The 72,089-nt window shown below is 38.3% G+C and overlaps 4 protein-coding genes across 6 annotated transcripts; 1 reads left to right on the forward strand and 3 right to left on the reverse strand.

Annotated features, from left to right (window-relative positions):
* Positions 1-1,155: 1,155 nt before the first annotated feature.
* Positions 1,156-22,057, reverse strand: LOC145776238 (uncharacterized). 2 transcript variants are annotated; one of them, XM_082587647.1, is made up of 9 exons: positions 21,889-22,057; positions 18,669-18,769; positions 17,194-17,311; positions 14,912-14,985; positions 14,559-14,685; positions 14,024-14,094; positions 11,597-11,697; positions 10,337-10,454; positions 1,156-4,183 (listed from the first exon to the last, which is right to left on the reverse strand). In XM_082587647.1, exons 1-9 carry the CDS (start codon positions 21,920-21,922, stop codon positions 3,119-3,121), a joined length of 1,809 nt encoding a protein of 602 aa, XP_082443773.1. In that variant the 5' UTR covers positions 21,923-22,057; the 3' UTR covers positions 1,156-3,118. The 2 variants fall into 2 exon arrangements, with proteins under 2 accessions (XP_082443773.1, XP_082443767.1); XM_082587641.1 differs by having other exon boundaries at positions 1,156-4,294.
* Positions 22,058-30,310: 8,253 nt separating this feature from the next.
* LOC145765193 (uncharacterized) lies at positions 30,311-35,908 on the forward strand. The gene is made up of 2 exons (XM_082576974.1): positions 30,311-33,776; positions 34,038-35,908. Exons 1-2 carry the CDS (start codon positions 30,311-30,313, stop codon positions 35,906-35,908), a joined length of 5,337 nt encoding a protein of 1,778 aa, XP_082433100.1.
* A 2,126-nt stretch (positions 35,909-38,034) lies between these two features.
* LOC145776269 (epoxide hydrolase 3-like) lies at positions 38,035-49,203 on the reverse strand. 2 transcript variants are annotated; one of them, XM_082587682.1, is made up of 9 exons: positions 49,144-49,203; positions 48,744-48,881; positions 48,255-48,334; positions 44,235-44,358; positions 43,952-44,046; positions 43,524-43,713; positions 41,843-42,087; positions 39,033-39,154; positions 38,035-38,536 (listed from the first exon to the last, which is right to left on the reverse strand). In XM_082587682.1, exons 3-9 carry the CDS (start codon positions 48,316-48,318, stop codon positions 38,420-38,422), a joined length of 957 nt encoding a protein of 318 aa, XP_082443808.1. In that variant the 5' UTR covers positions 48,319-48,334; positions 48,744-48,881; positions 49,144-49,203; the 3' UTR covers positions 38,035-38,419. The 2 variants fall into 2 exon arrangements, with proteins under 2 accessions (XP_082443808.1, XP_082443800.1); XM_082587674.1 differs by lacking the exons at positions 48,255-48,334; positions 48,744-48,881; positions 49,144-49,203 and adding an exon at positions 45,542-45,709.
* A 9,017-nt stretch (positions 49,204-58,220) lies between these two features.
* Positions 58,221-70,954, reverse strand: LOC145776261 (epoxide hydrolase 3-like). The gene is made up of 7 exons (XM_082587664.1): positions 70,766-70,954; positions 69,843-69,966; positions 69,560-69,654; positions 66,397-66,586; positions 62,180-62,424; positions 61,479-61,600; positions 58,221-58,728 (listed from the first exon to the last, which is right to left on the reverse strand). The coding sequence occupies exons 1-7, from the start codon at positions 70,929-70,931 to the stop codon at positions 58,612-58,614; spliced, it is 1,059 nt and encodes a 352-aa protein (XP_082443790.1). The 5' UTR covers positions 70,932-70,954; the 3' UTR covers positions 58,221-58,611.
* Between the last annotated feature and the right edge of the window lie 1,135 nt (positions 70,955-72,089).

The following is a 72,089-nucleotide window of genomic DNA, read 5'->3' on the forward strand; positions in this document are numbered from 1 at the left end:
AAAAGGACATCTACCCCCCGCTTCCGGAGCCCCTGTCGGTTCCACTGTAGATGGGCTATTGTTAATGTGAAAATTATTTGTACCAGTATTTTTTTATAATTGACAGTTTGAAGTTTGTTTTGTTTGTTGGTGGGCCAAAAGTAGGCTTACAGTTATAAAAAGTAGGGTTTGGGTCTAAAAGTAAATTTATTGTTTTCATGTGAGTAGCCTACTTTTACATTTCAAGAATGCTCGTTATATCTTACACAGAAACTGTTTAATCTCTTAAGTGCTCAAAATGTCCTCCACCAACATTGTAATCATTTCGACGCTTATTCTCGGACGGGGACAGCTTTTTTGAGAGCTTAACCCTGGCAGTTTTGTATACTTGTAGAGCAGCATTTCTTAACCTTTTCTGACTCTAGCACCCTTGTAAACAGGCTTAAACAGCCTAGCACCCCCTAACTATCGTTAACAAACTACTAGCCTACAGTGGCGGCCAAAAGTTTAGTAAAGGCCGAAATTTTGACATGCTTTCAGATCGCTGGCGACATACGTTGTAATAAAGTTTCTTGTTGTCTAACAAACTGTGGTGCTGTTTTGATTCAGGATTTGGTACTTGACTTTCATTTACCAACAGAAATTCAATTATAACCATATGTAGGCTAAGTGAATCAACTCTCTTAAAACGACAGCACAGTTTGTTAGACAACAATAAACTTTACACTAGGCCTACAAAGTATACCACCAGCGAGCAAAAACGATATCAAAATTTCGGCGCTGCCATTAAACTTTGGCATTATTGGAAGGAAAACAATGTAAAAAGGGTCTCGAGAGTCTGTTCACGTTCTGCAGTTGGATGTTTCAACTAGTGTTGCCGGAGTCTAGCAGGCTTCAAATTTGAGTTGCAAGAGACGAAATGGCAGGTCATAAGCTGGGCCCGGTCTGGTCCTCCACGATTGTCCAGGAATGCAGTAAAGCCATAGCCTACTTGACATATTCGTCACACCATTTTCGAATTTGCTGATACTGGCAGAAAGACGAAAAAATGCAGAAAAGTAAAATGGCATTTTTTTGATATTATACTGCATGCATTTAGCACCCCCTACAGTCTATTCCAGCACCCCCGGTTAAGAAACGCTGTTGTAGAGGCTTTGAATAACTGACGCAGGCCCGGTCACCAAGATTGACAGGGTGAAGTTTCCGATTGTTGAAGTGTTATTGGCGGGGATTATATCCATTCATCATCATCATTTTCAGCCTGTGAGAGCCCACTGCAGAGCGTAAGCCTTCCCCTTTTCATGCCAATTTACATGATTATGTGCTAGTTGGTACTAATTGGTTGTATTGCATTGTTTGTCAATGTCGTCCCTCCATCTTACTTTTGGTTTTCCTTTCTTTCTTTTGGTTTCTTGTGGTGTCCATGTTGTTAATTTTTTAGTCCATCTATTGTCCTGATATCCATTAGGGGATTATAATTATTATATCCATTAGGTGCCTCAGAACGAAGAGCAGTCCTTACAAGGCGTTGCTCAAGCGCACACCTCGAGAGTCGAACCAGCGCCGCTTGATCTTGAAGCTTCGTCGTTCACAAAGTTACGAGCTAACCAACAGAGCTATCGGGACGGAAAGTTTTATGCTGGCGAACCTTGGGCAAACTTCTTTGTTGTAGTTAAAAAGGCAAACGGTAGGCGAATCTATACCACCAGCTCGATTAAACCTTTTTTACATGGCGCTGATACAGTAGCCTACTATCGTGAAAATGTGAAGAACGGTCTCATTCACAAAGTGACGGTGTTAAGCTATGGTAGTAATAACCCAGACAGCAAAATCTGTCAGGGAATCACACGCTTTCATGAGCACTGCAATTGTGAATTCGTGAAAAAGGAGAAATAAAGTTTCAGGAACGTGTCATCATATTTACATTAATTAAATCACAAATTATATTTTCTGCATAGTTACAAGTAGGGTACCCAGACAGCAAATCAGTGAATGAGAATTACTGATTTGCCGTCTGGGTATGTTATAAAATAAGCCTATTGTGCGTTTATAAATATCACAAAGCTGGCCTAACGTAGTAGGCTACAATTCTACACAACAAGTGATTGTATACTGTATAGTGTATAGGCTACATCGTGGACGTTGCTATGCTATTATAGCGACGTCCACGGCTACATTGACGTCCATTGCAATGTTTTACAGTTTTGTAATTTTCTAACAGGAATTCCTTGACTTGGATAGGTAGGCAAACGGAAATTAAACAGAAAAATTCAGTGCATGCATTAACAGGTTCAAGCAATACTTGTTAAAAGAAATTCACTGTTCGTATTACACCAGAAAGCGCTCATATCTAAGCCAATCGAAATGCATATTACGCCAATAACACAAATTCAAACCAACAATCTTCGGCCGTCAATCCAATTATTTTTCTTAATGGCTCCAGCAAAGAACATCTTAAAGTTTTATAAAAACTGTGATTTTGCAAGATCTCCAAAAGCAACATGTTTGCCTCAACTAATCAATACGCTATTTCTGACTACAAATATTAGGTTTGCTGGTGGTCCTAAAACTTTGCTTTGTGCCTTTTATGCATATATTATAAGCAAGTCTTGAAACGTTCTAACTTGCCACAGTTTTTATCGTTGATTTGATTTTCCTTTAATGACATTTCCTAATCAAATATCTGTTTCAAGCAATAAAAAATAATAATTGCACCGGAATTTGAGACAGCTTTAAAACAACAAAACAGTGAGTAAAATATACTATAACAGCAGTAGTACACAGCATCCAGTACATTAAAAAAAAACATGTAGCCGTTGATACATAACTTTTCTGCAAGCATTTGTTTTTATATATTGCATTGTAGTTCAATTGGCAATTAGTGATATTGCTTCACATAATATACTTTCTGTTCATGTCCATTGATGGATGACATTGAACCAGTTTGTTCTACCTTGTTCTTGGATTTTTTTTTCTGCAATTTTGCCTGTAGGCCTATGATGTGGATAGTAACAGAAAGGGTGGAGGGAGAAAGTGTAGATTATAAATCACAAAAACTGATAAAAACTTGGTTCAGAACAAGTAAGGAAAAACAGGTAACTAATAAATAAATTTGGCAAGAACAAGCTCAACTGTTGGTTTATTGTGACTTATCATCTTGAGAATCATCTGAAGGCTTTTGCTTCAGAGGAATATCTTTCGGAGAGTCATCTGAAGATTTCTGTTTCAGGGGAATATCATTCGGAGAGTCATCAGAAGACTTTTGCTTCAGTGGAATATCATTCGGAGAGTCATCTGAAGACTTTTGCTTCAGGGGAATATCATTCGGAGAGTCATCAGAAGACTTTTGCTTCAGGGAAATATCATTCGGAGAATCATCTGAAGACTTTTGCTTCAGTGGAATATCATTCGGAGAGTCATCTGAAGACTGTTGCTTCAGGGAAATATCAATCGGAGAGTCATCAGAAGACTTTTGTTTCAGGGGAATATCATTCGGAGAGTCATCCGAAGACTTCTGCTTCAGGGGAATATCATTCGCAGAGTCATCAGAAAACTTCTGCTTCAGGGGAATATCATTCAGAGAGTCATCCAAAGACTTCTGCTTCAGGGGAATATCATTCGGAGAGTCATCTGAAGACTGTTGCTTCAGGGAAATATCAATCGGAGAGTCATCAGAAGACTTTTGTTTCAGGGGAATATCATTCGGAGAGTCATCTGAAGACTTTTGCTTCAGGGGAATATCATTCGGAGAGTCATCAGAAAACTTCTGCTTCAGGGGAATATCATTCGGGGAGTCATCTACAGACTTTGGTTCTTGAGGAATATCATTCAGGGAGTCATCCGAAAACTTTTGTTTCAGGGAAATATCATTCGGGGAGTCATCTACAGACTTTGGTTCCTGGGGAATATCATTTGGGGAGTCATTCAAATATTTTTGTTTCAGGGGAATATCATTCGGGGAGTCATCCAAAGACTTCTGCTTCAGGGGAATATCATTCGGGAAGTCATCTGAAGACTGTTGCTCCTGGGACATTGTTTTCGGAGAGTTAATTGCAGATTTCGGTTCCAGGGAAATATCATGCGAGGGTTCATGCAAAGACTTTTGTTCCTGGGGCATGATATTGGGAGATGCAATTGCAGACTTCGGTACTTCAGGAATATTATTCGAGGAGTCATCTGAAAACTTTGGTTCGTCTAGAATATCCTTTAAGGAATAATTTACAAGGTTAGATTTTTGAGATATATTTCTTTGAGAGTCAATTGTAAGTTTGGGTTCTTTTAGGACCTTATTTTGGTAATCCTTGATGGAATATTCCTGAAAAACACCATCAGGATTGTCATTTAAAGATGTCTGTTGTTGTGAGCTATTATCTTGAAAATTATTCGTCTGATGAATTTGCTATGAAGTAATCATTGAAAAGGTATGTAAATTAGACCCTTGCTCGTTTTTTGACAAAAATATCTAGGTTATTATTAGCTTAGTTGAGAAGGAGCGATCTTCCTGGCGTCAGCATACCTGACTACTCACTATAGAACAGCGAGCATTGTGTTTCGCTAACCATACCGGGGTAGCCTCCACACTAGTCATCAAGACTTTTCCCAAAAATATGTGTTTCTCAGCAGTCGAGTGTAGCAAGAATTGACAGCGATAGACACATGTTTCGCCCATGAGGCAGGGCTCTTTATTTATTTTTTTTACAAAGGTAGGGATTCAATTGACTGACAAAAGCAGTGGTTGAGAACTATGTGGCATGAATTAGTGGTGCGATACTGATGAGCCCAAGCTCATGGGCAAAACACGTGTCTATCGCTGTCAATTCTTGCTACACTCGACTGCCGAGAAACACTTATTACTAGCTTGACGATTAAAGATGATGCCGTTGTTGTCTTCATTTGATTTAACCTGCGTTTAGGAAAAGTGAGCTAAATGACACTATCGACTTAATTATTAAATATTATGTTATTGTTTCTGGCAAGTTGAACAATTGGAATTTAAATTTCTTTTTGGTTCACAGGTTTCTCCACCTGACATCACATGACTTAACAGCATAATATCTGCTCTTTTGGAGTAAAATAAGCTACATGCTATCACAAGGTGTTGCAAGTGATAGTTACAGAGTGAACAGAAAGTCCTTAGACAACTTTTAGACGATTTATTAATAGAAAATAAATAAAATTTCATCAAAAAGTATCACAACGAGAGCTTACAATACTAGGAATAAATTTCTTTATTTATCTTTAATATGGGCGCCCTTCACTTGGATAACTCTCTCAATTCTTTGTCGGAAGTTTTCGACCGAGTCACGTAGCACATCCTGGGGTATTTTGGCTCATTTTCGCAGAAGTGATTGTTTCAGAGCATCAACGCTTGAGTAGCAACGAAACAGGCCTTTGCCTACAACAACGACTACACACAAAAGTCAATGGGATTCAAATCAGGCGAGGGATGCCGCATTTCCTTGCTCCAGAATCTTGGAAGTTGACGTGAGCACCAGTCCTGAGTCTTTTTTGAGGTGGTGCACCATCTTGTTGGAATGTGCAGGGCTGATCTTTGTAGTTTTTCTTCATCTCTTCAAGGGATGGAACCAAAATATCGTTGATGTAGCGATCTGAATTGATTTTAACTTCTAGTTCCACGAAAATTAGAGGAGACTTCGAAGTTTTGAAGATGGCGGCCCACACCACGACAGAAGACGGGTTTTGACGGCGGTAAACTAACTGTACTTTAACATCTGTTGAAGACTTTACATTAATTCTGTCATTCTGATTATTCAACTGAGCTTTAATTGTGAAAAGTTTTTCGTAAGAAAAAAGGATCTTCTTGCCCTGCCATGCCTGCCTTCAGTTCTCTGAGAACAATCTGTGCTTTCAAGTCTCTTTTATTTTGGAAAGGTGAAAAGAATTGCTGTTTTCTCATCTTGTAAGGAGACGACTGAAAATCCTTTTCCACAGTGGTTTTCATTAAAGTGGTGCTCACATTCATGTCTTTGGCCATTTGAGAGATGGCTCTGTTTGAGTTTCTCCTCACCTTTTCTCGGACAGCCTTAACTACTTTGTTCGAGCAGTGCGAGGTCTTCCACTCCTAGGACGGTTTTCAGATGTACCAAGTTCTTTAAATCTATTCACAGCATGGTAAACAGTAGATTGGGAAACTTTTAAGAGCTTAATGATCTCAAACTTGGTTTTCCACGCGCGATGGACCTGAATAATGGCTTCTCTTTTGCTCATTTTAGACCTTATAATTATTGCACACAATTAGACCTAAATTTTAGAGAGTTTAGCAAGATATTTAGCATACTAAAAGGCATACAAGTGACATTCAATATGTTTACTCATAAAATGAAAAAAAGTGCTTTCTATTCACCCTGTAGAAATTGTTCAGAAGTTCCATGAATATGACTTCGGATTTCTTCAGGGGCTAGATCAAGTAATGTCTAGCTGTCTAACATGACAGAACACAGAACCATGTTGCTGTAAAACTACTAAACATCAAAATGGATTGGTTTTGAAACTATATCCTCGGACTGACAAAGCTCCTGATAAGCTATTCCAGGTAGTTTTGCATATACTTGGAGAGGTTTTGAACCAGTGCTGTATAGCCGGTTACCGAGATTGACAGTGGTGAAGTTTCCATAGTTGTTGAAGTGCTGTTGTCTGTGAGCTATTCCGTTTACTAGATACCGCAGAATGGGAAGTTGTCCTGAAATACCGTACGTTGCTCAAGCGCACACCTGGAGAGCCGAACCCGCGTCACGTGGTCTTGAAAACGACGCTTAACTACTGAGCTAACGGGACGGACGAAAACGAAATTCAAACTTGAAAAAAAACATCGCGTGCTAAATTAGGAACTGTAAAAAGAAACTTTATGGGAGCAAAGAGAAGTGTGAAGAAATGCACCATGAAGAATTAAACTCTACAAGCACCATTGCACAGTTAGCATTCAGCATCAAACAACTTTAAATTCATGCAACAAGAATTTACAATAGATTTTTGTAAATAACGTTTTCTGTAATCATTTTCAACTTTAAGAATACAGTAGTATTGCTCAAAGCTATTTCATGATCTGAAGTTTCATTATGTAATGGAATACTATAATGAAGTTATGGAATACCTGCAAAATGATATTTTTTGAGAAGCTTAAATTTGAACACTCTTTTATTTTTATCAATGCAAGATTCAAGACCTTGTTTTCTTTAGCCAAATTCCCAGAAAGTATGCCTTCCTATGACAACCTAAAAGTTTAACTCCTCCACCCAGTATGTTTTTCTTTAGCTTATGCAGCCTAAGTAGAGTTTCTGCAAATATTCCGCATACCTTAAAAGAAATTAGTATAAAACTTTCTCTGAAACCTTTGTTGACCACAAGCAAATTCTTGCCGTTTTAAGAGATCGATTAAAAAGAAGCGTATCTTGGATGTTTTAAAAAGTTTCTAGTGATTGTTGCAATTTAATTAGATTTAAAAAAGTTAGAAAAAGTCAGTCATGTCCCGTGACGTAGTCAGGATGGAAATTTTAGGCAAGCAGACAACAATTTTTGGGCCGGCAAATAGTTGTAATGGCTAAAGCAAAATATATTTTAAAACAGAGTTACAGCAGGTATCCTACTGGAACACGTTTTCAATTTAGCTGAAACAATGCATGCATGATGTAGTTTAATTTGAGCACTTTGGCAAGGTTGGCGCCGGTAGTACCATCTTTTGAGCTTAGGTTCCACAAATGGGAAAACGTCACATGGAGGTATAGATCTCCGTAGCCATACCCAGTGTACCTACTGCACCGAGGAGGCCGGTGTGCACTGCCTGTAGTTATGATGTAGTTTATATACATCATAACGTTATATGATGAAGGCCTACGAAAAATTTAGACGTGAACGACCACTATATAAAATGTGATAATGGAATGGTACGACAAATAATAAGAAATGTTAAAACCCTAGGCCATGGCCTCCTGGAGATGCGGCCTGATTTGTCACATTTTGATTACAGCTACTGCTAGTGCTTGACTGACATTTTTTGAGATGTTTTTACTTTTTGTGGTTTCTTAATGACATAAAACTTTTTTGTTGCCTTTGGGAAGCAATAGCAAATGAGAAAAAGTAAGTTGAAAAACGCTAAATCAGACTGTTATTGAAAATTAACAGTCTGACTAAAATCTTCGAAATCAAATTTTCTTTGTTTTTGAACATGTGAGGATGTTAAAGCCTATTGTGTCAACTGGGGAAAAGAATAAAGAAAGCGTAAAAATCTAATTTTTAGAAAAATTTATTTAAATGTTCGCTCAAAGTTAGAAAAACCTGGAAATTTCTGCAAAATGTGACAAATCAGGCCGTATCTTTAGGTGGCCATGCCTAGGCTAATAATAGGCTTACATATTATGCAATGATGTGATTTATGATAAAGAATAAGCAGCAAACTAACACGAAGTAACTTCAACTAATGCAACGGCTTTGAACGTTTTTAAGTCTGGGACCTTATAGCTACTACGTGCAACATCATTGCTTTCTGGCTCGTCTTCGCACTGGCGTCGGGCTCAACTATGCAAGATTGAACTGTGGTATCTCTCTCTACCTTAAAATTCTTTAAGTTCCTTAACATCTGTTATCCTAAAATAAAGCTCTTCGAAATCATTCCAATTATATCAAGAAACTGTTTGCTTCAGAAGGATTGTCCTCCATCTTCGACTCTTGGGCAGTTGTAGGGTAAACTAACCAATGAGAGCATTTGAAAGGAGTGTGACGAGTTGACAACTTTGATTAGTCACATTCAAAATAAATAAATTTAACATAACATTTAGCAAAGATGACTCACTAAAACATTGCGTTTCCATTGATGAAGTTTTAAAATTGGTTTGTAAGGGCGATCACATTGGATAGGAATCTTAACTTAAGGACATAGCGAGAAAAATAAAACGGGTAAATTTTCACATTAATCAATGTTCAAAAATCAGATAAAAAACAATATCATTTTTTGGGGAAAGATCAAGTTTCGGCTGGAAAATTGCCTTTTTAGCCCCCTCCTGTGACAACGTTCCTGGTCGTGTCTGGTTGAGAAAACGTCGAAATACATACGGATTATCACTTGTAACACCTTATGATAGTTTAACTTATTTTACACTGGAAGAGGGTATCCTGTTTTTGAATTAAGTATGTTACCCAGTCACTGAATTTTTAGATATCGGATTGCTTCCAGCGATTCAAACTAGATTGAACTGGTAGTCAAAATAATTCATTTTAACATTCGTAGCAGGTAACAAACCCGAAAGAGGTCGTACATGCGTATAACAAACATGAAGGAATAACAGACTATCAATACAATAGGCTGCGCTATTGTAAATGAAGAAACAGGAAAGAAGCATTAGATATGTCAGATATTAAACAATCGACACATTGTATGCTGACTGTTCATCCTGTTCGCAAAACAATACGTGGAAGAATCAGCTAAATCATATAGAAATAAATGCGATAATTGTATGGTGGTTTGACTGCAGTTGAAAACAATACCATTTCTGCAAACGCAATACAGCACACAACATATGATTGATCAATACAATATTAAACCATAAGATATAAAAAATATCTTTGTTTCTCGCTGAACTAATGGAACATAGCAACATATATCAATAATATTATATTTTGTAGTTTTGGTGAAGCTGCATACTAGGAGCTAGGGTGTCCGGTAATTTCATCGTGGTAATTTCACATCGCATGGTAATTACATCGCAGTATATCACATCGTCAGGTAATTACATCGCAGTATGAGAGCTGCGTAGGCTACCAGCTGCGTTCTTGCCCAGCTGCGTTCTGCGGCTACCACCTACAAGGGTAAGGGTTATGCGATGTAATTACAATGTCTGTCTTGCGATGTAATTACAATGCCATGACAATGTATGCGATGTAATTACCATGTGAAGAAATTACTGCGATGAAATTACCACGATGAAATTACCGCGATGAGATTACAGTGAATCAGGAGCTAGGGCATAGTGGCAACGTACAGCAGCGCTGACAGTGGATCAAGACATAATTTTGGACCCGGCCTGGAAAAATGTTAGGGGCCCGAGGAATTTTTCAGAGGCCTCTGAAACGTGAAGAATTCAGTGCGTACTCTTGAAATTATTTGATAGTTATAATGTGGTTGCATTGCATTCAATCCATTGCGTGTTTTAGAAACAACATCTGCTTTTTGAGGTAAAACTACATTTTCTCTCGATGTGTTTTCTAGAATTTCATGTTTTCATACGTTTTTTTAAGTTGATTGATTCCCGGGGTGGGGGCCGGGAGACTTATTGGCACTGGGCCCAAATTATCTTCTTCGCCGCCCTGGCAGCACATCTTGTCGTTGATATTGTAAAAAACCTACCACATCGTTGACTTGGTGTTGACGTTGTAAAAGATCCTCGTTTTTGAGATTCAATAAATTATTATACTTTCCTTTTGATCCAGATACAATCTCTTTCAAATTGAATACTGGAGTTTTTCTGAAACACAAAAAATTAAACTGCATACGAAAACTCAACAGTTTGCCGCCAAGTATAGTCTAAAAGTCCAAAGCCATAAGCAAACAAACGAGCAAAATCTGATAATGCGTTTGATAATGCAATTTTGAATTGAAAACCAAGGTGAAATTATTGAGCTATCAGCTCTGATAGAAGTGGAACAAATATTTTCAAAGGTTGTTGAATAATGATGGTAGGAATCTTTATCCTCGGACTGAGAAAGCTTTTTGCAAGCTCAATCCTGGCAGTTTCGCGGAGTTGTTAAGGGCTTAAACTATTGAAGCAGGCACAGTCACCACATTTGACAGAGTAAAGTTTCCGCTTGTTGTTATTGTTGTCTGTGAATTATTCCTTCTACTAAATGCCGCTGAACGGGGAGCTGTCTCTAAGATGCGTTGCTCAAGCGCACACCCCGTGAGTCCAGCACTGCTTGATCTTTCATAAAGTCAGGCGCTTAACCAACTGAACTATCGGGGCAGATAAACCTAGGTCGGAATAAATCAGCAAATATCAACTCAAGCTACTTTGTAGTTTAAAAAAAAGGGCCAATAATCATCACAAATATCATCTTGTGACACCACACATACCACAACACAAATACTTTGCAGTAACACTAACAATATTACAATTCCTACCTCACACTACAATATATTTTACAAGTGCTAACTTATTTCTAACGAGAACTACAACATAAAACACACATCAAAGCAAATGGACAGCACAAAGAATAGGACGCTTTGATCAAACCATCACAAAAATCTTTGCTAGTTTGAATTTTTTGTCCACCTCGATAGCTCAGTTGGTTAGCGCGTGACTTCGTGAACGAAGAAGTTTCAAGATCAAACGGCGCTGATTCGAGTCTCGTGGTGTGCGCTTGAGCAACGCATTCTAAGGGTTGCTCTCCATTCAGAAGCACCTAATGGATGGAATAATTCCCAGGCAACAACACTTCAACAATCAGAAACTTCACTCTGTCAATCTCGGTAACCGGTCCTGGGTCAAAAGCCTCTACAAGTATGCGAAACTACCAGGAATAACCTATCAATGCTTTGTCAGTCCGAGGATAAAGATTCAAAACCAACCAACCAACCTTTTAGTACGAAACTACTTGCACATTGACTTACTTCATTTTGATTTCATTTATTTTTGTTTGAAGTTGTAATATTTCCGATCGAAAAGCATCATTTTGAACATTTAGGGTCTTCATGGCTTCGTTCATCCTTTGCTAAGCAACAAAACAAATATCTTGCTATTTCGCATATGGGCAGATGAAAATGGCGATTTGTAACAAAAAATAAAAATCAGTGCAGTGGTATTTTCGGTAATTTGAAAACTATCACAGAAACAATCACAACATATTTAACTGTAGTATTAAACGTTGGTAGCCCTGGGTTCGATTCCAGGTCGGGTCATACCAAAGACTTTAAAAAGAGTACCGATTGTGCTCTTTCTTGCATAACGCAGTGAGGATAAATCGGGTAATAATCTGATGACATATCACCCTCTTCCAATCTGCCTTGAGCCAGCATGGTAGCAGTACGGCTCATAAAATCACATGGAGCCCTGTCAAGTAACCCATGTTGATGCGCAGTCTGTTGCAAGCGGAGATAGCGAATGATTATTATTAGACGTACAGGTTACAGCCTATGTGAAAAAATTCATTTGATTGTTTTCGAAAAAATGTTTTTTCAAGCAATAATTCTTGTCTGTCACACAAACCATTAAGCTTCATTTTCTAAACCAAATTATTCCACCCAGCTGCAGCCCACATGTAATAAATGTGAAATAGACTTGACCGGCATTCAGACAAAAATATATATCAAAATAGAACAGGAAAAAATTTGAACACTCAAAGGCGTTAAACTAGTTCATTCAAGTATTTAATAAGCCGTTTTCCCACTAGACGTCCTCACAAGTTTTTGAAAAGTATTTTATTTTAGCAAGTTTTAATGCAATTCAACGTCTGCAAACGTTGAATCAATGTAAAAACAACTGATTTTCTATCTGAGAAGTTTTAGGCTGGTTGTAAATTTTCTGCAATAGCGTGTAGACTGCGACACCTAAAGACATAGGCAAATACAATGAGGTTAAATAACTCAGTTTTCACTGGTGTCCGTTTATTTGACAAAGTAGCCGTAAGGACATAATGACGTTCCCAGATCTAGTTTAATGTGCAATATCAGTCACTGCTGGTAACAAGACAATTTGTGACCAAGCCCAGTTTTATTACTTGACTGGGTTCAAAAAAAGTTGTTGATTGGAACTGTTTTTTTTTTTCGGTCATTTATCGGTCATTAACCGATTTTTTAGCAAAATGTGCGAAAAAAATATAGTCAATTCGGTCAAAATGTCCGAAAAAAAAAAGTTGTATCAGCTACTTGAAAGGAAATATTTTCATTAGAAAAAATGACCGAAATAAATAAAAAATGACCGAATTTTTTCAAGTGATTTCGGACAAATAACCAAAAAGTTTCAGCAAAAAAAAAAAACAAAATTGGAAAAATATTGGGTTCCGGGGATCTGGAGTTCCCAAAAACTTAAAGAAACCAGCGCGTCTTCTTGAGACTACCGCATATGATTATATTGTGGTTGCAATTTGTCACAATCAAGGTGCAAATGCCTCGCGATGGCTTGCTTTGTATCTTCAACGAATGTGCTATTTTCATTATGGAATTCTGGTGCGTTGTGTTATTATCGGTTATGACCTGAAGTAACCTCTGATTGAGAAATTTGTATTATGTAACGTATTTCTAGAATCATCTGTAAGCATGCAAATCTAGAAGGTTCTGTTGTTTTTCATGATTTCTGAGCGTCGTTTGTCATGACGTCATAAGGTTGTTTATCAGTAAATGTCCGATTGCGAAATCGTTATTATGTAAGAATCTTCTTGCGAACGTGACCTTCTAGAGACTTCTGTTGTTTACCTTTTAAATGCTACGTGACCGAACGATGGTTCTTTATGATGTAACCTTCTCGAAGTTACTGGACTGAACAGCCAACTATAAATAGTGGTGTAGTTTGTATTTCTGATTTATTCTGATGATGATGCTGAGATTATTATTATGGTGATTATTATGATGATTATTATTGAGTTGGTTATGAGAGTTGTGCTATGAGTTGTGGATCGGTAGTTGATGCAGAAATTAGAGTTATTTGAGAAGCCGTTCGTTAAAGTTCTTCAAGAAGTCAGATTATCATTTCGCTAGTAGAATTATTCGACATTTAATTGACTGCTTTTCGGTTGACCCATTAAACTACGTCATTGAATCTTTCCAAGTCTTTTTCCTGGTAAGAGATAGAAAGAAATCGTGACACAATTTTTAATGTCTCAGTGCTTGACTGTATATATTCAAGAAAAAACTGTTCATGGGAAAATATTAAAAAATTGAAACAGCACACAAGAGAATCTTCAAAGGCAGTAGCAGATTAGACTCAGAATTGTCAAAGCTTCAGGTTTATAGCGAAAACACGGCTACTGAATAGTGAAAGTGAGCACATAAAGAAAGCATTAATGGGTCCAATGAAATAATAGTATCCATATAACTAAATACCAAATTTTCTAGACAGAATTTCTTTTTATCTTCAGTTGCTTTTAGGTTAGTCTTGGCTTGCAACAAGGTATCTGGAAGTATACAAAACAAAATCACTAATCGAACATTATTTCAATTTTATTTGAAAGCAAACTGGGGAATCAGGCTTTTAAAAAATGTATTTGAAAGATATCGCTTTGGTTATATTAAGCATTTATATTTATTAAATGGCTTGGCAATTGGTAGTTTCCATTACAAGATGTAAGACTGACACTTTTAACAGTCAAGTGCAAGCAACAACACTGTGTCTGCGTGAATCGTGGCGACATTGGCACCGCCCAAGGGAATGTGGCTGTGTCTTTGGCAGGACACTTAATGGCTTGAAGGTGGACAGTGGCCACCGGACAGAAAGATCTTGGGTTCCCGTCCATTTAATCCAAAATCTTAAAATCACCGTAGGCGATGAGCCAGAGCTACTAATAATTATTCCCAACAGTCTTGGGTCCTAAAAATCAACAACACTATTGCAGACAAGAAGAATTTCTGAAATTTATACCTTGAGCCGAAGTCATTTCATTTTTAGCTTCATTGATATCTTCTTCCAATATTTCTTTCGCAGATTGGATTTTGGAAAGTTCACCATAAAGAGTTGTACTCAAGTTGTTTAGACGTTCAGTTGCTTCCTAAATCATGACGTACGACTTTGAAAATTCCATAAACAAAAACAAAGCAATTTAAAAGTGCAACATATCTTTGCGTGTCCTGAGCAATATGTTCCCACACGCAAGTAACTAAGGCTGAATTTTAACTCTTCCAAACAGAATACTAACTGTAAATTATAATAACCAGATATCTCCAGAATAGGCTTTCATCAACAACTAGGCTACACTACATCCATGCACACATTACCGAACATTCTTTTGCGGCCGTTTTCATTTCTTGTTGACATTTCTTTTCATTTTTTCTTGCGCTTTTAACAAGTTCTACACAAAATTATAGTCAATAACAAGTCAGCGTTTACATAAGTGTAGCCTATATCACATAGACGTGGTAAACGAAAGCATAGGTTAATGTAATCTCTTCAAAATACACCATGTGATAAGCTACATTTTCGTTGCTGTGCATTTGGTATCAGAATTGTTCAAAATAACATAAAATACAGAAAGTGAGAGTTCTAATCAGTGGAACAAGCAAAAGTCAAAATTGTTTTACACATTTTTTTACAAAAAAAAATTTCAAAAGCATTTGTTTTGCAAAAATATATAACAACATTTAAACAATAAATGGTATTACTACTACAAAAAGTGGTCAGTGCCAAGCGAAAAGTCAAGCAGAGCGATTTACATCAAGTTTAGTTACAAGTTTACTAAAAACCTTAACAGCCTGTTTCATCTTATTAGGATCATCAAAAGGATCTTATTCACATTTTTGCTAACATTGCAAAATCAACTCCTCTCTCTTTGCAAACTCTTGGCCAATGCTGAGCACATTAGATTTTATGAAGGCACAATAGAGTACAACCACTTTATCCAAATTGTGAAGGTATGCATGTACTTATTGCAGATTTGTAACCAACACTTGAACAGAGATGTGAGGTGTTTTTAGTGCTCGTGTTTTAAAAATAATCGTTTTTTTTTGCACCAACAATCTGTCTAAAATTTAACTGTTGGAGTACAATTTGTACTTTTACTTCCCTGAAATATTTGTTCTGATATGATATGATATAATCAGGACATCGACAAGTTTCAAGTTTATTAAATTTAAATTGAAAGAACTTCAATTTGTCAATTTAGTGTGGTACCACCTACTTTTTTTTTATCGATTGTTAAATTGTGTCAGTCGACTAGATTGTAAACTCACCAATTAGACTTTAAAGAACATCGTAATACTTTATATAACACTCATCATAATAAGCTATATGGAATGAAAGAAATAACAGAAATAAAAGAAATAAACAAACTAATAAAATAAATTAAAACAAGTAACAAAAGAGAACTAAACAACATGAGATGTTCTACTGGTGCAAATTAAGCTAAACTATCACAAGATGTATCCAGTGACAATCTGCTTTTATTCCGTTTCGTCAATCAGACACGACCGACTTCTTCAGGGGGCTAGACCAGGTAGTGACTACCTGTCTAGAATGGCAAAACACAGAACATATTGCTGAAAACAACTAAACATGCAAAATGCAAATTCAACATTTGAACAAAAACTGGATGAGGATGACTGTTAACATGGTCACCGCTGGGACCGAACAACCCTGATCACTGGTAGCACTTAAAGTTGGGCAGTTCATTGGTAGCATTTTCGGGAGCAAGTCTTTTAGGCGCAGACAGTTAGGCGCTGGTCAAATAGGCGCGCACACTGTGGCGTCTGGATATTTAGGTGCGGAGCACTGTGGCGCCGTTCATTTAGGTGCTATTTGTAGTAAAGTCTGCAGATTGTATTATACAAGCTTGGCAGGTAAGGCAATGCCTTTCACACAAATGTTATATTGAACAGAAAAATATGTTGTTTTGTTAATGCGCGTGCATTTATTTGTTGTTAGTCCAGGTTTGTGTCGGTGAAAGCCTTATCAATAAATTATTCAAGTTTTCGAATTTGACTGAGTTCACTTTTAGTTATATAAGTCAAATAATAACTACATTAAACATCAGTAAAAAATATACCGTAGCCTATATTCAAGCGGGTGGTAGGCTTGAGTGAAGAGTAACTTAGTTTTCCATTAAAACCCACACTAGGTTTTGCCAAAGCTGAGCAGATACAATCTGCAGACTTTACTAGGAAATAGCACCTAACTGAACGGGCGCCACAGTGCTCCGCGCCTAAATATCCAGACGCCACAGTGTGCGCGCCTATTTGACCGGCGCCTAACTGTCTGCGCCTAATAGACGTGGACCCGCATTTTCTGAACATGCGACCACACTCCTGACTTACAGAACTTAGTCAAAACTGCAGCAAACTAATTTACAATACGCTATTCAGTAGCTATGATTCAACACTTTCTTTTGTAGTTCTTTGTTATGATAAATGAACACAGCTATTATATACTTGAAACAATGTATGAAACGATTGGAAATAGTGTAAAAAACGAAAAAAACAAACAAATAAAACAAAATAGTAAAAAAAAAACGTTTTTAACCATCTCTACACTTGTATAAAACAACTTTACGAATACAAAGTTATACCTTCACACCGAACGATTTCGACTTCATCATCTTTAACCTGCCGCAACAATTGTTTGCTTTTTTTGTCTAGTCTTTTCATGCAAACGGTGTTTCGAAAATTTAATCTTTCTTGAGCTGTCTGAAATGAATGAAGACAAAAACCAATCATTTACGTTGCAAGATCAAGGTAAAAAATATTTCTAGAAACATAGCAAAAAAATAAATTTCCAATTTACACAAAATTGCTTGATGGTTATATTAGTGCTGCTGGATAAAGAATCCGTCTTTCTCAAACTATTTCACCAGCAAACAAGTATGTGCGGACGCGGTTCAAAATGTATGGGGAATAATTAATAGAGTTAACTGTTTCAATAACTATCATGGGATAATACAATTTGGGTAGAGAGGTAACTCTTTTAAACCATAAACAGACATATGTCTGATCATGGGATAAGTTAGACAAAAGTTATATGGGTAGGCGATTTTAAAGATTTTTAAATACAGACAAAATGTAGCAAAAAAGAAAAGTAAAACTCAAGCAAACTCCGTCTCCAAAAACTTTATTTCAATATTATGTGAACTTCTCGTGTATTGGGTGGTGGAAGTCAGTTAATTCCATCAAGGCGCTGTAGCCATTGGACTGTGTTGCCAGCAAGCACGGTGAGATTAACATTTCCATCTAGAGGTCGGTTGATGGATGATGTATTATACAGTTTGTGAGTCTGGTCCACTTACACAAGATGGTGATTCGGCAAGACAAGATTGTAACATATTGCTGTTAAAACGTCCAACTCTACCACTCATGTACCAAGGCGGTTGAGTTTTACTCAAGCTTTTTGAGCAGCTCTGATCCAGGTGTTGAGGGGAGTGTCCGTTGTTCTGGTCTGGCATTTTTATCTTACCGTTTACTCCAGACTCTTTGGAGGTTAAGATTGAAGACATAGATCCCCTGAATGTTGTTCCTTAAGAACCATCCCTTAACAGGGTTGGTTCTTGAGGATTTGATCTGGATGGATTGAGGATTTTTTAAAAGTACATGCAATTGTAATCTACAACCAAAAATATGAAATTTGTGAATGACTACAAATCATAACTTGCCACAGTCCCATGCAAACTTTGCTACACTTCAATGCACAGCCTCGAATGCCAGGGATTGGGTTTGCCACTGGCAACCATGAAAAACGTGACATTGAAAAATATTTCTTTCCAAAACTACAAGCAGTTAATTTCTCTTGGCTTTGTAATGATACAATGTAGTTGAAATCGCTAGTTTTTTTCTTCTCAATTGATTATTAAAAAAATAACTTCATGTAAACATGGCTGATTGTAGAACAATAATAGCGAAAATGAAACTAAACATGACCCAATATGAGCAGTGAAAATGGTATAAAAGCTGGTAACAATAAATGAAATATTGAAAATCTAAGAAACAACATTATTAGTAAAGAAACTGGTGAATAAGTTTAGGATAAATATTTAAACAAGGTTTAACTCACTTCCATCTTGGTCATCACATGTAGACAATAGATGATTAATATGACAGAGAGGCAGAACGATACTTTGAAAACAAGTGAAATAGCTCCACCTCGCAGAGAAACTGTAAATATATGAATAGAACTAGTGAACAAAAAGATATAATTCGTAGAAAATATATTTGGATGATTTGGTTGTGAACCTTTATCCTAAGACTGACAAAGCCTTTGACAAATTATTTCTGGTGGTTTTGCATGCATGTGTAGGGGCTTTTGACACAGGGCAGGTTGCCGAGATTAGCAGAGTGAAGATACCGATAGTTGAAATGTTGTTGTCTGTGAATTGTTCGATCCACTAGGTGGCGCTGAATGGAGAGCAGTCCTGAAATGCGCTGTTAAGTGCACACCCCGAGAGTTGAACCAGCGCCGCTGGATCTTGAACCGGGCACATAACCACTGAGCTACAAGGCGGACTGTATTTGTTTAAACCATATGACCAAAAACGTGGATATTTTTTGCCCAAAATGGATAGATCAAGACCTGTCAACCTAAGATAAATTTACCCCCACGGGATAAGTTCGAGTTACCTTGGACCTACATTTGCAAAAAGAAACTATGCACTTTTTTTCTTATAAAACCAAACCATACAATTTTTGAATATGAGAAAATAATTTCTGTTGATGTAAGATTGACAAACGAGTAATTAAAATCTTTACTAGGCCTACTATGTATTGCAATGGTGTGCGAGAAAATGATTCAGCTATTATTTTCATTTTCTACAAACGATTATGCGGCTTTGCAGAAGTTTGGTTTTACCTTGGGTATTTTGTTAGCAGGCAAAAATTACAGATACTCCTTCCAGAACACAAATCCTCACTCAGCAAAAACTTTGGAAAAAAAATGTTTATCAGTGCACTGGCATATCTTCCCTATCAGACATTTTAGGCTGTTGAATCATGGAAGACTTGCAGATGTACGTATAAAGCGTAACTGTTATTGACGCTTGTGATAAAGTTTAAAGGTTTAGTGTGAACCAAAGTTATAGGGGAGAAGAGTTTAAAGTGGAAATCCTGCAAACTTTCTAGTATTTACCAATAAAAAGTTATTAAAATAATTATTTTGATCTGCATGTAGCAGGTCGGAATGGCCCGTTTCGGTGAGTCCGATCCCTTAACGGGGGATTTTTTCAATTTTTTTTTTTAAATTATCGGGTACCGTAGCCTAATTATCATTGCCGTTTTAGGGTTAGGGGTTAGAGGTTAGGAACTCACCGAATCAGACTCACCAAATCGGACTCACCGAATAGTAGCAGACCCGTAGCAGGTAGCTTTCTCAAACTTTCTGTCTTGAAACTAATAGAAACTGAAAATCAAAACCAGCCCAAACGTAGTCATTGGTTGTTGTAATTGGCTCTTGATATATATCATATATTAGACCACATTTGGATAGCCTATGCAGTTTAACGCTTCTATTTGTTTTTGTAACAATATTGGAGAATTAGTGGCCTACAGTAAACAATATGCAAGCCAATTTTATCTTCAAAAGCTGTCAAGTAGCAAATAAGCTAAAAAGAAAATGAGAACAGGTCTGTGATAACTTATTGCTTTATTATTATAAATAAAAGAAAATTGTTACCAGCAACTGTTGTGTGCAGTTGTTGGCATAGTGATCCAGAGTAGATTATATGCACAGAAACAACAAAGTTTTGGTTTAAAGTCCCATCCACTAATTAAGCCCAAAATTGTTTATTACCAGAGTGTAATCAAGAATCAGGGACTATTGTAGGACTAAAATTTTTATCTTGAAACTTCAGATTTAAGTTTAAGGTTATTGAATGGTTCAGTAACAGCAATTTCAGTAATGATACAAGTCAATGGGTATTTACAGCCTGCATCAAGGGCACAAATGATTTTGTATTATATAATATATAAAAATATGCCCTGTTTATTTGTATCCACTATATTATTATTTTATAAAAGCTTCAAACAATAAAAGTTTGTAAATAATTATATACACCGGGGGTGGCCAACTTTACATCGATTGCAATCAATTAGAAAATTTCTTCACTACTAGCAAGTTACCAGTCGATGATGAAATCAACAAGCAAATTTTTCTTCTGTAACACCTTTACTATAAATGGATGTACATTTATATATCCCACATTTACCGTCGTCATCGTCGGCTCAAGCTCGCATTCAAGCATTCGTTTTGTCTTCAACCTGTTGGATAAGGCTTTGGAGGAATAGACGTAAGCAAAAGTCATATTGTAGATGGAAGGAGGGGAACGTGTTTTTTAGCTTTTCTTTCTTATTCGCAATGCCAGGGTTACACTTACAACTCTGTAGAAATTCCATGACAGTTTCAAACAGCGAATAAAATTGTGCAAGTCAATTTCCCTTCAAAAGCCACCGTACTTCGGTGTAGAGTAGTATGCGCTCAAAAGCTTCATCATTCTCATTGCACAATCGTTTGAATAAGCGTGTATTCAGAGTGTGCGCTATAATTTCATTCACTGCTTTGATGACAGCCTTCAAAGATAGATTAAGACGAATGCTCGATCAAAATACTCTCGGATTGTAAGATCGGATTTGGTTAATCACAGTGCTTCATAGCAAGTCATGCGTTACGACTTCAACAAACTTGTAAGGCACTGCGAAGCGACATTGCCAACATAATTGCCAAAATATCTGCCACAGAGCTCTTATAGTCACCGCCTTCTTTTGTATTTCTTTGGAGCGAAACATGACAAAAATACTTTGCAATCCTCTTCTTGTAACTGCCCCGATTTACTCTCAGCACCCCCCAATTGCTCACTTTACAGCCAGCACCCCTTTCATGGTCGCAATTCGCAAACACCCCCAGGGGCGCTGGCGCCCACGTTGGGAACTACTGCACTAAAGGGTTAAATATCGTAGCTTTTTTAAGATACAGAGTGTACTGACACAACTTGCTTGAAAAAATTGCCTTAAACATCACTGCCTTTCTAGACAAACCGTGAACTTACAATTAAAAACATCACCTTGTTTTATTATTAATACTACTTTGCAAACCACTCTAAACGAAAAAATACAAAATTCTGTAATTTCTGATTTATCATTAAAAAGTCTCTTGCCTTTGCAATATCTGGTAGATTAACTAGGCAGTCAATCTTTCAATACTTTGATTGATTAATCCTATACACTTACACACATATTGTGCTGTTACAGCAAAAAAATTAAACAAATAAAAACATTGTTGAACTAACCTGTATCTGATATTTTGTAATAGTTTGAAGTCATGATGAAAAATTTAAAGCAATGGCTGATTCAAAAGACGTTCTCATAACAAGGATGTGAAAACTTATGCTAAGAAAAGATTGGTACCGTATGTAAGAGAAAGGAAACAAATTACTATATCGTCAGCATAAAACAACTGATGAGGTTTCCTGCATAGCATAGAAAATTTTTAGGAGCTGGTATACAAGTCCCCCCCCCCCTTGGCAACTCATGACAAAGAGGAATTGACCAAAACATGTGGATTGAAGTGTGTGAACAGTAAAGCAAAGGTAAAGTAGTTTCACCCTATATGTTTGGTTGAGTCCTGTCTTTGTCGTGAGTTACCAAGGGGGGGACTTGTATACCAGCTCCAATTTTTAAATATTATTTTAATTAACAAATAAATATAAATAGAATAGCCTAGTTTATTAAAGTTCAACAAGCAAACATAAAGTTTTGTCAATTAAAACAGATACAAGGTGATAAAAGGTACAATCACTTGTTCTTTAGAGCTAGTGACTTTCGTTTATAAACATGCTTGAACTTGCCACCAGTGAATTGTGTAAGTCAGAAATTAACACTATAAAGCAGCGGTTTCCAAAGTCCAGCACTCAAAGGCTTTCAATCTGGTGCAGTGCACACAAGCTTAAAGTCTTCACTAGTACTACAAGTAGCTTAATAATTATTTTGTGTCCAGCAAAGATCAAGTTAATCTACTTTTAGCCTCTCACTCCAAATTCTGTATTTCTTGAAATATTAGAACTTTTTATACATCAAAGAAGCAGTTTTATTAATTGCATTGAAGCATGTCGCTGATTAAAGAAAACAGAAATATATATACAAACAGGACTATTGTTTTTCGTGCTATATATATATACTTTGAAATGAAAAGTTTGAAGTTTTTCAATTGTTTCTTAGAAGGCAATTAAAATACCTTTTACAGTTTTCCTTTGTGTTGCTACAGTGAGGTGTCTGTTGCTATCTGCATAATTTATTTTATCTGTTATAATCATACACTGTTTGCTTGAAATGTTGTGTGTGAAATCTGTCCCTGTGACATAATAGTGCTGATCAATGATACCACTTGACAAAATATAAAAAGCCACTAAGTCATTATTTTTCAAAAACAATGTGAAAATACTCATTGCTATAACTTTTAGAGAGAAGATTTTGACTGACATAAAATGAATTTAAATTTATTCTAGCCTAAACTGTTTATAACTATATATCATGACTGTCTTTTGTACAAATTAAACTTTGACATAAAGGCAAAATCTTCCTATTTGTAGTGCTCTAATTATGAAGATTTCAGCAAACTATTGAAGTATAAAATACTCAATCCAAGACTGCACATAAAATCCAAGCTATTCAGTCTGCTTATCTTTAAATTCAATAACTGCATAGCCAAGTTGTGAGGGCCCTGGTTGGTTACAGCACTCGAAAGAATACTGGTACAACAACATTGAAGAGCATGTGGCTGTGTCCTTATTAGGATATTTAATGGAATACCGGAAGGTAGAAAAGAAGATTGGCTTCCTTACCAACTTGTCTACTGAATCTAAATCATCAACAACAATGTCTTTGAAGTTCTGTAGTAGTAAACTGATGGAGGAGATCTGCCTGACTATCTGAGCGGCTACTATGCTGCGACGACCCTTTGTCCATTACTAACTTAGTTGGTCTGTCTGCACTGTCTAAGTACCAAAGGATCGGTCAACAATCTCAATACTTTATTAGAAATCGATTGCATGAGAGGCAGTAGCCGCCACATCTTCAGTCTCGTATGAATATTGATTTCTAATAAGGTATTGAGACTGTTGACCGATCCTTTGGTACTTACTTACACAGTGCAGACAGATCATCAACAACAAGGCGCAAGTCTGGATAAAACAATTTCTTCAAATTGATCAGTCTAAGCACTTATATAGCATACCGGTAGCCTACTGGTATAATATAATATATTTTTGGATTGGAACAGACATTTTGAAAGCTTAACATTGTAGACGATTTTAAAGATTACCTCAATACCTTTACGGGTATGAAGATTAGAAGTTAGGATTATTCAAAAGTGGTAAGAAAAAAATAAACATGCCATTATTGGCTTTCTTGTCTTCTAATATATACACTTAACATAAATTTTTAACCATACAAAGCTTTGTTTGAATAAGGTCTTCTTGCAAATGAACATTTAAATCTTCTTACTTAAGTTGAAATAATGTCTTCTTGAATAATGCCTTCTTGCAAAATATTAAAATTTTAATTAAATTGAAAAAAATTGTTTCCAATTGAAATAACATTACCAGTGAATTAATCTACCATTGAAATTCCATTAATCTAGCAGCTTTTTCTAAATTCAAGAATTGGATAAATCGTTTCACCATCCTATACTAAGTCCCCATCCTATACGCACGGTTGCTGTTGCTTTGCTATAATGCAAAATAAATTGAATTGAGCATATCCTGTCATTCCTGTCTCCATCCAACCTTCTTCGAGTTAGGCTATTGATCGGAAAAAACTCTCTATAAAGGGACAGTCCCTAAATGTTGCGATGTTGTTAAAATTTTAAGAAGAGTACCGGTATTGTAAGTTATTGAATGCTTGTGACTAGTGGCGAACGCAAGACATTCTTGACGGAAGAGTGAAGACCATTTCCAAAAGTCATTTATTTTTTTAGAAAAGCGTCCATTTTCTAATAATAAGATTACCACCCTGACTATACAATAACGATATTACTTTTTGCACTTGCAGCCAGGGGCGGATCTATCGGGTGGGCCTGATTGGTACAGGCCCACCCAGATTGACAGTGGGCCGACCCAAAATTAGATTCATGAAAAAAAACATATTAATGTTTAACACTAGAACAACCAAGTGGCACTGAATAGTCTGTGGCATGATATTTCACAGCATGATACCACTTTGACAGCATCGTAAACAGTTTACACAAAGGGCGTGGACGTGATTGCTTCTCATGAACGCAAGCTGCCTTCGAAGTTTCACAAATCTGTTGTCACCACAACGCTGGGAAAAACGTCGGCTGTCAAGAGCAATGAAGATTTAAGGGCGCTGTGGAACTTTATTCTTGACCGGCAGATAACGGAGTTTATGGACGACACGTATAGATTAATGAAAGCAGCGGTCTCTTTCGCACCTGGATCTGCCACTTTAACGAAAAAATTATTCTAAATCGTCCATGTGCACTGTACCATCTGTATGGCATTGAGATCGCAGATGCTGAACATGCTGTATTCATTCAACACATCAGACGGAAAATGGATAGGGAAAACTTTCCTACATTAATGGAAGTAGCTTAGGCTACTGGACAGCTGCCCTACTGACATTTTCCCGAACACGAACAGTGTTTTAAAGACCATCATAACACTGCCTTCCACGTCCTGCAGCGTTGAGAGACTTTTCTCTGTAACAAACAGGATCCAAACGCGCTTGAGATCATCCATGCTGACTTGACGCCTTAACAACTTGACACTTTTGTCTTTTGAAAGACAACTCATTGACAGTTCGGATTATGATGACATAATCAACTTTTTTAACTCGAAACTTAGGAGACTCTGCCTTGTGTAGAAGCTCCGGTAACACTCTGCCTTGTGTAGAAGCTCCGGTAACACTAAGTTTTTGTATGCTGGACCACCGTGGCATTATTGGTGGAGGCCCACCAAGATATTTCCTAGGCTCACCCATAAATTACGTTTTGAATCTGCCACTGCTTGCAGCAGCTGGGGCTGCTTCAAATAGATTGTGCATTGAAAACAAATGATGTAAATATGAGAGTAGGAGAGTGGGGTTAGTCGGAAAGTTTTTTTTTTAAACTGAAATTTAAAACAATTGGTGCATAACCTGACAACTTGAAGCGGCTTAAATTATCATCTATGATGTCCTCTATCATACAACCAAAAATAAGTATTGAATCAATTCAGCTTTTAATGAAAATTTAAAATAAACAAACATACAATTGATTTTTCAACTAACCCCATGCCTGGGGTTAGTTGAAAAACGTCAGTTTAATGCCTACTAATGAACTGGATACTCTTTTTTCAACCAACAAACATTAACATGGGGTTGTAAGAAAATATGTTTACTTGCTTTAAAATTAAAATGCAATGAATTCTACATCTAATCATCGGAAAAACATTTTTTAATAAACGCATTGTTAAAACTTGTGATGCCGCATATATAGCACTTTCCAAGTTATTCAAATTAAAATTTTACAATGTATGTCTGCTTAAAACAAGTACATTGGAACTTATACTACTTATTATCATACCACGACGATATACTCGTATCATTCTACATAGTTATGCTGTTATTAAAACATTTTCCAACTAACCCCACCCACTATTTTCCAACTAGCCCCCTTAGCATATGACAAACTATTTTCCTAAAATATTCAAGCATGGTGCATTAAACTAAAATTTGTTTATTTTTTAGTGTTGTAGAACACCTACAACTGACACACATCAAAAAATTTCTTCCTATCTTTAACGATATCGACGCATGAGATGTTTTTAAATACACTAAAAAATTTACTTCGAAAGTAAGAAAACACAAAATTGTCAGTCAAACAAACATACCTTGACTCAACAAATCGAAACTAACATGGATTGTGTGTTTTTATAAACTACTTCACATGTTTGCAGTAAATATTTAAAAAAGTTATGGAGAGTTAAAAAAATGATCATTTTTCAACTAACCCCGCCTTTCAACTAACCCCACTCTCCCCTAAACGAGATAGAAAAAACTTACGTCTGCACAAACTTTGATTTTGCGCCACACTGGCAGACAGCTGAAAATGCTAATCCTCTTTTGTTTGTGGTCATCCGAGGATGGCAACATTCACCTGGCGAGACTCACAGCAACTTTGAGCAGGAGCAGGCCAAAGATATTCGGGTCTAACTTTTTCAACATCCTGATCCAACAAGTAGGCTACTATAGTAGCCTACAACATCCGATCCTGATGATTTAAAAAAATCCGGTCCTGATCCTACCAATTTTCAATGATCCTGTGAACTCCCTGCTTCCTGCCACCTGGCCTAATAGGCTGCACAGTCCTTAGCTTAATCCTTTGAAAAATAATAATAATTTTTTTCACACTAGTTGAGTGCAAACTGCAAAATCGCTTCAATCAAGTCTCCATAATTGGCGATTTTCAACCAACTGTTGTATAGTTCTTCTGAGAAGTGACTTGTGAGAGATCGAAATCATCGCATGAAAGTTTGTGCTGGTCTTCCTTTGAAAAAAAACAGGCTGAATTCTGAATGAAAAACATGATAAACAAAAAAATATAGCTCACCCAGGGCCGTAGCAACAAAGAACGTGGCCCCCTCCAAACATAAGTCCGGGGCCCCTTACAACGCAGAAACTGGAATGTGGTATTTATTTTACACAACATACAGGGTTCATATTATGTATACACAGCAGAGGGCACAGTTCCGCTAATAGGCTTTGCTTAGCTTAGCGGATTAGCATTTCCGCTAATATTTAGAAATTTTAGCGAACTCGTTAGCGAAAGTAAATTTATTGGAAATCCTCTGATTTCTTTGTTGAAAGCTAACTTTTACATTAGCTGCGCCCACTACTGTGTATTATACATAGGTCTACAGTGACAGTGTGTACCTACATATATTCCAGCCTAATTACGCAAAACGCTTCTTTCGAGCCTTGTTCTGCGCAAATTGTAATGGGTCATAATCCAGGGATCTGGCGATCTTGTTTTCGATGGTAATTGCAAGAGCAGAAAGCCTGTCATCTGTCATGGTTGAGCGCAGGATATTCTTGATCAGTTTCATTCTACTGAAGGTCCTTTCAGCACTGGCGACAGTAACTGGTTGATCAGAAGAACTCTGATACAAATGCAAAAATTCTGATATATCTCCTAAAGGCTGTTATTGTAGGCTACATTAAAAAAATGTTTGCCGTGACAAGTCCTCTCTCTTTCTCGATGGCATAAATAAAACGATTCAATTCCATTATTAGTTCGTTGGCATCAATGTCTCCCATTTTTCTTTTAAATTTTTTGCAGTGATTGTCCAGTTCCATTGTCCGCCCTGTTACTTCAGTGGTTACGTGCCCGCTCAAGACTACGCGGCGCAAGTTCGACTCTCGGAGTGTGCGCTTGAGCAACGCATTTCAGGACTGCTCTCCATTCAGCGGCACCTAGGGAATGGAATAATTTCCAGGCAACAACACTTCAATAATCGGAAAACTTCACTCTGCCAATCTCGGTAACCGGCCCAACATCAAGAGCCTCTACAAGTATGCGAAACTATCAGGAATAACCAATCAAGGCTTTGTCAGTCCGAGAATAAAGATTCAAAACCAACCAACCCAGCCATTTTCTCTGAGACACTTTTTCAGGCTGCTAGCTTTGTACAGAAATTCAAACAACGTAGCCTACCACTCCACGAGTTGGTCAAAGCGCGAAGAAACAGAAGACATGGCCTGATCAGTGAGAACAAGCAAAAAATTGTGATTTGAATTTTTCTTCAGCAGAAAGACGACTCGAATCATCAGCACATTCGTAACCAAACATTCTCTTCCTACGTCGTACCGTGTTTTTGAATACACCTGCTCAATACCAATAAGCTCTGCTATTTCGCGTGCATTTGTAACCACGTGGTTATATCCTGTATTTCGATAGTCTTCCTAAAACTTCGGCGGAGGGGCTCTCATTCCTTGCGTGGCCCCCTCCGATCGGAGGGCGGTTGCTACGCCTCTAAGCTCACCGGTATATATTTCTCAATTAGGTAGGCTATTGCTTATATTTCGCACCCACAGCATAAGAAAAGCCTATGATCAAAATCGTGACCGCTGAGTCAGATACCAGTACGTTTGCTCCTGCAGCAAGTCTTGGTTTATTTCCTGGCAAAGTGATTCAATGAGTAGCCTAAGGAGCTGCTGTCAATGTCATAGATAAAAGAAGTCCTCATAAAATACAAAAATAACCCCATTTACCTTGTCCGCACTGTGTCAACCTCCTCGCTTGTGCGGATAACGTTACCGATATCTTCGAAGTGTGACCACGACCATTCTATAAAGTAGTAGCCTAACCTATTGTGTGGGACTGCAAACATATAGGCTACGAGCCTACGTCTAGTGGAGGTTTGGAAACTCTTTAGATCGGCACTAAGAAGAATAGGGTGGCCAGTCCCTTCTGTTAGAAACGATTCCCCGCCCATTTAATATTATTGCTGTATCTCTGCTCCATTCTATTTTTTCATGCTTGAGTGACCCGGCCATGCATTTGCAATTTTTGCTAGTTGATCTTTCTTTTTACGTTTTGGCATGGACTGGAGTGGTCATTGTTTTATAAATCTGGAGAACTGGAGATTTGGAGTGACTAGGGAATATGTAAGAATTCGGTAAGCAACTGTTTGTTTTGTTTTATTATTGTCGTTTTCAATACACCATTTCTTCTAATAAGTAAGGCCTGCACTTTATCCAGTCTAGGCAGAAAACGTTTTAGACATCATTTATAAAACATACCTTTGCTTGGTGCAAGGTTATGCCTGTCTAGTTAACTCTAGCTAGTTGTGTAATTTGTTTGTTATCCTAGGGTAGTCTTTTCAGGTCTGCCAAGGATTCATTTATGGTATGTGCCTTTGTCTAGCTCACTTTAGCTAGTTGTGTAATTTGTTTTGTTATCCTAGGGTAGTCTTTTCAGGTCTGCCAAGGATTAACTTTTTGGTTTGTGCCTTTGAGCCTGCCATGCTGTAAAGTTTCTTTGAACTTTGTAACTAGTTGTTTGTTATCCTAGGGTAGTCTTTTCAGGTCTGCCAAGGATTCATTTTTTGGTTTGTGCCTTTGAGCCTGCCATGCTGTAAAGTTTCTTTGAACTTTGTAACTAGTTGTTTGTTATCCTAGGGTAGTCTTTTCAGGTCTGCCAAGGATTCATTTTTGGTTTGTGCCTTTGAGCCTGCCATGCTGTAAAGTTTGTTTGAATTTTGTAATTTGTTTGTTATCCTAGGGTAGTCTTTTCAGGTCTGCCTAGGATTCATTTTTTTTTGGTTTGTGCCTTTGAGCCTGCCATGCTGTAAAGTTTCTTTGAACTTTGTAACTAGTTGTTTGTTATCCTAGGGTAGTCTTTTCAGGTCTGCCAAGGATTCATTTTTTGGTTTGTGCCTTTGAGCCTGCCACGTTGTAAACTTTGTTTAAATTTTGTAAATAGATCTTCACTTTGGGCAGTCTTGTCAGGTCTGCCAAAGATTGAAGCTTCTAAGCCTGTACTCTGTCAGGCCACTGTTCTAGTCAGGTAGAACTGGTTACCGTTAAACCCTGTAATTTTAGTAGGTTGCTTACTGACATTCTCCGTAATATCGTGAAGGTCAATTGTCACCTCACCTAAGGTAAGTACCGTACAGATTTTGTTTTTTGTAGCTTGTATATTGCTGTGTGTTAATTATGGCTCGTAAAAAGCCCAAGCAAACTCCAAGACGGAGTAAGCCAAATGGTTATGCTAGTGGCTCAACAGAGCAGCATGAGGCCGCCTCTAATATTAGTGGTCAACATGACAGTAGCGAAGAGCTGCCAGGTCTTGTTGTGTTAGAACAAGAGCTGGTTGAAATCGAGCTTGGCATAACTTCCATCGACATGGAGCTATGCTCAAGTGATGATTTCCTGAGCTCTTCTGAAGTTTTGGAGGTAAAGAAAAGATGCCTTGAACTTCAAAGGAAGCTCTCCCTTAAACGTTTAGATTTACTCAAATGCAAACCACAGCAATCAGGCTCAATAGAATCTAGGATGAACCGTATGGGGGAAAGCATTTATGGTTTGCTTGAAGCATGCTCTACCCTCATTCGAAGCTGTCGAGAGCAATCCAAGCAAGTGTCACATCAAACATCATCGGTAGTTATGGATGCAGGCAGTGACACAGGCAAAGCTGCTGAGTCTAGCAGTCACGTGACACCCCGTGAGAGTGGTGTAAAGATACCACCTGTAAAAGCAGAACAGGGTATCCTTCAGGGCAGCAGTAGTGCTAGTAATATTCTTAATCCTTACACATCTCCCTTTCGCACTGAAGCTAATAATAGTAGTGAATTTCCCATCGTCGTGCCTCAACCCCAGCTCAGTGCAGGGTTTCAAAATGTTCATGGTCCTCGGTTGTCGCTGGAGAAGTTTGACGGCAATGTGTTAAAGTTCTTTAACTTTAAAAGGCGTTTTGAACGATACATTGAGTCAAACTATCTAAGCTTTGAAGATCGCATCGCCTTTTTGGAGGACAATTGTGTAGGCCAGGCCTTGGAAGTAATTTCTGGCCTGAGTTGCTTGCAAAATAGTGAAAGAGCATATGGAATGGCATGGGATAGATTGAGAAAAAGGTTTGGCAACCCTGGAAAACTCATGGCCAAAGTGAAGGAAGATTTGCTGCAAGGACCCCCTATTTCAGAGTGGGATGCGCCGGGCCTCACAAAGCTTTGCGACAAGATGTATAAGTGTGAAGTCAGTTTCGATGGCTGGGGTAAGTCTCACCTTTTAAACAGTGACGAGGTGCTTCAACGGCTGTTCCTGCGACTTCCTTATAAGTTAAAGGAGCAGTTTGTTCATGTTAATCACTTAGGATCGGACTGTGCCACGTTTGGTGATTTAAGAGTCTTGGTCGAGGATGCAGCCTCTCGAGCCGACAGCCAATATGGCCATCTTATGCAACCAGGCAAAGATGTTAAGAGAGCTCCACAACCATCGCTGGCTCGATCTAATCCGCAAGGTGGCTACAAGCGTGCTTCGGTTTGCACAACCCAAGAGCAGATTTCCCAATCTGCTAACCATAAGCAAGAGTCCTGTTGTTTGTGTGCAGAGTCGCATGCCCTATGGAAGTGTGAGATGTTTAAACAAAAGCCTGTTGCAGAAAGAAGAACCCTGGTGCAAAAGCATAGACTGTGTTTTTGTTGCTTGAGAGCAGGCCACAGAGTGGTTGATTGCAGATTTAAGAAATCTTGTGCAACGTGTGGATCGAGGCATAATTCACTTCTGCATGTAAACCGTGTGGAAGAGGAAAGCCCCTCTGCTCTGAAGAAGGGCATCTCAGCAACAACGTCCGCAACTGTGCCAGCAACATCTGGGACAACAATTTTTAAGGTTTTGCCAGTTAAGGTATGGGCTGGGGACCCCTCCAACTATACCTATACTTATGCTTTTATCGATGAAGGTTCTAGCGTCAGTCTATGCTCCTCAAGCCTCGTATCTCGCTTAGGGGTTGCTGCGACAAAAAGCAATGTGGAGTTGCTGACCACCAATGCTGTCTCCTTTCATGACAAGAAAATTGATTTTTTGGCTGTGCAGGGAATGGAAGAGCAGGCTGTGTTTTCCGTTGCAGATGCTCTGGTGATGGACCAGATTGTGGATGTCAGCCACAGTATTCCCACCGAAGCACTTAGTAGTGCATATAGTCATTTGGAGGACTTAAAGTTCCCTGAACTAAAAGATAGGAAGGTTGAGTTGTTATTGGGCAGCGATCTTCACCAGGCTTATCTTTTGCAGGAAGTTCGTACTGGCGCACCAGGAGAACCATGTGGACTGCACACTCTTCTGGGTTGGACCATTTATGGGAAAGATGGTGGCGATAGGCAACTCAACTCACCAGTAATGGTAAACTTTCTTAGCGTAAAGGAGTCTTGCGATAGAATGTTAAATGTATTGTTGCAGGATTTTAATGACATCGATGAGCCACAGGCCCCCTGTCCTTCAATTGAGGATAAACGTGCGCTGCAGATCATGCAGGACACGGTGAAGAAGGTGGATGGACACTATTCTGTAGGGCTGTTGTGGAAGGATGAAGACCCGGACTTGTGCAATAATCGCTCTATGGCACTCAAGCGCCTAGAGGGAATGAAGCGCCGATTTATTACTGACCCGGTGTTATTCAATAAGTATCGTGATAAAATGCAGGAATATGTTAAATGTGGCTATGCTGTGCCACTTGAAACTGGTGTGGTAGACACACCAGGGAAGACGTGCTATGTGCCCCATCACTGCACGACCAATGCGGCCAAGTTTAGAGTCGTTTTCGACTGCAGCGCGAAGTTTAAAGGCGTGTCATTAAATGACAAGCTGCTTCATGGCCCAGATCTCACCAATAACCTTGTAGGAACATTGTTTCGCTTCAGGCAACATCCGATCGCTGTTGTGGGCGATATTAAGGCCATGTTTTCCCAAGTACGCGTAGACGAAGGGGACAGGGATGCCTTTCGATTCTTATGGTATCCGGACGACGATCTCAAGCGGGAACCTATCGACTACCGCATGCAAACACATGTGTTTGGAGCAAAGTCGTCGCCATGCTGTGCTGCCTTCGCGCTTCGGATGACTGCCAAAGACAATGAAGCAGGTGCCGATCAAAACACTGTTAACTCAGTTTTAAAAAATGTTTATGTTGACGATATTTGTCATTCATGTGAATCGCCGGACCAGGCTATCGAACTAATACAACAACTGCGTGAACTATTACAAAGTGGCGGCTTCCATTTAACTAAATTCCTGTCTAACAGTGCAGAGGTCTTGAGTTCTGTGTTGCAGGAAGACTTGGCGTCGAAAGTCGATCTGCCGCAGTGCCAGCTTCCAACGCAGAAAACCCTTGGTGTTGTGTGGAATGCTGCGAGCGATTGCATGGAGGTGAGGGTGAGTATCCAACAAAAGCCTAACACCCGGAGAGGCGTTCTCTCCATGATTTCGCAAACATACGACCCACTAGGTCTAATACAACCCTTCATTTTACCTGCTAGGCAACTCCTGCAGCAGGCATGTGACGCTCAACTTGATTGGGATGAACCCCTTAATGGCCTTGGGCCAGTAAACATTAATTGGGAAGCTTGGTTAAAGGCCCTTCCAGAGCTTGAATGTGTTTCCATCGCTAGAAGCCTGACTCTTTTTGGTAAATGTGCTATCCGCTTTGAATTGCATGGTTTTTGTGATGCCAGTACCAGTGGCTATGGGGTCGTGTTTTATGTTAAAGTGTTTTATGATGATTCTGTAGTAATTTGTAATTTTCTATTTGGCAAGTCTCGAGTGGCTCCATTAAAGCCTGTTAGCGTACCTCGCCTGGAGCTCACTGCTGCTGTGCTCGCTGCCAAAGTCTGCAATTTTATCCTGACGGAGTGTGATTTTAAATTCAATTGTGTTGTCTTATGGACAGACTCAACTGTTGTGCTGCGTTACATTAATAATACTTCGACTCGTTTTCACACCTTTGTGGCTAATAGGCTGAGCACTATTCACATGCTTACCAGTGTCAATCAATGGCATTATGTACCGACTACCTTAAACCCCGCTGATCTCGCGTCTCGGGGAGTTTGGCCTGATAAAGTTAATACCGCTAAGCTTTGGTTCAATGGTCCTAAGTTTTTGCATGATGTCACGAGCAATTGGCCAAACCAGCCCGACTTTGTTGGCGGAATTTCGTCAGACGATCCAGAGGTTAAAAACATTGAACATTGCTCAGCCCAACAACACGCGATTACGGACTCGGACTCTCTCTGTCGGTTGTTTACCCGCTATTCGAACTTCCACGATCTACAAAGAACGGTTGCATGGTTGCTTCGCTTCAAATTGTACCTGAAAAGGAAATGCCGAGATGACTCCTTGACTGTTAAGACAGATTCGCTCAGTGTCGAGGAGATGGACGAAGCTGAACTTGCCATTGTCACAGCCGCCCAGCATCAAGCATACCCGACGGTGTTCGCAGTTCTCCATAACCACCCAGGATTTGACGCCCCGGTGGAACTCGTGTCCGACCTGCAGTTGAAGAAGCATGTGGCTTTGAAGGAGCTACAGTCCCTAAACCCCTATGTTGTTAACGAAACGTTAAGAGTTGGTGGGCGATTGCAACAATCTTCTCTGTCAAGCGGAAGAAGGCATCCGATCATTCTCCCATATCAGCACCCAATCACCGATCTAGTGATCATGAGGTATCACGAACGAGAAGGACACATGGGATGCTCACAAGTCCTTACCGCCATTGCTTCCCGTTATTGGATTGTCAAAGGGCGATCAGCTGTCAAAAGGGTCTTGCATTCCTGTATGAACTGTCGTTTTTGGAAAGCTACCGCCGGAAAACAGCAGATGGGCAACTTACCTGCTCCACGCGTAAACAAATCCATTCCTTTTCAAGCTGCTGGCACTGACCTTCTTGGTCCATTGATGGTAAAGAGCGGCCGCAGCAGTGTTAAGCGATATGTTTGTATTTTTAATTGTTTGGCGACCCGTGCTGTGCACTTTGAGGTCGTGCAATCCCTGGAGGCAAGCGCATTCATTCAAGCCTACCGAAGATTCTGCAGCCGTAGAAACGTTTGTCCTACTGATCTGTACAGTGACAACGGAGGAAACTTTGTTGCTGCAGACCGCGAACTTCGGCAAGGACTCAAGAACCTCCATCAAAAGAAAGTCGCAGATGTCTTACTTCGGCATGAAACGAACTGGCACTTTAACCCTCCGCGTGCCTCACACCAAGGCGGCTTCTACGAAACATTTTTTCGTTTATTAAGAAAATTGATGCGGTCGCTGGTGGGAAACGCTACGTTGGATGAATTCGACCTTCTCACGCTGGTAGCAGAGATTGAAAGAATTTTAAACGACCGTCCCATCACTTCGCTCCCATCGTCACCAGATGATCTGCAAGCCCTGACTCCAAGTATGATACTCACCGGATCAGCTTGTGACACCCTACCGCCAGATGTTTTTATGAAGGCTGACGGTTATCGACGCTCTTGGAGAAAGACCCAATACCTCACAAACAAGTTTTGGGAACAATGGCTGTTGCAATATCTCCCTCTGTTGCAGCCCCGACAAAAGTGGTTTGGCACATCTCCAAGCTTGAAACCAGGCGATTTGGTACTGGTAACGGACGAGGCAACTAAACGTGGGCACTGGCCCAAGGCTATTGTAAAGGAAGTTATGCCGGACACTAATAAACTTGTCAGACGCGTGCGAGTAAAGGTTGCTGACGGTACAGAGTTTGTTCGCGACATCAGAAAGATCTGCCTGCTAGAGGGCAGTATGGACTTTTAAAATGACAATTTTGTTTTCTAGGCTGGCTGGTTGGCACGATTGCACAACTGACATTGCTCATGCTGCTTAGGTTTCATATTTGAATTGTATTGCGTGTTTGTGTTTATTTTACTATTATTATTCTTGTGCTCCTCACTACCGCAGCTAGCGCGGTGTCGTCGATGCATTTGCATCCAGCAGTTCTGCCATAACTGTGTTATTGACTCCCATCAATAGTGTTGTTTCTATTTGCATCCTGCAGTTATTTACACTGTAGCAGTCTAGCTCTGTTTTTGGTCTGACTATTTCACACACCTGTCTCACTACTAAAGCTTTTGCTATGTGCGATATTATTTTTTGTGTTTTGTCAATTCATTGCTTAATTATCACGACTCGACTTAACAGTCGCGTGTTTTTTCTGGTAGCCTACTTTTGCTCTGACGTTAATGTCACTTGCGCTGGTCATAGCATTGTGCAGTATTAGGTTGTATGTGTGCTTTTGTTTATGCCATATCCCCACTTCTGCCACTGGTACCATGTATGCTATCATTTGTTTTTCGTGTATCCGTTTATGCTGACTTCCAGTTGTCGGTAGACTTATGTTTTTGTGCTTATTCTTAGCAATCGCTAAGCATGTTGGTCAAAAGGGTTTATTAACTCTTCTTGGGCGTGTCTTCGAGCTACTGTTCATCATTAGTCGTTATCTCCGCCTGCGGCAGATTGCGCATCAACATGGCTTATTTGTTTCCAAGAGTGGCGATTTTGAGCCAACTCGCCCAGTGTCGTCAAGTGGAGTATGTTATGTATGTTCTATTAGGTTTGTGTGTAATGCAAGCCAGCTTTTATGTTGCAATTGTGATCCTTGCTAACCGCGAATATTTTTGATTCTGGTCGACATTTGCATAATTCATGTCAATTGTCGTTTATGTGGCCACCTTGTGGCAATTAATTGGTTTGTGTTTTGCTTCATTTTAATCGTTTTACATTGGTAAAACCCTCATTTGTTAAACTCTGGTTTTGGGGGTGGGTATGTTAGAAACGATTCCCCGCCCATTTAATATTATTGCTGTATCTCTGCTCCATTTTATTTTTTCATGCTTGAGTGACCCGGCCATGCATTTGCAATTTTTGCTAGTTGATCTTTCTTTTTACGTTTTGGCATGGACTGGAGTGGTCATTGTTTTATAAATCTGGAGAACTGGAGATTTGGAGTGACTAGGGAATATGTAAGAATTCGGTAAGCAACTGTTTGTTTTGTTTTATTATTGTCGTTTTCAATACACCATTTCTTCTAATAAGTAAGGCCTGCACTTTATCCAGTCTAGGCAGAAAACGTTTTAGACACCTTCCTCTCGGCCGTTTTTCCTACAGCAATTATATGCAGCAACCTAATCAATTATTACACCAACCTAATTCATTACAACCGAGAGGTGAGCGGTGTTTTCAACAACCAGCTTATTAATCCGAGAGTCGAACCAGGTTTGCATAATTGGAAAGCCAACGCGTAATCCGTTGCGCCATCCCACTGCATTACATTGTTAGATGTCATCCATTCGAATAGTCTAATACTGCAACTAAAATGCTTGTTGGACAAATTCGTATATTTAAAATTAAAGTGCCAAGACACCAAACTTTAAGGCCAACTGAAAACATAACGAACCTGGCAATAAAGTCATTTAACCCCGCAAACAGTTTTGCCATACTCAGTTAGAGGTAGACAATATAAACAAAAGCATGTCAGTTTTAAATTATCTTTATAATTTTGTTGGTTGCTTTGAATTATTCCCAAGAGTTTCGCATACCGTACCACTACCTGAAGAGGCTTTAAACCGCTTACGCAGGGCCGGATACTGAGACTCAGTGAGATTGACAATATCCGATTGTCAGAAAGTCGGATCATGTCACTGACCTAACGGGGCGGGATGGGCTATTTTTGGGGGTTGTAGTTTCTGCGTTGTTCTTTAAGCTTTTAAGTTTAAGGTCAAATGAAACAAACTTGTGCATTTTGCAAAAAAATAAACGATTCTACATTTTCCATGCAGCATCTTTCTATTTCCCTGTTCCATTTTTAGACATAACACGCTTTAAAAGCAGCCAAATAACTGAAAATTCACTGCCTGTCGACTATAAAACTGCACAAGGTGGAATACAACGAAACGTTAGGTGTAATCTAAAATTGACACAATTTCATGGTAATCAACATCAAAAGTAGGTTAGGAGGTCGCTTTTCAAACAGTACAAGGCGAAAATCTTAGAACAAGGAGGGTGCAGGTCACAAAATCCGATTATCTATCTCTTTTTGCTATGGGGCCTACAGCAGACTTGGTTCAAATACTCGACTAAATTGAAGAGTGAGAATATCTTAAAAGCAGATATTCTCTTCGATTTTAAGCAATTAATGTAACAATTAAAGAATGATTATAAGATCATCTGCAACAATCTATAGTATAGGTCTATTCTCATTTTCAAAAGATCTCTTTCGGCTTAAGGAATGATTACATTAGCGCTTAAATATTAGCGCTTTAGGAATGATTATTCTTCCTCTTCCAGAAAATTTTTCATCGCATCCTTGACTTGTGTGGGTTCATCCAGCATCACCCAATGGCTAGCTCCTTCAACTATTACAGATTTGGCGTTTCGCAGGTTCTTCTAAAAATAGGTTTTGAACAAGTGATCAGACTACCATTTGTAAACATCGCGTAACATGGCGAAATCGAAGGTAATTAAAAGTACAAAGCTGTTTGGACGAACTCCTTTCTTGTCAAGATAAAGCACGTTAGACCTAAATCAAGTGCAATATTTATTGAGAAAAGAATTAATAGACCAGGCCTACTGTATTCCTCGACATCTTCATATTCCATTTATCCAATGCGATATTAATTTGAGAGTGAACGATAGGCTATATTTCTCGACATCTTCAAGTTTATTACCACCAACCAACTAGACGTAAATACAGAACTTTTTCCGACTTGGTGTGCCAAAAATGTTTGTTTTGTAGCCTATCACAGCCATGCGACAAGCATTGACTCCTTTCTGTTTACGGTTGAGTCTAAAGCACCAATGCTAAATTGTGTCATGTTTGTCTGGAATTTTATTCTTACTTTTTATGATGTAACTAACAAATCATTTGTATCTTAGTTCTTACCATGATATACGGCACCATGCGCTTGTCTAGTGCGTTGTCTTCGCTACCCCATATCACCAATGTTGGTAGGACGATCTGCTGCGTGACTGCCTCCAAATTCATTCCAGTGTAGAAAGGGTTTGCTAAAAAAACAGTGAAAAAATGAAAGTGAGCTATGGTAGTAGGCCTAATAGAATTTTTGGAAAAGCGGCCTTTCACATTTTTTCACATTCAAACAATTCGAAGTGCTTAGATTAGGCTACCAAATTCTCTTTAATCTAGTAATGATTTGTTTCGAAAAACTGCCGTCAAATGAGTTCTCAAAATCGAAAATGCAATACCGCCCCTCCCCCCAAATTATCAAAGTTTGGATTCCGAAGTTGAACCTTTTTTGAAAATATACTATAATTTGTATAAATTGATTTCGTTTTCCAAGACATCTGGCTATTAACACCGTAGCCGGTCGTTTGGTCAGCAGTAATTTGGTCGACAGACATTTGGTCGACAGTACATTTGGTCGAAAAGACATTTGGTCGACAGGACATTTGGGTTAGGGTTAAGGTTAGTTAACTAACGTCCTGTCGACCAAATGTCTGTCGACCAAATGATTGTCGACCAAATGACCGGGTACCATTAACACCCCCAGGACTTGTTTTAGACACACAGAAAGACACTAATAAATTTTGCAAATCGTAAATCGCGCAAAGTTTAAGCGATTTACGCTTCTTTTACCTAATCTGTGGAAGCAATTTCAGCATCGTTAACTTACTCTGTTTGGTTTTTGTGTAGTTTTTGTGTAGCTGAGTTTTTTGTGTTCTCTAATTTTAGCCGCAGTTTTTGCCCGTTCGTGTGTAACTCTACCTTTAATAAGTTAATAGCTGTTTATCTGCTAATAAATTTCATACAAACATTACCCTGAAAGTGTTTCCAGAAAGCGCTATAATCCATTATTTGAATGTAATTTTGCAAAAATTTTCCGGGGTAGCATGCCCCCGGACCCCCTAGAATACGCGTGGCTTCGGCACGCTCTAACCCCCACCAGCATTATTGCTTCCCTTGCTCAACCCACCAGGATACGCCACTGCACATCAGGTGGCGATGTCTTAAATCAAACACTTTGTCGTTCTCTTCAATTCATCAAATATTTTCCCTCTCCCCCCCAATTTTTTTTCTGGCTACGCTACTGATTGGGTCGTTTCTGCAGCGCTCATAAGAGCTCCGCTAATCCAAGAACAGGGGTACAACAAACCAACAATACCCGACTTGATAAAACAAAACCAAACCACAAGCTCGGTTATGGTACTTTCGAGCTGGTCATTGTCTCCGTATTCGGAGTATTTTACTTTAGTTCGTAAATTTTGTTTAATGTTTACAACCACTGTTGTATGAGCCTGCAAAGTATGAGTCGGTACCTCGAAGGTCAAAGATCATCTTCCTTACGCCATTTCACAATCTTCATCAAGCAAAGTTGTTATGATGATATTTTTGGACTTGCTCGCACTGTTTGGAGCTGCATAGTGCACACGAAGTCTCTTATGAAATCCTTCAACGATAGATCTACAGCTGCCACAGATATCACACGTGGTTCCCACAGAGTGATAGTCTATCTCTGGCTATTGTAGGATACACAGTATCTACTATATTACTTCGTTCTTTTTACAACCAAACGTGTTGGCGATTGGTATGATATTCACATACAAGGAGCTCACGCAACTAAAGCAAGCTGACGAATTTTTACACGGTCTTCTGGGCATGTATATTTTCAATTGATCAGAATAATTAAATTTTAATCCATAAGCAATACGAAACTTAAGTCTGGTAATCAGAACTATTAAGTCGGCTGCTGACATACCCTCCTGACGGCTATCATGTCCTGTTCATATCTTTAGGCAAACAAAACAATAATTTTCAACATGACAGAGCAAGCAAGGGCGTGAAAAATCTACACTCCTACAGGTATTGGAAAATTGTGTTTTCCAAACGATCGGTGATGGAGGAAACAACAAAAGTGAAAACAGCGTTTCAAAGTTATCTAGACAGGCATACAGTTGAAAAACGTAACCAAGCAAAAAGTTTGCCATGAAGCTTGACGATGGGATCAGGACATTTTGGCGCGGCTGAAACAATAAACAGCGGCACACATGTCGCAGGGACATCCCATCGCAAAGCTATTTGACGTGACTTCTATTCTATCTGCCATTGCGCAGACATTTTGTTACCAGTGTTGAAGCACCATTACAACTTTTGTGACGTAAAGGGTGATCCAATACATACTGTATGTACTATATGAAGCAAGAAAATACAAGTTACAAACAAAAAAGCCAACATACAACTGGAAGATAATGTCACGATACAGTTATAATGCCCTGTGATTTAACGAAATTAAACATAAGAAAGTTTATTTCGCAATGAAATTTTTTTTAAATTTAATTTTCGTATGTTTTTCTTTCGACCAGCATTACAAAATACTTTCATAACAGTTTAAAGGTAACCTTCAGCACTTCCAACGTACGATACGCTATTGCGCCAACACATCGCATTGTAGCCTAATTGTATTTAAATAACTTCAGTAAATTGATTATTTATTTACTAAAGCTTATCAAAACTACGCGATGGTGAAAAAATGTTGAAGGTCTAAGTTCAAATTACAGTATTTCAGCATTTCTGTCTGCTTGACTGTTTAAAACAAAATATTAAAAAATGACAATTTGAAATGATTCAACATCTGAAGACGTTGAATCAATGTAAAAAGGCGGATTCTGCTTGTCTGGGATATGGTTTGGAAAATGTGTAGCGTTGAAACCAAGAGTGCGGTTCATCATTCTTATCACCTGCTCTGTAGTAATTGATCCCGTTATGAATGTGGCGAGCAGCATAATGCTTGTAAACTTCGACTTCCTCCAATGAGAGAACATTTGCATGATTCTTGATTGACATGCTTCCCTTACCACGCATCATATTTTCCATGGATTTGAAATCGTTTATCCCAGTTATAAACTCAGGAAGATAAGGAAGGTGAAAAAAGAACACATAACACGATTTCAAAAGCTGAGACGGGTAATCTTTAGCGAAAGCACTGAAATGATCACAATAATAACATTTGTCAACATAATAAAATTCGTTAATTTTTGTAGTTTAAACTTTGAAAATTGATACAGAATAACTTTGAGGTGCTGAATATGAATTTAAGCTCTGATTTCTTCTCACGTCAGATTTTTTTAAATACAGTATAAAACAACTATTTTTAATGCATAATATTTTAACGTTGAGTCAGTGTTCCCTCTTTAAGAAAATTTAACAGTGAGCAAATGAATTTTTTCACTGAGAATTAATATTTTAAGGCTGCCTTTGCAAAGTTATAAGAAAATTACAAAGTTGATGACCACAACTTTAGTATTACGTTTATGTTTTGTAAAAAACTGCACAAACTTAAACGCTTACGAATTAAATCTCAATATAGCGCATGACTCTTGCAGCAAACGTCATATCACGCTTTGAAAATATTGTATTATTTTCAAATATGGAATGCTGCAAGTGTGCAGGTATCAAATCTCACCATTGGGCAAATAACCTTTGTTACATTTGCGCAACTGAAAGGAAACACTGCGTTGGGTTCATTACGCATGCATGCTGAAGTACATACTGTAAGTACAGTAAGCTGTTTCATAGGGTGCACAAATAGCTAAAATGCACTCACAGACTACAATTTAATGTTTTTTTGCAAAGAAAAAATAGCAAGCTGAAAAGAAATTTGGAAGAATAGCAAGACACCATGTTTTGCAGCAAATGCAAAAAATTGAAGCAAAATTGTGGTCAGTAAGCTTATTTAAGGTAGCCTACTTTGTCTCCCTGGCACTAACCTTTTGCTACGGCACTGCATATATTGGTGCTAAATACGAATATAGTGTGCTTTGTACATTTGAAGAATTGTAGCATCTATAGCCAATAATGTAAATTAAGTTCTATAATAGAATGCGCAATATTAGTGCACTGAGTGTAAATCAGGCAAGGGCCGCCTCTGCAGTGTATATCTGAGAGGTAGATTATTATCCCTATCGTTAAATCATCGTAAAAATCTTTATGGCCAGACTAAGAAAGCTGAAGTTTAAAAGTTTTGAACCCAGGCGCAGACCCGTTAACTGAAATCGACAGGGAAAAATTCTCGTTTGTTGAAATGTTGTTGCTGGAAAATTAGTTTTCAATATTGTTGAGTAATCTCGTCACTTCTTCTTTTGCATAGCCGTATGCTTATCCAACTGAGCTATAAAGAATAAGCGGATATCACTCACAGTAACTCCATGTTGCTATCAACATGCACTCAATCGCAAATCATCACGTTCAAAAAGAAAACATTACAAAGCAACATAGTATCGTATTTGAGAAACAACAAGAGGGCACTTCAGAAACGTTTTGCCAAACTGTCAGTAGATGAAAAATTACCAACTTACCAAATAGTGTTAAAAGAATTTTGTTATCAACCGCGCGCTTGCTTTAAGAGTAAACTTTACTTACAACAATCCATCCTCGCTTGGTGCGTTCATAATGATCAACTTTTCAACAACTTCAGGAAAGAAACGGGGAACTCTCCACGCCACTGCACCGCCCCAATCGTGAGCGACAATGACAGCACGCTGATATCCAAGTGCAGTGATAATTTCTTGAACATCATTCACCAGATAATCCACATGATACTGGCCAATTGCTACGATAGAATGGAGTCGTGAGATTGAAAAGCTATAGGCTACTCACTTAAAATGACAGTCAGTCACAATGTTGAACACTGAAAGCTTAGTCCATGAATTCTATACAAAACGAAATTGCAGCAATTTTGCTGCGCAGTTGAAGACAATGAATGCCAATAAAGACGTGTACTAAGAAATCTCATGCAAAGCCAAAGCAACAATAAAACACCGTATTACCGGTAATGTTTTGAAACTTACATTGAGGCTTATCGGAATCCCCGTATCCTCGCATGTCATAGGCAACTACGTGATAGTTTGAACTGAATTGCTTGAGCACATGCTTCCAGCTGTACCTATAAATCACGCAAGCAGTTGGGCAGCCTATGGCTTTCATGAATTAACCAAACATTGAAAGCATAGGCTACAAATTATTATGTTCGAGAAACACACAGTCACACACGTTACAATGTATGAGCTAAAATTTAATAGGATAATGTTGAACTTCATACAAATAATCGTAGTTCATCAAAAAGTTACATACCAGCATTCAGGAAAGCCGTGCATGCACAACATGAGCGGCTTATCTTTGGGGCCAGCATGAACGTAGTGGAATCGCATTCCAGACTTTGTTCGAAGAAAACCGTGGTTGAATCCCTTCATGGCGACTGAAAACAATTGTTGTAAGCTAGAACTTAGTTCTATTTCGTTAGGAATCACAGATGCTTGCACAGCGGAGATTAGCTTGGATTGAATTTTTATAATACGTAGGAGGTCAGAGCAATTGATAAGTTTACGGGCTTCGAGTTCAAAACAGTGCATTTCAAAAATAAAGTTTTAACCTGTAAAACTTTGTCTAAAAAGTGTTGGGAAATTGAAACCAACATTACGATATGAGCTTGTTGACGCAGAAGCAAATTTTTTGAATTATTTAGTTTTGCTCAGCCCCATAAAAATAGTGGGCTTCTGGAACTAAGAAAACTACACTTTAGGGTGGTACAACGTAAAACAATGGTGTTGATAGCAGGTAAAAGTGGACCTAACTTGATACCAGCATCACAAAGATAAGGTTCTCAATCTCATTACAATAGGCTTTCACCTATAACGAGTAGGATGACCAGTTATCTTCTCTCGGCTGCATGCCCTTTATCAACCACTACGCCTACTCAATTTATTAGGTACCCGATCATTTGGTCGAGAGACATTTGGTCGAGAGACATTTGATCGACATGACGTTAGGTCGACAGAACGATTGATTCATTTTAGGGTTATTGTTAGTTAACTAACCCTAACCCAAATGTCCTGTCGACCAAATGTACTGTTGACCAAATGTCTTGACGACCAAATGTCCTGTCGACTAAATATCTGTCGACCAAATGTCTGTCGACCAAATGTCCTGTCGACCAAACGTCCTGTCGACCAAATGTCTGTCGACCAAATGACTGTCGACCAAATGTCTGTCGACCAAACGACCGGCTACGATTTATTACACCTAGATGCAGGTATTTTTTTTTCAACAATCAGCTTTTCGGACGATTGGAAAGCGAGCGCCGTATTTGCTGCGCCATCAACTTCCATGGTAGGCTACAGTAGTCTTCGATTATTAAGCCCACCTCGGAAGCGGACGATTTTGGGCTTATTCAGCAGGGACAAATTTCTGTCACTCCTATGAATGAAAATAATTTCAGACCGTAACAAAGCTGACTTTGCAAGCGGCGACTATACTGTACTGGTACAGCGCTAAACAAATACCGACGGAACAAAACACTTTACGTAGTGTTTGAGCTTAGACCTTTCACTTAGCTTGAAAAAACGTAGCAAAGCATTAAATTTTAATATTATAGGCTATACCTTCAGGGCACTCATCGTGATTTCCTCTTTTAAGAAGTTTTTCAAATCCTTTCCTTCCACCAAAAATAGTCCTTATAAACATTGAAGGTATGACAATACAAGCCCAGAATATTCCGATTCCAAAATAACATAAACCCAGAAGGGTTCTGCTTAAAAAGCCAGCCATGACTTACAACACTAAAAAACTAACGACCTGCATGAACAAAATGATGATTGACACGCAACGGCAAGACAAAGCACTGAAGATAACAAGGCAAAAATCTGAACAAAAATATTACAAGAATGTTTTTAGAGGACTTACGTTCAATCAGGTTTTTTTTCTATTCTTAAAAATTAAATAGTGAAATGTTCCTTTGATAGGATATTGTTTCGATGTGTTTTAAAAGAACAATCTCGAACAGATGCATTATGAAGTATTTTGATTGCGCGTTTTTATTTTTCCCTTACCAATGAAATACAATTTGAATTTTTTTTTTTGCGTACGTTCTACTATTGGCGTTGGCGTTTAATATTGTGATGTATTTGCTGCAAAACCAGGAAAATTTATCCTCAAACACGGATTAAATTTGAAACTATAAAAACTAACTAAAAAACCTAAAAGCGTCTAAAGACTTCAATGTGATTCTATCTGCTAAGCACTGTACAAACTAGAAGTGGTAGATTTCATTAAAATAAAATTTCAGTAACTACACGAAGAACTTCTACCTTCCACTTTATCGAATGTTTACATGCACAAACGCTGGATACGTACAGTACACTGTGATTTTACAAAATCACACTAATTTGTAAGGCTAATTTTAAAACTTAACTTTAATCTCGCAGCTTATGCTCAGTTAATAAATGTTTCTCAATGCGTGAGTATCGTGTAGCAACCGCACACCAAATCGGACTTTGATAAGTCTCGACAAGAATTAAAGACAGCTGTGTTAATGATCAACCATTAAAACCAAGCTCTAGGCTACACGTCGGAAGACAATTCTTTAACAAGGTACCACAGCTGTCAGTTGTTTCAGAAAGAAGTTATAATTTTGCAAGTTTTTCTTGTGTGGCGTGATCCCAGTCAACAAGTTAGTTCTTCTGACTGATACAACGTCCACAATACATTAATACCAAGGTATGATTTTTCGCCGAGCCGCATGCTGAGACAGCAGCGTCAGAACTACTTTTTCACGGTTTCATATTTCCTAAGTGTAACCAGAGATGGGCGTGATCTTGATCTTGAAGATCACTTTTTTTTTGGTGATCTTGATCTTGATCTAAGATCACTTTTTTTTGTGTGATCTTGATCTTGAAAAACAATAAGAACAAGATCACTTTAAAATTGAAGTTTACTTACTAGATAGAGGCATTTTTTTAGAACTCGTATTGTACAAAGTAGTTAGAGGCAACTACTAACATTAAGCCACTGTTGATGTAATATGTGTCCAACAAAAGACGATTTAAAGTCTCCATCTGATCTGGTCAGTGTTGCCATTTCAAAATTGAAAAAAGTTTTCTGTGTTGGTCATAATAAAGAAGTCAACTTCCGTGTACTACTTTATGTTGACGTATAATAAATATGATTTAACTTTGTTTACAATTTCCATGTGTGAATTTTAAAGAAATGTTTGCTTTCTTTGACCCAGTTTTAGATGTTTCAAAAGTCTAGAATGGCGGTGTTAAACAATTTGGAGTCTAGCCGATTTTAGTTATGTGAAGTGGTTTATTGCAGCAAATTAACCAGACCAAGACTTGTTTGGGGTCTGAGTATGAAGCGGTTTGTCTGACCGCAAACCTTTGAACTTTTTTGATAGCAGACAACAGTATCAACGTTGCCAGATGGATAAATGGTGCAATAAACTTTAACATAATACAGTGAAAGCTAAAACTACGTGGTAAAACGTATAACAACTCCCACATGAATCAGACAAAAATTTGGTAAAAAATGATGCAGTTCAAAGTTTATTTTTATTTGTTTCTTATAAATAAAAAGTATAAAACTAATTACAAATTTTGCGACTTTTTTAGTACTGCTATAATTAACCTCGGCCTTGGGTGTGACGTTGCGATTCTACGCAAACTACGTCAACAATTGATAGGCCTTATAATAGCAACAGTCACTAACTTATTACAATTCTAAGGCCAGCGATCGAGTAGTTAAAAATAAAAGTTAGCAATACAAACTATATACATTTACCCAGATTGCTTATAGTAATTATTTTTTGCAACATCATTGATCAAAAACTTCATTTTTTTTAAGTAGGCTACACAAAAAGTGATATTGAAAGTGATCTTGATCTTCAAGATCACCTATTCTTGGTGATCTTGATCTTCAAGATCACCAATACTGGTGATCTTGCCCATCTCTGAGTAAGACTAAGATGGAAGGCGGATGCATAATACTCTCAATGCAACCCTCGTGGTTTAGTCCTACTCACTATCAGTTTAGAATCAGAAGATAAACAGCATAAGCTGGACAGCAGGAGCCACTGCAGGGGCAGTCATCATATGATAGAGATAGAGGTTCATCGTGCAGATCAGCTTTATTAGTCATCTCTGAAGTCAAGTGCCAATGAAACCTTATCACGGTTTTGCAACCGTCTTCCGAATATTGTTGAAGTTCTTTCAGTAGGCTTTTGGTACCAGGACAATAGTTAAACATCCTGCGCCAACAAATCCAATGACAAACCCACTGTACAAACACAAGGCATTGTGAGGTATAGGCTACTCATACCGGCATTAAAGCTTGTTTTTCGATTTCTTTCCTTTGCTCTTTTGTTGGTCATCGCCGCCTTCATTGCCTTGGGTGTAACACTGGGAAACAAACTGGAAAATAACATCGGCCGCAATACAATCGCTCTGGCAATAATATTCTTGACAAGCAATGGTCATTGGAGAAGCTTTCGCGGCAGTGAGTACCACTACTGCAGTAGGCTACTGAGTACTGTCTGATTTTTGGTAGAACTGTCGCTTTGGTAGCTACTGTACTTAACAAGCCAGTGATAAATGAATTAACTTCCGCACCACAGTGTCATTCGAAAACATTTCATAAACGTAAATTTAAATCCAGGCAAACAGGTACTTATTACATCTATTCAACGTCTGAAGATGATGAATCGATGTAAAGAGATCTTGTGGGGTTACAGTTTCTTTGAAACAAGATAGTTATCCCTGGCTGCTTTGCAACTACTAGTCAATCATAGAATGTGTTTTTTGCAAGTACCTCTGCTCCTGCTAACGTCTACTCCGCCCCAGGTAACTTCGCCTCTGCCTTAATCAATCCATTTCATCATGTTGTTGCACAGCTTTAGGTAGATGTTGGATTTTTTTTTCAACAACTTTGTTGCATAATTGACTCAGCCTTTGAACACAGTGGGAGATCGTAGTTAATGAGTGCAAAGTTTAAAATCATGACGAAACGTAAGTTTAGTGAACCACACAAGGTCAGAACTTTAGTTTTTCGAACAGATAAATTTCAGTTCTTATAACACTCAATGTTGCCACAAGTTTAACGTCAACAACAAAGGCACATCCGGAAGTGATGTCACTTGTTTTTCATTGAATTATGTTAAATCAATACATAAAAATGACATCTAACCGGGTTGTTATAAAGACGCTATTACCTGAGTCGATTTGTTGGAGTCACACAATAATCTTGTTTTCCTCTCAACGAAATAACCGCTGCTTCGAATTCACCAAGTTCTCCTAAACTTAAAAAACAAATAAACTAAAAAAGTAGCAAATCACAACTTCGGTATAATGAGAGCAATAACTGCAAGCGTCTAAGCTCCCGGTCACCATCGCGGCCATGGCCGCCGGGAAAGTCGTCAAATGGCATCCGAAACTGCTGCGCCGACCTTTCCCGCAGCCAACCAATGAAGCGTGACGTTGAAAACAAACAACTTCAAGAACTGAAATCGTAGTAGTGATTAAGTGAAGCACAGTTTTTGAACGTTTTGATCGAACCATCGCTCATTTTAGTCGTACACTTTGTACTAAAAGTACTTTTTTGACTGAGTATTACAATTAAGTTATTTATTTTCAGAAAAAAATTTGAATTTACTGCAGGGCCTTAGCCCATGGACCTAATTACCGCCGGCACAGCGCTATAGCCTACTGCACGGGACTACTGAACGAAAGGACCTCGCACTGATAAATTTTATTTCAAAAAAATTTGAATTAACATCTAAAGTAGGTAGCCTAAACGTGTTATCATTTCATTTAGGATCTACACTTATAATTTTTTCGTGCAGCATTTCCGTTTATTACTTGATGTTTTTGTCCTAGCTTACCCTATGCTTTTGGTCACTCCAGGTTTCTAGCCACTTATGTTTGTGTTTGGTTTGGCTTTTTTTATTTTTATGGAACTAATATATTGACACAGAATGAGACAGCATAGGCCTATGCATTTTGGGCATTATTACTTTCTGTCGAAATAGGAATAATCACATCACAAGTTTGCAACACACACGCATTCATTTTAAATTGGACTACAGCGCAAGTGGAATCCCCAATAGCCTACCATACTTTTTGGTTAGACTAACAGAATTTTATTAAAGTATTAGCCTACTAACTGTTGTCTAAAATTTTAGTAAACTTTTTAACATTATAAAATTCGAATTAAGTACTGTACAAATAATTTATAGTAATGTAGCAACTGCATGGTTGAGTGGTGAAAACGTTTGGGCGACGTTCGCAAAGGACGTCGGTTCGACATCGCGCCAGAGTTTGCGGCTGTGTCTCGGCAAAGACACTTAATGGCATGCTAAAATAAGCATAGCAGCCGACTCGACAACTAGGCTATAGGCTATATCTCTTCGTTGCCTCTTATTGTGTTGCATTTGTTATCGCAGTAAAGGCTACGTAGTACGTAGCCTACTCATCTATATGTTGTTGCAATGGGAGCAAAAAAACGTGATTAGGCTAGCCCAGCGTTTCTCAAAGTTGGATAAAATCGCCCCCCGGGGGCGATTTCGAGCGCCAGGGGGGCAAAAAAATTAAAGGGGGCGGTCGGGGGGCGAACACACTCGAAGGGGGCGAATTTATCAAACCACCAATAACAGTCCAACGCGCAAACCATTTACTGCAAATAGGTGAATCCAACTTGACCGACAATGTATCGCTGCTGCTGCTTGGATATGTGCGTTTTGTTCACAATATGAGAACAAGATTTTTTTTGCGCTCATTCTTCCTACAGATATTCGGGCATCAAGCATCTTTAATGCACTGAAAAAATTCTACGAAAAGAAGGGGATTCCACTGAACAATATTCTACAATGCGCAATTGACGGTGCTCCGGCAATGGTTGGAAATCATCGAGGGTTTATTGCACTGATGAAAAGAGCAATTCCTGGACTTATTGCAATACATTGTGTAATTCACCGTCAGCATTTGGTTGCCCATAATCTCAGTCCTGAACTGCATGAATCACTGAATATTGTGATAAAATGCGTCAACAAGATAAAAGCGCAGGTCAAAATGTCTTAACTCAGTTTCTCAATTTGAGCGAGAATGTTATTACAGAAGAGCAACGGCAAAAATACTGCTCACATTTAGACATGCTTCATAAAGACATGAAACTTCGCTTTGCAGATCTCGTGGACCTCCATGTTCCAAACTGGGTGGTAGCCTACAACCATTTTCTATCGAACCTACAGACATAGGCTACTGCAGAAGTGGAACTTTAAGAGCAGTTCATTGATATGCAAATAGATGATGAGTCAAGAGTGAAAATCAGAAATGATCGATACGATTTGTTTTGATACCAGGTTGCTGGCAAATATGAGCTTCTCTGGAAAGAAGCTAGAATGTAGATTTTGTCGTTTCCTACTTTATATATGGTTGAAAAGGGGTTTTCGGCTGTGACATTGATGCTTTCAAAGCAAAGAAATCGCTTGCTAGTTCATAAACGGGATGATCGTCGACTCTATCTTACGAAGATGTCGCCAAACATTTCAAAACTTTGTAAAAGGCGCCAAGCTCATCCATCCTGTTGAACATTATAATGTTAATGTCAATTTCGTTGATTAAATTCCCAAAAGTAAATTTGGCTATCACTCTATTATTAATTATCAGTGTTTATTTTACTTGACAAAATTAGGGGGGCGAAATTTTATTTCAATAACGAAAAGGGGGCAATGGACTAAAAAAGTTTGAGAAACACTGGGCTAGCCTATTACTGGACTTCATGTCAACTTTACTGGGTGGCTTATATGAAACTGGGTAGGCTAAACAAACAAATAATTGAAATCCTTCTGTGGTTAGAAGAAAAGATTAAAACCGTAGCTTCGATTTCATATCTAAAGTAATCACCAAACTTCTGCGGAAATCCAGTTTGTATTGGATGAGTTTGGGCAAATGCGAAGTGTGTGCCCTTGCGTCTTCATCAATAGGTTGACCCGTTAGGCAATTGAGCCAAAAACTGCCAAAACAAGGTATAAGCTTATAGTAACAATAAATGTTTGTCAACAGCTGATTGTAGCAAGAATTGACAGCAATAGACAGTTAGACACCGGTGTTTCGTAGTCTGCAGCTCGTGCGAGCTTTACATATGTCATTTCTACGTTCTATAATAGCCTAAGCACAGAAACTAATGCAAGCCTCATAATTGTATCGGAGCCCCACCTGACGAAGTTAGGCTACGGCCTTGATTGAATGGCAGTCCAGCTTATTAGCCTACTTCAGTTGATTCATATTCAGTGCAAGTAGGCTAGGCCATGAGTGATAGGCTGCATTGCTTTCACAAGTAAAGAAGAAAAAAAAAGGCTACAACTGAAACCCACTAAGCCTACTTGTTGTAGCAAATAAGACAGTAATTCTCACTTATTATTATAAAGTCATAGTAGCTAAAGCAGAAAGATATTTCAAGTCTATCGGAATTGCAGACCAACAACGTTTTGCTTAGACATTAACACACTACCAGCAGTTCCTTCAAGCGCCATAGCTTATGCGCAGTTACTAGAGCCCATTAAATAAGTGGCTTATCATTGCATCACTTAATTGGCTTGTTTTTCATATAAAAGTAAATTAAATAAAATTTAACAGTCAGATCCTTGTTTTTAACGTTGATGCCATGTTTTTACGAAGATTCTACTACCTATTCAACAAGTTATCAAGTATTCACAAGCAATTTGGTGCTTGCTAATGAAGCAGCCAGCGTGATTGTTTTCAACGTCACGCTTCATTGCACAGAGCTGCGGGAAAGGTCTAAACTTTGTTTTCCGCGACTCGCCACTCACGTTTGTATCAAACCTTTTTTCTTTTACTCGCCTTTGCAACTTTTTTCAGTTCAGTTCAGTTTGTTTTTATTTCTGACCATCACAACGAGAAAAAAAACAATATATGACAAAACATAACAGAGGTCCAGAAAAAAGTAGTTTTTTCATAGTTCTTTCAGTAGTTTTTTCATAAACAAGGCGCCGACAAGGAATATTGCTGATGAAAAGGCTAAACGTCGACGTATATAAGCTCGAAGACTAGCTCTACTGTCTACACCTAAGCCTATAATTGGGAAGCAGTGCATTTACATCAGGGGTTCCCAACCTGGGAGCCATGGCCCCCTAGTGGGCCATGGAAAAAATTGAAAAATCTATCGCCATTGCGCTATCTATCTATCGCCATAATCTATCGCCATATCGCTCTCATCTATCGCCATTGCAAAGAACTGTAGATATACAATAACTTTTTGCTAGATGTTACGTTCTCCAATATCTCTTCTTTTCGTCGAGTTACGTTTAGGCCTGTATCTGAAAAGTAGTTTGTTTTTTTTCTCTGGGCATATGTTTTCAATAACATCCATCTTACACCTTTTCCCAAATTCTCCATCACTATACGATTTCTTGTCTTTTTCTATTGATTGTGCTACCTTGTAGCTAGCAAAAGAATTTTCTGCTTCATTGGCTTTCCTTTCCTTTGTAATGGAAAAAATTGCTGTTTTAAAGCTATTTTTTTAGTAGATTAACTTTGCCGTTTCTTGGCGGGCCGTAGGTTGCCGACTCCTGGTGTAAACGATTTCAAATATAAGAAATGTAGCAATGATATGGGGGTCTGGGGGAAGAAGCCCCCCAGAGGTTGGATTGACTTTGACTGCTGCGCCTCTGGGCCCACCTACTTTTAAAATGGTTCCTCCATCCCTGCCAATTGCTTGTGTGGGACTGCAAACATAGGCTACGAGCCTATGACTAGTGGAGTGGCGGTTTAGAAACTCACTAGATCGGCACTAAGAAAAATAGGGTGGCCAGTTCCTTTCTCTCGGCCGTTTTTCCTACAAAAATTATCCCCACCCAATTCATTAACTAGAGGTTCGAACCAGGTTTGCATAATTAGAAAGCCAACGCCTTATCCGTTACGCCATCCCACTGCATTACATTGTTAGATCTCGCACCAATTCGAATAATCGCAACTAAAATGCTTGTAGGACAAATTCGTAGTTATATATAAAATTAAAGTGCAAGACGCCAAACTTCAAGGCCAACTGAAAACATAACGAACCTGGCAATAAAGTCATTTAACCCCGCAAACAGTTTTGCCATATTCAGTTAGAGGTAGACAATATAAACAAAGCATGTCAGTTTTAAATTATCTTCATAATTTTGTTGGTTGCTTTGAATCTTCATCTTCGGACTTACAAACCCTTTAATAGGTTAGCCAGTGGTTCTTACACTGGGGGGCGCGCCCCCCTTGGGGGACGTGTGAGGCTCACAAAGGGGGCGCAAGAAATTGAAAAACTCTGCATGAATTATGACTAAACAAACATGTCTTCACAACAACACTGGACAGTCCATTGTTGAAGATGAAACTTTGTGTTACAACAGTAGCCTACCAGTGTTTGTAGAGCGTGTTGTCATATCTCGCATTCTTTGTGATGTTTTAGACCAGTGGTTCAAAAACTTTTCCAGCTTGTGGCACACTAGAAAAATTATGAAACGCTTGCGGCACACTTGCAAGAGGAGAAAAGTTGCTTTAAAAAAAATATTTTCACTTGTGCGATGGATGTGCTTGTTTATAGTTTTATACCAACATATAGGCCTACGACTGAAATGAGGTTGCATTGTTGACAAATATACCCGCATTTCATCGTCAATTCTAAGCAGTCTCTCTCATTTGCAGCTTTTAATTTCAGTCAAAACAGAAAAGCCATGTTCACATAGCCATGAAGATGAAATGGCAATATAATTTGGATAGCTTTTGCACCGATCATGGAATAGGATTTGGAAGTAGACAGCCAAATCTTTTTTGTGGAAACAGCTTTTGTAAAAACGGGTTGTTTCGTAAATCAATGGCTGTTCTTCTGCTACTGCAGAAAGATTGCTTCATTGCTTCCAGATGGTGGGAAGTAATGTTGCAGTGCAATTGCAAGCTGAAGTCCAGACAATGTGCTCACGATTTGCGGAAGGATTTTTTGTTTATGAGTTGATTCATAAAGAGCGGGAAACGAAACAAAGGCTTTCTCCGAGACTTTTATCCCCCCCCCCCCCCCGCATTGTAGGACAACCATCAGTACAAACGCTCACGCAGCTACTGCATTTCAACTCAGAAAGCAAAATATTTTCATCTGCCAATTTGAATAGGCTATGTCTTCTCCTTTGGTTGTGTCCTTCAATTCTTTACAAAACAAACATTTATTTAACAATGTTTAGTGTTAATGAAGAGAATAAAAGCCAGCGAATGAGATTTCCCAGTTCTGTCAGTAATTCCGTTAACTTGTAAAGATCATAGTAGTAGTACAGACAGCTCGTTGTCTGTAGCAACAGTGTTCGCGAACTTGAACCATTAAATCTGAAGATAGCTCTTCTATCCTTTGTGAAATTATGTTATTTGACAACGGAACTCTAACTTTTTCGGGAGAAGCATTACCAAACATTTCTTCAACAACAACAACAACGGCTAATACCGGTCCAATTACTGTTTCTGCATCCGTGTGTGCTTTTTTGTGTTTCGCCAACAAGTGAGCCACTTTGTAACTTGCAATCAATCCTTTTTCCGGCGGCTTAAGGTAAGCTATTCATGATCTTTGCTTGCTTGTTTGTTTGGGACTTCAGGTTCGCAAAATATCCTTTTGATTTATCCTGCAATGTTGGATGATTTTTCTCCAAATGTCCGCTAAGCTTACTGGGAACAAGCGACTCATTAAATAAGGCTTTATTGCAGATAATGCAGAAAGGTTGTTGGTTATCTTCGGGTCCTGAAGCAATAAACCCCTACTGAACGTATTCTTTCACAGACGATTTATGACGTAGCAATTACCCTACGCTATCGGCAATGTCGGGGTTGGTTTTATCCTCACATGTGCTTATTTATCATCTTTTGAAGCAGTTAGAGTGCTTTTAAGTCGCATATGCTTGTCTGCATGGCTTATTTTAAATATTTATATAGTTCTTTTCCAAAAAGGTTCGCGGCACATTCGAGAATCTCTGGCGGCACACTAGTGTGCCGCGGCACATAGTTTGGATATCACTGTTTTAGACCTTGCTAAATGTTTCTGCGACACCTTAACTCTCGTAACACAACGGTTTTCTGGCACAGCAGCCTCGAGCTTTAATTGTAATAATAATGTCAACGACTGACTGACAAGTGACAGCTGCTAGAAGTGCAGCGGTATCCCGAACTCTACAGAAGTGCCATGAGTAAACTTTTTTTTTAACATTGATTTAATTAGGTTTATTTTTAATTAATCAATTCTATTGACAAAAAATGAGTGGGGAAAAATAAGAAAGTATGACGAAGATTATCTTAATTTTGACTTTATAGGTGCCATAGTAAATAAGTAGGCTACCGTACCATAGGCGTAGCCAGGGGGGGGGGGGGGGGCGAACGGGGCCATGGCCCCCCCCAAATTTTTAAAGTTTGGATTCCGAAGTTGAACCCTTTGTTGAAAATATTGAATAAGACCTTCTGATGATCCGTTAGGTAAAACAATTTGTAAAGGCTTCAGATAGTAATAACTATATTTGATTTAATATAATTTGTATAAATTTATATTGTTTTCCAAGACATCTGGCTATTAACACCCCCCAGGACTTGTTTTAGACACACAGAAAGACACCAATAAATTTTGAGAATCGTAAATCGCGCAAAGTTTACGCGATTTAGGCTTCTTTTAACTAATCTGTGGAAGCAATTTCAGGATCGCTTACTCTGTAGGGTTTTTGTGTAGCTGAGTTTTTTGTGTTCTCTAATTTTAGCCGCAGTTTTTGCCCGTTTGTGTGTAGATAAGAGCTACCTTTAAAAAGTTAATAGCTGTTTATCTGCTAATAAGTTTCATACAAATATTACCCTGAAAGTGTTTCCAGAAAGCGTTATAATCCATTATTTAAGTGTAATTTTGCAAAATTTTTCCGGGGGAGCATGCCCCCGGACCCCCCTAGAATACGCGTACCTTCGGCACGCTCTAACCCCCACCAGCTTTATTGCTTCCCTTGCTTAACCCACCAGGATACGCCACTGCACATCAGGTGGCGATGTCTTAAATCAAACATTTTGTCGTTCTCTTCAATTCATCAAATATTTGCCCTCCCCCCCAAAATTTTTTTCTGGCTACGCCACTGTACCGTACGGTACTGTAAATGACCAAGTTGTACCACAATGCGTCATATGTTTTCAAAATCTGAGCAACGACGCGAGACCAACTCGTTCGCAGCGTCATCTTGAAAAAAAAAACACCCTGACCATCAAAATAAACCTTTAGCTTTTTTCCAATGCAAATAAGATTCTTTTAAAAAAAATAAAGATTGCAAGTAGCGAGTGCTTTCGCCAATCGTCGACGGCGGAAGTTGTAGAAGCGTCTTTCGGAATTTCTCCCATGATAGATCGGGAGAAGAAACCCTACAGACAATTTACAAGAGGAATTCTTGGAGCTAACATGAAATTCTACTGAAACGGATGACTTTGAAGCAATGCCACTGACTGAGTTCTGGATGAAACATGTAGGCCTACAGACATTTACAAGAGTGTGGGCGCTGTGGCTATACGCACACAACACACTTCTTCCATTTTCATCCACTTACTTGTGCGGAAATGTTTTTTCTACTCTCATGAACATAAAAACAAAATCTGGACACAAACTTGACTGTGAAGCCGATTTGAGATGTGTATTTTCTGCTACTAATCCTCGAATTAAACATTTAGTATCCAAAAAACAGTTACATCCTTCGCATTAATGCAACTTACCTGGAAACGAATTGCTGTTCTGCTTAAGGTTTTTTGATTTTGAAACAAGGTGGGGCGCCAATTTTGTTAGAATTGTAAAAGGGAGGCGTGTCTCAAAAAGTTTAAGAGCCACTGGGTTAGACTATTCCCAAGAGTTTCGCATACCGTACCTAAAGAGGCTTTAAACCACTTACGCAGAGCCGGATACTGAGACTCAGTGAGATTGACAATATCCGATTGTCAAAAAGTCGGATGCTTAACCACTGACCTAACGGGGCGGGATGGGCTAGTTTTTTTGGGGGTTGTAACTTGTAAGTTAGTTGTAGCCTACGTATGACGGATTTCTGCGTTGTGCTTTAAGCTTTTAAGTTTAAGGTCAATTGAAATAAACTTGCACATTTTGCAAAAAAATAAACGATTCCGCATTTTCCATGTAGAATCTTTCTATTTCCCTTTAAACGTTTCATTTTTATACATTAGGCTACACGCTTTCAAAGCAGCCAAATAACTGAAAATTCACTGCCTGTCGACTATAAAACTGCACAAGGTGAAATGCAACAAAACGTTAGGTGTAATCTAAAATTGACACAATTTCATGGTAATCAACATCAAAAGTAGGTTAGGAGGTCGCTTTTCAAACAGTACAAGGCGAAAATCTTAGAACAAGGAGGGTGCAGGTCACAAAATCCGATTATCTATCTCTTTTTGCTATGGGGCCTACAGCAGACTTGGTTCAAATACTCGACTAAATTGAAGAGTGAAAATATCTTAAAGGCAGATATTATTTTCGGTTCTAAGCGTTTAATGTACCGGTAACAATTAAAGAATGATTAAAGGATCATCTGCAACAATCTACAGAATAGGTCTATTCTCATTTTCAAGAGATCTCTTTAGGCTTTAGGAATAATTATAGTAGCGCTTAAATATTATCGCTTTAAGAATGATTATTCTTTCTCTTCCAGAAAACTTTTCATCGCATCCTTGACTTGTGTGGGTTCATCCAGCATCACCCAATGGCTAGCTCCATCAACTATTACAGATTTGGCGTTTCGCAGGTCCTTCTAAAAATAGGTTTTAAACAAGTGATCAGTAGGGTGTTACATTTTTTCACCATTTTTGAAATTCAAAATGCCTGGGGTCCCATCTGGTGGTATTTGGGGTAAAAAGTTTACACCCCATTTTTTTTCAATTATGACGTCATATTGAGGTGGTCCACGAGGTTTGAAATTTTTGGGCCTCAAAATCTTGAAATGTGGCCGTATCTCCGAAACCGCTCATCATAGATCGACAAAATTAGTATCAAAATGCGCAGAAGGGTCGGTTTCCTATACCTGATGTAGAGAATTGTAAGGTCTATGTGCTTCAGAAAAAAAGTTATTTCAAAAAATCTGATTTTCGGTCTATTTTCTCCTGATGAACAGAGTCAGGTGATCAAGATAAAAGTTTTTCTGTATTTTTCCATCTTGGAAGCTGCTATTGCGTAATAATAGTCCTTGGTCGTTTTGCAAGAGATGAAATGGTAATTTGAAGGTATTACTATTATAATATTAATGTAACCGTTGAGGAAGAGGTATGCTGCTCACCTGCTTTAGATTAAGTGTCATTATGGCATTAAGATCAGGTATTAGTAAGTCAATGCAAAACTTCAAGGAATTGGAGAGAATTGTGCTTCCCCTTAATTCAGGTATAGTCAGTCACTATTTTTACTTGTGGAAGAAAGTGGCCGAAACTAATCCTAAGTTTTTGAAGAAAATACCCCATTTCAAAGATTTGAAAGATGAACTGCTGAAAGATGTAGTTGGCATATGGAACAAAGCTGGTCTTCCAGTGCTTAGCAAACAGAGAAACCTAGCACTTCTGGCATACAATCTTCTAAAGCATCGGCACTACTATGTTTGAAACAGAAAAAAAGAAATGAAGTAGTTAGATGTCTACACAGTAGCGAAAGCGACTCTGATGGGGATATGAATTGGGAAGATGATAAGGAATACGAGCCTCTGAAACCAGCTGATTGGGGAAAAGTGTACAAGAAAGTACATTCTTTTTCCATAAAGGATAGAAGTTGTGTACTTGCTGATCGTAGGATGACTTCGGTACGCCAGCAGTCAGATCTTATGAGGTCGGTTCTTGGAAAAGATCAAGTAGCTGCATCACCTTCGACAGTATACCGCCAACGACAAAAAACGAGAGAAAAATCTCTGATGGAAAGTGAGAACCTTCTCAACTCAGCTTCTGCCATGCAGTTATGTTATGATAGGCACGTTGTCGATAAAAGAGATCTATACGTTTTCTTGGGCCAACGTGTTGATGATAATGGCATGAAGCATGAAAGTGTGCTTGCTGTTAAATCTTTTCCCAAAAGTGTGTCGGTCCCTGCTGAACTTATTTTTTACACCATCATCTAGGAGGCTTGCAGAGTTCACCTATCCCAAGTATATTCAGTCATGGCTGATACGACTGCTCTCAACACAGGAAAAAAGTCCGGAGTCAATACTCGACTGGTCAATTATTTTAATGATGAAGTTGGTCATGATATTCGGTACCCGGTCATTTGGTCGACAGGACGTTTGGTCGACAGGACGTTAGGTCGACAGAATGATTTATTTTAGGGTTAGGGTTAGTTAACTAACCATAACCCTAATCTAACCCTAACCCTAAAATAAATCGTTCTGTCGACCTAACGTCCTGTCGACCAAACGTCCTGTCGACCAAACGTCCTGTCGACCAAACGTCCTGTCGACCAAATGTCTGTCGACCAAACGACCGTGCACCTGATATTCATACCCTTAAATGCATGTTTCACATAAACGAAATATATCTTTCCCACCCATGTCATTTTTTTTGTGGACGGCACCAAGAAGGGTCCCGGAGCAATGCAAGATGGGGCTTTGCTTAACCAGATAGCAAGATTAGACAAGCCCAGTACTGAAACCTAACTATTATTATTATTACGCAATAACACCTTCCAAGAGCGGAAAAATGCAGAAAAACTTTTATCTTGATCACCTGATCTCTGTTCATCAGGAGAAAATAGACCGAAAATCAGATTTTTTGAAATAACTTTTTTTCTGAAGCACATAGACCTTAATATTCTCTACATCAGGTATAGGAAACCGACCCTTCTGCGCAATTTGGTACTAATTTTGTCGATCTATGATGAGCGGTTCCGGAGATACGGCCAAATTTCGAGATTTTGAGGCCCAAAAATTTCAAACCTCGTGGACCACCTCAATATGACGTCATAATTGAAAAAAAATGGGGTGTAAAATTTTTTCCCCAAATACCACCAGATGGGACCCCAGGCATTTTGAATTTCAAAAATGGTGAAAAAATGAAACACCCTAGTGATCAGACTACCATTTGTAAACATCGCGTAAAATGGCGAAAACGAAGGTAAATCAAAGTACAAAGCTGTTTGGACGAACTCCTTTTTGTCACGATAAAGCACGTTAGACCTAAATCAAGTGCAATATTTATTGAGAAAAGAATTGACAGACTATATTCCTCGACACCTTCATATTCCATTTATCCAATGCAATATTAATTTGAGAGTGAACGATAGGCTATATTTCTCGACATCTTCAAGTTTATCACCACCAACCAACTAGACGTAAATACAGAACTTTTTCCGACTTGGTGTGCCAAAAATTTTTGTTTTGTAGCCTATCACAGCCATGCGACAAGCATTGATTCCTTTCTGTTTACGGTTGAGCCTAAAGCACCAATGCTAAATTGTGTCATGTTTGTCAGGAATTTTATTCTTACTTTTTATGATATGTAACTAACAAATCATTTATATCTTAGTTCTTACCATGATATACGGCACCATTCGCTTGTCTAGTGCGTTGTCTTCGCTACCCCATATCACCAATGTTGGTAGGACGATCTGCTGCGTGACAGCCTTCAAATTCATTCCAGTGTAGAAAGGGTTTGCTAAAAAAAACGGCAAAAAATGAAAGTGAGCTATGGTGGTAGAATTTTTGACCAAGCGGCCTTTTCACATTCTTTCCCATTTAAACAATTCGAAGTGCTTAGATTATTAAATTCTCCTTAATCTATAGTAAACTAACGATGTGTTTCGAAAAACTGTCGTCAAATGACTTCTAAAATCGAAAATGCAATACCGGCATGATTAGGTCGCCTCTGCTCATCAGAGCTCTGCTAATGCAAGAACAAGGGCAGAACAAACCAATAATACCCGACTTGACAACAAAATCAAACCACAAGCTCAGTTATGGTACTTTCTAGCTAGTCATTGTCTCCGTGTTCGGAGTATTTTAATTTAGTTCGTAAATTTTGTTTAATGTTTACAGCCACTGTTGTATGAGCCTGCAAAGTATGAGCCGGTATCTCGAAGGTCAAAGATCATCAATCTTGCGCTATTTCACATTTCACAATCTTCATTTAAAAGCAAAGTTGTTCAATGTAAAAAGGCGGATTCTGCTTGTATGAGACATGGTTTGAAAAATGTGAAAAACTTAATTTAAGAGTGCGGTTCATCATTCTTATCACCTGCTCTGTAGTAATTGATCCCGTTATGAATGTGGCGAGCAGCATAATGCTTGTAAACTTCGACTTCCTCCAATGAAAGAACATTTGCAGGATTATTGATTGACATGCTTCCCTTCCCACGCATCATATTTTCCATTGATTTGAAGTCGTTCATCGCAGTTAGAAATTCAGGAAGATAAGGAAGTTGAAACAAGAATATATACCACGATTTCAGAAGTTGAGACGGGTAATCTTTGGCGAAAGTACTGCAATGATCACAATAATAACATTGGTCAACACGATTTTTGTAGTTTAAACTTTGAAAATTGATACAGAATAACTTTGAGGTGCTGAATATGAATTTAAGCTCTGATTTCTTCTCACGTCAGATTTTTTTAAATACAGTATAAAACAACTATTTTTAATGCATAATATTTTGACGTTGAGTCAGTGTTCCCTCTTTAAGAAAATTTAACAGTGAGCAAATGAATTTTTTCACTGAGAATTAATATTTTAAGGCTGCCTTTGCAAAGTTATAAGAAAATTACAAAGTTGATGACCACAACTTTAGTATTACGTTTATGTTTTGTAAAAAACTGCACAAACTTAAACGCTTACGAATTAAATCTCAATATAGCGCATGACTCTTGCAGCAAACGTCATATCACGCTTTGAAAAAATTGTATTATCTTATTTTCAAATATGGAATGCTGCAAGTGTGCAGGTATCAAATCTCACCATTGGGCAAATAACCTTTGTTACATTTGCGCAACTGCAAAGAAACACTGCGTTGGGTTCATTACGCATGCATGCTGAAGTACATACTGTAAGTACAGTAAGCTGTTTCGTAGGGTGCACAAATAGCTAAAATACACTCACAGACTACAATTTAATGTTTTTTTGCAAAGAAAAAATAGCAAGCTGAAAAGAAATTTGGAAGAATAACAGACACCATGTTTTGCAGCAAATGCAAAAAATTGAAGCAAAGTTGTGGTCAGTAAGCTTATTTAAGGTACTTCGCCTCCCTGGCACTAACCTTTCGCTACGGCACTGCATATATTGGTGCTAAATACGAACATAGTGTGCTTTGTACATTCGAAGAATTGAAGATTCTAGCATCTAGCCAACAATGTAAATTAAGTTCTATAAATCGCATGTGCGAGGTTAGTGCACTGAGTGTAAATCAGGCAAGGGCCGCCTCTGCAGTGTATATCTGAGAGGTAGATTATTATCCCTATCGTTAAACCATCGTAAAAACTTTATGGCCAGACTAAGTAAGCTGAAGTTTTGAACCCAGGCGCAGACCCGGTAACCGAGATCGACAGGGAAAAATTCTCTCTTGTTGAAATGTTGTTGCTGGAAAATTACTTTATCAATTACGTGCTATTGTATAAAGAATGAACTGTCAAGCCAAACGTTAAACCATTGTTGATTAATCTTGTCGCTTCTTCGCTTGCAAAGCCGTATGCTTATTAGGGTGGATCAAAAATGGCATAAAATTTTTTTTTTTCAATTTTAATTAGCTAGATATGGCAAAAGTTGCCAATATACCACCAAAACACAATGTAAAAAATTGAAGAGGTTTGAACAAGTTTTTGATCTCCCCCCGCGACATACAAATTTAGGCAGTCATACATACAAGAACTGCATAGCAATTTTTTTTTCGATTTTAACTCCAGGCCTGAAAAGTCGTGTGTTTTTTTCCGGCAGCCATCGTGGCCTACCGAGTGCTCCTTCTCGGCGGCCAAATCGGCGTGCTTGGAGGCCAAAATACAAATAACGACAGCACAAGTAAATAGAATTAAACTTGCAACAATGCCAAAATGATCACTTAGTGTTGCTGAAGTCTGGGCTACGTCCTGCTATAGAATCGTTGTACCACGCAATAACTGCTTTATCGGGACTGTAATCCGGTATTGCGGAACCAACTAACGACACTAAATTGTTTCAACTGCATACCGCTTTTCATAAAACCTGGTCATTTACGAGTATACCGTTATGATGTCACCATTGAAGGTGTGAAGTCACTAACCCACAACGGAAACATTTCTCAACTCTGAAGACACGTGTTTTCCTCTTGGATGTCAACTAACCCACCCAGACAACAAAATCCATCATTTTTACATTGATTTTACGTTTGCAGTTGTTAAATCAGGGTAAAAATGACGAATCTTGTTGTCTGGGTAGTTCTTCTTTTTAATAACGATTCAATGTCCGACAACATTGAATCGACATAAAAACGACAATATTGGCAGCCGATGTAAATTAGACTGCAAGCAATATAATAAACAGTTATGATACAAATTAAAATGAGTAAAGTCACGTTTAGACTCAAATGTTGGCATTAACTGACGAGAAGCAAGTCGGGCACGAATGAAGCCGTCTCGATATTTCGGTCCACAAACTGCTTTAGATGCGTCGGCAACCAGCTTCACGAGCCTTTCAACAGCCTGCTTGTGACATGGAAATTTGGAAAAAAATACAGTGGGAGTCACATCTATCATCATGAATTGCCAGAGCTCCGCATCCGTCATTGTTTTAATTACAGGAAGGTCCGTGATAGGAAGTCTGTCCAGTGTCCAGTTAATCAACTCGAAGTATTTCACTGCATCAAAATTAAGCTTTGCGGGAACTTTAAATTTTCATATTTTTCCGCTGGGTTTTGCAGCTCTAGCTTTCATCACTCTACGCAGGCCTAGTTCTCGAATATGTGGTCGATGGTAAGTTATCATAGCCAAAAATATATTTTCCAGATAAGCAAAGTATGAGTTGCGGTGTATAAATAGGTCGATAATTTTCTTGTGCTTCTGACTAAGATATCGTGATGTGGTTATCATTTGGTGAATGTGTCTAGCTCCATCTTTGCAAGATAAGTGTGATTTTATTGCGAACCACATTGGAGCATAAACACGGATAATGAACATAACCAATGCTTGCAGTTTCTCATACGGATTGTTATCGCTGACATATAATCTAATCTAAGGGTTCAATTAATTAGCTATAGTCAGCCATCGTGAGTGTCTGAGTGATTCAAGCATCCTGGGTTTCGCATCGCCAGATCAATGCTACATTCACCAGTGCAGTCAAACTGGTACGCTGAATGAATGTTGGAGATTGATGAAGGGAAGCACCAAGTACCCTAATAATAAAACTAGGCCATCGCCCACTAGGGTTACGGGTACTTGTCTGAGTTAACTGTCTTTTAATCTGTTTTATTAAACTTTGTGGAACCTGCAGAGCAAGCAAATTCCAATAATTGTACTATAAAGTTTCTTTTATATCTAGAATTCTTTTGTCGAATCAAACGCTGCATCAACTAAATCAGCATTGCTGATTGCTGAGATACAAGACCAGGTATTTTAGCCATGGTGATAAAACGGCCAATTGTATCTGTTTAAACACAAGTCGCTTATTATGACATCATAAAGCGCATAAGTGAGTCACACAGTGTTTATGCTTTTGACCAATTTGTGGGAGACTTTCTCGAACCCGATATTAGGGAAATTAAAACCTTGCGGGGGGCGATCAAAAATTGTCAAAACCAAAAAAAAATTTGCATGCATGTTATTATGGGTATTTCGCACCTTTTTGACATACTAGCTTCAAAAAATAAAAATTTTAGATTTTTCGATCCACCCTAATGCTTATCCAACTGAGCTATAAAGAAGAAGCGGATATCATTCACACTAGCTCCGTGTTGCTATTAACATGCACTCAATCGCAAATCATCACGTTCAATAAAAAAAAAATTACAAAGCAACATTGTACCGTATTTGAGAAACAACAAGAGGGCACTTCAGAAACGTTTTGCCAAACTGTCAGTTGACGAAAAATTACCAACTTACCAAATAGTATTCCAAAACAAAACTTCGTTCCTAAACTTTTCATCAAATTTTCCTATAATTCAACTGATGATCCACTGGGATGCACGGTGTGACAAAACATTTTAAATAAAGTAAACAATATCACACCAAATCAGAAGAATCGGTTTATTTAAATACAGAGCTTTCGCCACACAAGTGTGGCTTCATCAGTATAAACTTATTCAAATAGAATAAGTTTATACTTATTCTATTTGAATAAGTTTATACTGATGAAGCCACACTTGTGTGGCGAAAGCTCTGTATTTAAATAAACCGATTCTTCTGATTTGGTGTGATATTGTTTACTTTACCAAATAGTGTTAAAAGAATTTTGTTATCAACCGCGCGCTTGCTTTAAGAGTAAAATTTACTTACAACATTCCGTCCCCGCTTGGTGCGTTCATAATGATCAACTTTTCAACAACTTCAGGGAAGAAACGGGGAACTCTCCACGCCACTGCACCGCCCCAATCGTGAGCGACAATGACAGCACGCTGATATCCAAGTGCAGTGATAATTTCTTGAACATCATTCACCAGATAATCCACATGATACTGGCCAATTGCTACGATAGAATGGAGTCGTGAGATTGAAAAGCTATACTCACTTAACATGGCCACCTGGAGACAGAATGGCCCGTTTCGGCGAGTCCGATTCGGAGAGTCTGATTCGGAGAATCCGATTCGGAGAGTTCCCTATTCGGAGACAGCCTTTTTCGGAGAGTTCCCTATTCGGAGATTTTTTGAAATTTTTTTTGAAAATTATCGGGTGCCGTAGCCTAATTATCATTGCCGTTTTTACGTCGTTTTAACGTCGCTAAACGTTGAAATCGTGCAGAAAAAATATAAAATTATCGGGTATCGTAGCCTATTTATCATTGCCGTTTTTACATCGCTTCAACGTCGCTAAACGTTAAAATCGTGCAGAGAAAATAGAAATAAAATGTTTGAACAATTAAATGAAAATTCGTCATGTCAGTTCAGTTGAGTTGTTTTTATTTGTGACCATCATATCAAAAACAATACACGTCAACGGTTATAGGCAAATTGTTCGCAAGCAATTGTTCGTAAAGCAATTGTTCGTAAGGAATTGTTCGTAAAACAATTGTTCGTAAACTGTTTTTCGTAAAATGAAATCCGTAAAACAATTCTACGTATACATCAAATTTTAAGTGCATGCACGAAAAAATGCTTTAGGAAGAATTGTTTTAAGAAGAATTAATTTTACGAAGAATTGTTTTACGAACAATTGCTTACGAACAGTTGCTTTACGAACAATTGCTTACGAACAATTTGTCGGACACCCACGTCAACATAGCAAAGGTCGAGAAAAAGGTAGAAGCGACAACGACAAAACGCGAACGTTAAAACGTGCTTGTGACCGAAGTAAGTGATTGAGTTGAAAGAAATTTGGCACGGCCGCAACACCTTCAGAAAAATTTAAGATATAGAGGGAAAATAAAAAAAGCAGATGTTACAAAAAAAAAATCATGTTTATATATGTCTATAAGTTAGTACTTTTGAATAGTTGAAATGATTACCGGTAGTTTGAATCAACAAATGTGTGGCCTACAGCTTGGATTGAAAGGAAATTATCGGGTACCGTAGCCTAGTTATCCCGACCAGTAAAAATTTGTTCCAAGAACCCAGCTAGCCTAACAGTTCATTTTTACATTGTAGTCACAGATAACCAAATGTGTAGCCAATCGTTTTAACGTCGCTAAACGTTGAAATACCGTAGCCTAGTTATCCCGACCAGCAGAAATTGCCGTTTCTACATCATTTTAACGTCGCTAAACATTGAAATCGTGTAGAAAAGAGAACTTTAGCTGACTAGGATACGCACATTAGGATATTCCACAATATCGTTTCTTTTGTAGTTGAAATTATCGAAGCTTTAGATGAGTGGGGTTTAGACCTAACCATTGAGATCTTAAAACTAAAAAGCGAAATAAATTTATTTTTGAACTATTAATGTTTGCTCAGATAAAATTGACATGTATCTTGCGTCGCCTTCTGCATGCAAACTTAGAATATATTAGAATCCTCAACTATTACAAAATTCTAAATCCAACGACGCCTTCTGTTTATTTACAGCAGAGAATTTTGTATTTTATTCCACAATGTCGTTTCTTTTATAGTTGAAATTATCGAAGCTTTAGATGAGTGGGGTTTAGTTTTGAGTGGGGTTTAGTTATCATATTTATGACACCGGACCCTAGTGATATGGTACGTTCCATATTTATAACTTTACCAAAGAAAACCGGAGCAACAGAATGCTCACTCCACAGAACAATTAGCCTTGTGAATCACCTAACAAACATCTTACTCCGAATTATGATGATGAGATTGAGACCAAAACTACAATCGGAAATTTCAACAGCACAGTTTTTATTGTTCCAGACAAAGGGACCACAAAGGGAATTTTTACATTAAAAATGATAACAGAGAGATGTATGTCCGATTCTTTTGTTTATTTAGAGAATTTTGTATTTTATTCTACAATATCGTTTCTTTTGCATTCTTGCATTTTATCCAGTGTTTACCTTTGAGTGCCTTCCCAGACGGCAAAATCCGTCATTTTTACATTGATTCAACGTCTGCAGATTGTCTGGGTTCGTTCAAAATATGTGTTTTACATCAAAACAACAGTTTTCATGATTAACATTACGGGTTAATGAGATAAAGTCTCAGCGAAAACGTGTCAACTAAAAAAAGACAGTTGCCAAATAGCGTTTGCCATAAAAGATGAAGTTAAAACCTAAGTAGCAGTTTAGAGTAAACCTATAATTTTTAAATAATCAATTTTTAAAATTAATAATAATTTTAAAAAAAATTTCAAAAAATCTCCGAATAGGGAACTTTCCGAATCGGACTCGCCGAATCGGACTCGCCAAATAGTAGCAGACCCACCTGGAGATGTGGCCTGATTTGTCACATTTCGCAGATTTTGATTACAGCCACTGCTAGTGTTTGACCGACATTTTCTGAGATTTTTTACATTTTGTTGTCTTCTAATGATATAAATGCTTTTTGTTGCCTTTGGGAAGCAATAGCAAATGAGAAAAAATAAGTTGAAAAACGCTGAATCAGACTGTTATTGAAAAATGAACAGTCTGACTAAAATCTTCGAAATCATATTTTTTTTGTTTTTCAACATGTGAGGATGATAAAACCTATTGAACCTATTGTGTCATCTGGGGAAAACAGTAAAGACAGCGTAAAAATACAATTTTTAGAAAAAATTATTTACAACATTTGAAAGTTAGCAAAATCTGAAAATTTCTGCAAAATGTGACAAATCAGGCCGTATCTTTAGGTAGCCATGCGCTTAATATGACAGTAGTCACAATGTTGAACACTGAAAGTTTGGTCCATGAATTCTATGCAAAACGAAATTGCAGCAATTTTGCTGCGCAGTTGAAGACAATACATGACGACGAATGAATGAATGACAATGAAGACGTGTAATACGAAATCTCATGCAAAGCCAAAGCAACAATAAAACACCGTAGTACTGGTAATGCTTTGAAACTTACATTGAGGCTTATCGGAATCCCCGTATCCTCGCATGTCATAAGCAACTACGTGGTAGTCTGAACTGAATTGCTTGAGCACATGCTTCCAGCTGTACCTACAAATCACGCAAGCAGTTGGGCAGCCTATGGCTTTCATGAATTGACCAAACATTGAAAGCATAGGCTATAAATTATTATGTTCGAGAAACACACAGTCACACACGTTACAATGTATGAGCTAAAATTTAATAGGATAATGTTGAACTTCATACAATTAATCGTAGTTCATCAAAAAGTTACATACCAGCATTCAGGAAAGCCGTGCATGCACAACATGAGCGGCTTATCTTCGGGGCCAGCATGAACGTAGTGGAATCGCATTCCAGACTTTGTTCGAAGAAAACCGTGGTTGAACCCTTTCATGGCGACTGAAAGCAATTGTAAGCTAGAACTTAGTTCTATTTCGTTATGAATCACAGACGCTTGCACAGCGGAGATTAGCTTGGGATGAATGTTTATAATACGTAGGAGGTCAGAACAATCGATAAGTTTACGGGCTTAGAGTTCAAAACAGTGCATTTCAAAAAATAAAGTTTTAACCTGCAAAACTTTGTGTAAAAGAGTGTTGGGCAATTGAAATCAACATTGATATGAGCTTGTTGGTGCAGAAACAATTTGTTTGATTTCTTTAGGTTAGTATTATTATTATTATTGATAGCAGGTAAAAGTGGATCCAACTTGATACCGGCATCACAAAATACGAAGATAAGGTTCTCAATCTCATTACAATAGGCTTTCACCTATAACGAGAGTAGGATGACCAGTTATTTTCTCTCGGTTGCATGCTCTTTACCAACCACTACGCCTACTCAATTTATTACACCTTGATGCAGGTGTTTTTGTTTCAACAATCAGCTTTTCGGACGATTGGAAAGCGAGCGCCGTATTTGCTGCGCCATCAACTTCCATGGTACAGTAGTCCTCGCTTATTGAGCCGACCTCGGAAACGGGGACGATTTTGGGTTTATTAAGCGGAGACAAATTCTATCACTCCTATAAATGAGAATACTTCCGGACCGAAACAAATTGGGCTTAATAAGCGGGGACTACTGTACTAGTACAGAACCAAACAAATATCGACGGAACAAAACACTTTACGTAGTGTTTGAGCTTAGACCTTTCACTTAGCTTGAAGAAACGTAGCAAAGCATTAAATTTTAACATTACCTTCAGGGCACTCATCGTGATTTCCTCTTTTAAGGAGTTTTTCAAATCCTTTCCTTCCACCAAGAATGGTCTTTATAAACATTGAAGGTATGACAATACAAGCCCAGAATATTCCGATTCCAAAATAACATAAACCCAGAAGGGTTCTGCTTAAAAAGCCAGCCATGACTTACAACACTAAAAAACTAACGACCTGCATGAACAAAATGATGATTGACACGCAACGGCAAGACAAAGCACTGAAGATAACAAGGCAAAAATCTGAACAAAAATATTACAAGAATGTTTTTCGAAGACATACGTATAAATAGTGAAATGTTGCTTTGATAAAATATTGTTTCGATGTGTTTTAAAAGAACAATCTAGAACAGATGCACTTTGAAGTACGTTGATTACGCGTTTTTATTTCTCCCTTTCCAATGAAATACAATTTGAATAATTTTTTTGCGTACGTCCTACTATAGATACTTGGCCTAAGCGTTTAATATTGTGATGTATTTGCTGCAAAACCAGGAAAATTTATCCTCAAACACGGACTAAATTTGAAGCTATAAAAACTAACTAAAAAACCTAAAAGCGTCTGATGACTTCGAAGTGATTCTATCTGCTAAGCACTGTACAAACTAGAAGTGGTAGATTTCATTAAAATATTATTTCAGTAACTACACGAAGAACTGCCACTTTATCGAATATTTACTTGCACATTCACATAGCAACGCTGGATACGTACAGTGATCAGTACACTATGATTTTACAAAATCACACTAACTTGTAAGGCTAGTTTTAAAACTTAACTTTAATCTCGCAGCTTATGCTCATTAAAGGTTTCTCAATGCGTGAGTATCGTGTAGCAACCGCACATCAAATCGGACTTTGATAAGTCTCGACAAGCATTAGAGTTGAGTTAATGATTGACCATTAAAACCAAGCTCTAGCCTATTGAACACCACGTCGGAAGACAATTCTTTAACAATGTATTGTATATACCACAGCTGTCAGTTGTTTCAGAAAGAAGTTTCTAATTTCGCAAGCTTTTCTTGTGTGGCGTGATCCCAGTCAGCAAGTTAGCTCTTCTGACTGATACAACGTCCATAATAGATTAATACCAAGGTATGATTTTTCGCCGAGCCGCATGCTGAGACAGCAGCGTCAGAACTATCTTTTCACACCTCTTTAAGTATAACCAAGATGGAAGGCGGATTCATAATACTATCAAAGCAACGTGGTTTAGACTTACTCATAAGTTTAGAATCAGCAGATAAACAGCATAAGCTGGCTGTACTTAAAAATAGGAATACCACCAGAACCAACGCTATGGAGCCAC

The sequence above is a fragment of the Aplidium turbinatum genome, chromosome 1 (assembly GCF_918807975.1).
Source record: "Aplidium turbinatum chromosome 1, kaAplTurb1.1, whole genome shotgun sequence".
NCBI lineage: Eukaryota > Metazoa > Chordata > Ascidiacea > Aplousobranchia > Polyclinidae > Aplidium > Aplidium turbinatum.

Bases quoted from the DNA above. Each gene is read 5' to 3' on its own strand.
- LOC145776261 (XM_082587664.1), bottom strand. From the start codon at position 70,931: ATGGCTGGCTTTTTAAGCAGAACCCTTCTGGGTTTATGTTATTTTGGA. The intron at 69,967-70,765 runs GTAATGTTAAAA...AATTGCTTTCAG, and splicing joins TCACGATGAGTGCCCTGAAG to TCGCCATGAAAGGGTTCAAC. The intron at 61,601-62,179 runs GTGATAAGAATG...CGTTTTTTTTAG, and splicing joins GATCAATTACTACAGAGCAG to CAAACCCTTTCTACACTGGA.
- LOC145776269 (XM_082587674.1), bottom strand. From the start codon at position 45,707: ATGGCTGGCTTTTTAAGCAGAACCCTTCTGGGTTTATGTTATTTTGGA. The intron at 44,359-45,541 runs GTATAGCCTATA...AATTGTTTTCAG, and splicing joins TCACGATGAGTGCCCTGAAG to TCGCCATGAAGGGATTCAAC. The intron at 38,537-39,032 runs GTAAGAACTAAG...ACCTATTTTTAG, and splicing joins GCATGGTGCCGTATATCATG to AAGAACCTGCGAAACGCCAA.
- LOC145776238 (XM_082587641.1), bottom strand. From the start codon at position 21,922: ATGACTTCAAACTATTACAAAATATCAGATACAG. The intron at 18,770-21,888 runs GTTAGTTCAACA...ATATATTTACAG, and splicing joins TTACAAAATATCAGATACAG to TTTCTCTGCGAGGTGGAGCT. The intron at 14,686-14,911 runs GTAATGTGTGCA...GTCATGATTTAG, and splicing joins CGGCCGCAAAAGAATGTTCG to GAAGCAACTGAACGTCTAAA.
- LOC145765193 (XM_082576974.1), top strand. From the start codon at position 30,311: ATGGCTCGTAAAAAGCCCAAGCAAACTCCAAGACGGAGTAAGCCAAAT. The intron at 33,777-34,037 runs GTAAATGTGCTA...TCTTATGGACAG, and splicing joins TAGAAGCCTGACTCTTTTTG to ACTCAACTGTTGTGCTGCGT.